Consider the following 67,500-nt stretch of genomic DNA (forward strand, 5'->3'; position numbering starts at 1 on the left):
ACCTTCCGACAATCGGAGCATGAATATTGACTATTATGCATGAATATTGACTATTATGCATGAATTTAAACCATCGAATGGTAAACTTATTTTTTTATGATTTGGAAAACACACAGCTACAGGAATGCACTTGGACACACACACACACACATACGAGGAAACAGAAAAAAACAATTGAGCGGAAGGCGGGAGTGGATGCCAACTGTTAAAGGTGTATCAGTTACCCCCCCCCACACACACACACAGACACACACACACACACACATACACACACACACACACGCGGGGCAGTTGGCGGTTAATCCGTTTGGGCCGAGACTTCAAAGAGGGAAAGCCACAATTCAAGCGGGGAATTTGCAAATAACACTTCTGGGGGAACTTTTGGGATTTTCTCTCACTCTCCCCCCCACACACACACACACATACACACACACACACACACATACACACACGCGCGCACACACACACTCTCGTGACCCGGTTGGCTCTGCAGGTTTCGAGGTTCCAACAATGGTCTGCTTTACTTCCTCATTGTATTACATTTGTGGTGCAGTACTTCTTTATTGAAAGGCCCAGTTTGGACCCAGACTATTGAAAAGGTGACGACCCTCAAATGGTTCCACTAGTCCGGGTTTTAATGCGCCGGGTCCTCAAAGTCAGTTTGAATGTAAATGCACGCCATTAAGGAAGTAGGAAGTAAAGGGAGACGCTGGTTCCTTATTTATTACATGACAGTTGGGGCACGGTGCCAGACTCGGGGATGGTTCCACACACACACACACACACACACACACACACACACACACACACACACACACACACACACACACACACACACACACACACACACACACACACACACACACACACACACACACACACACACACACACACACACACACACACACACACACACACACACACACACACACACACACACACACACACACACACACACACACACACACACACACACACACACACACACACACACACTTCCAAACCACCATTTGCCTGCTACCTTATTTTCATTTTACCTTCACCTCCCTTTAACTGCAGCTCTCCGTGTGCACACCGTGGTTTGTATTCGGCCCTCTGGGATGCTCCAATATCTCCCCCCCCCCCTCTTGATGCTTATTTGGAACAATGGATCAATGATATGATTTATCATTTTGTGTTTTGCATTAAAGTGTCAAGTCTTTTTAGGGGGAAGCAAATTCCCCATAAAGCATTTAACTTAATTCGTTTGGTTTTACAATCTTTCATTATTGATCCTTTGCTGCCCCCTGGTGGTAAAAGAGGACATGGCTGCAGTACATTTACGGTTAAACCAATCCAGCCCCAATCTAACTGGTGTACTGTTGTGGGAGAGATGGAGGTTTGTCCTGAAGCTTATTACTGTAATTATTACATTAAAGATTTCTTATTTAGTTAATTCCTTATCTTGTTAGTAGCCATTCATTTCTGGGCTTTTGCTCTTCCGAGGTAAGAAGTGGTCGAGAGCACTCTTACCAAGATGGGAAGTCCACACATTGGTCCAATGCAAGAAAACATACATTTTAAATGTAAGGAAGAAGTATTTATAAGGATTGGATTATTATATCACTATTTGTCTATTTAGCCCAATTAAGCCTCGGCTCCTGAACGGCGTATACATTCTGCTCTTATAGAAGCTTTTTTTTGATTCTCATAACTTTACTTTGTTTTGAGTTTATTCATCAGAACCCTGATTTCACTTCTGCTTGAAGTTCCTGTTTTTTTTTTATTGCCTCCTCTCTCTCTCTGAATAATAATAAACGGGTCACGACCCTGAAGTGGATTCATCATTCATCACAGCTGCGAGCAGATTGTGATGGTTAAAGAGTGTTAAGTGCATCCGGAGTTGACTTCCCTAATATTTCTGATATAGAAGATACATGTAGGAGATTTGTGTTGCATGAGGCCCAAACATTGTGTTCCAGCTGTGTGCCACACATGCATATTATCATATATGAGTATTTAAGACATTGGAGCTCTAAATCTCTACACACACACACACACACACACACACCATCAATTGTTGAATGTAATAAATGACAAGTTTATTGTTGCACAAAATGTACAAAATAACAAGCAAATGGACGGCCCCCTATCCCCCCCCCCCCCTGCCTCAGCGTCCCTCCCCTCCCTCCGGTTCATCTGCAGTAATGAAGCTGAATTTCCGAAACCTATGACTACGGCAAGTCCGATGGTCCAAGCCCAAAACGCATGGTGATTCTGAGAGACAACACATACCCAATTTCAGCGTCACTGAACAATTAAAAATGAATAAAAACACCTTATTTACACATTTCTTGTCAGAACTTTTACAACATGCCATCTATATATTTATACAGAATATGCTCGTTCACATACCTCTGTATAGAAAATATATTATAAGATCAAATTAAATTAGACTTTAAGGGCTATAGACGTCCAAAGTACAGCACTTCCTTTTTTAAATCTCCGTTTTTAAATTTTTTTTTTTATTTCTTATTTCTCTGACGACCTCGGCACTAAAAGAAAGAACCCCAGCGATGCAGATGTCCATGTGTGTCCATCGAGGACCCAAGAGGACCACATGGAGATGCCTGTTGAGAAAAAGACTCCCATATTTACACCGGATGCGCTCAGATCTCTCCCCTAAAATGTAAATGTGACCGCCTTCTGTCATTTCAACGTTGTCCTCTGACTTAAAAATGACCATCAGTGATGTTTCTACAGGACTAGAAGATGTAACCCCCCGACCCCACGACCTCCTGACCCCCCCCCCCCCCTCCTCGAGCCTGGCTCCACGATGGAAGAAAAAAGCAAAACGACAATCGGCTTTGGCACATGGGTGAAGAAAGTTAAAAGAGTGCCGTGGTTTGTAATAAATCTGATTAATCCCCCCCCCCCGTTTGTGCACTAATGTGGACGGCAACAAAAAAAAAGAAGCAAGATGTTCTCTGAATTTGATATTCAATCATATTAGTGCAATAAAGAAAAAGGGATGAATTCACTGAGGTCTTACAAGCTTGTATACTCTGCGATGTCTCGACCACATTAGCACCAAGAGAGAGAGAGAGAGAGAGAGAGAGAGAGAGAGCGACATTGTTCAAGTAAAGCCGGACTACATGATGTGTTGTGCTGTAACTTATTAAGCTTAAGGGCACACAGCATTTTTTTTTGTGTGCCTGTATGGGTGAGAATAAGGGGGGGGGGGGGGGGGGAGAATTCAGGGCAAAAAAACCAAAAAACAGAGGCCTCCTAAAAAGCCTCCTCGCCTCCTTTCCTTCAGCTGCACCGATGCAGAACATAAACAAAACAGGCACGGGAGCAAATTTCCGGAGTGCATCCATCACATTGCTTCGCCGATGAACCTGTAAGGCAGAGATCAGGGCAGCAGACGGACCTCGAGGGCTTAAAGCCTACTGCGGTTGGACGGAGGGGGTCACGGGGAGGTCAGGGGTCAGATCTGAGGGGGATGGAGGTGGCGTTGTTTGTGTGCAAAAATACTTGTCAGACTACTGCTGGAACATGAACCCTTTTTATTTTATTTATTTTTTTGTATTTTTATTTTTTTTTGCTTCGGTTCTGACCTTAAATTTTTTTTTGTTGCAATATAGCGTCCTCTTTAATCCTACTTTCTTTTTTCATCTGCTGCACGTGATTCACTCGTTTTTAATATATATCTATATTTTCTTTTCTGGCTTTTTTCTTCTTCTTCTTCTTCTTTTTTTCTATACTTTACAAAATGAGAGACAGAATGATGGACAGCTGACAATATATATAATAATTTTTTTCCTCTTCTTAATATCATCAGGTTTCTCTAAGCCTGGAGATGATTTCCTTTTTGTTCGTTGTAAACAAACGGGTTTATCGGCCGCTGGCGTTTGTTTCCTCCTCTTCTTCTTCTTCTTCTTCTTCTTCTTCTTCTTCGTTCTCCTCCTTCAAGTGCACTTCTCCTCTCCTCCCTCGGTCCTCCTCCTCATTGCAGCAGGGCCCTGATTTGTTTGGAGGTGCTGTCATCGTTTAGATGTCGTGTCGTGTACCTGAAGAAGGGAGACATGTTGAAATGAGACACACACACACACACACACACACACACACACACACACACGTTCATACACACCTCAGTGCATTCAGGAGTCCCTCCACGCTGTTGGACGGCTGCTCTTTCAGCACCTTGATGCAGCCCTTCATCTGCTGGCACAAAGACAACACAAGGGGTCAGAGAAAGGTCAGAAGCCTCAGATCCGCCTCGTGTGCTGCTGCAGCCAGGCACTGACTCAGAAAACACATGTTTATAGTACAAGTACAGCGTTCAGTATGTATCATGCACAACACGCGGCTGTTTGATTCCAAGGATTTCTACTAAAAGATATTCAGTATTTTACCAGAAATAGTGCAAATGATGGAAAACGGAAGACGACGTGAACCTTTTCTCTCTCTCTCTAATCATCTTTGGCTCCGATGATCCACTGGATCACCATCAAGGCTGGTGACGATCAACAGCTCTTAATGCTGATTATTTAAAAAATAAAATGTTTTTCAACCCTTGATGAAGATGCGAGGCCTTAAAGTGACATTACGCTCATTTTCAGGCACGTACTTTTTTTTGTAATACAAAAAAGAAGTAATAATTTCCCTGAAAACAACGTGGCGTTTGTTTATGTTTCAATCTCTCGTTGTTCAGTTCCATCATTCATTTTACGTGCCCCCTTAATCTATTCCTGATTAATCCCTGTTTATAAGTGTTTCATTAAAAAGGGAATGTAATAACACAATTTAGAGGAACTCATATTACAGTAAAATGGCTGTTTAATACGCCTGTATTCACCGTATGAAACGCTGACTGTCTCTTTAAGTCCCCCTCCTGAAAAAAAAACAGCCCAAATCTGAATGAAGGGTTTGTTGAATCCCATGTTTTCTGATCTCGACAGCCCAAAAAACCCTAACTGTTGTCTTATTTCCCTCCAGATACACAAACGTTAGTGCACAGGCGCTGAAGAAGAGAGTTTTTCATGATTATGGATCAGAAAACAGTATTTAAAGACTAACACAAAACAATTATTAGTGGCTTCTAAAGCTTTTACTGCAGGTTTTATTAGTCTCATCTGGCCCCCACGCTGTGATTATGTATTATTAGTGTGTGTGTGTGTGTGTGTGTGTGTGTGTGTGTGTGTGTGTGTGTGTGTGTGTGTGTGTGTGTCTCCCAAGGACTCGCAGCACCGTAAACACCCCGTTTCAGTTCATTAGCCAAAGTACCATTCACAAACGTACAAAATGTAATCAAATACGAGTCTTAAAAAAGGGAACGCTGCACAGCGTTGCAGGGCAGACGTCACAAAGACGTGCGTCCGGGTTTTTAAAACGCACGCTATTGGTGCGCGTGGACTCACGTCGATTTTGGAGGTCTTGGCAAAGGCCCCGACGGGGTGCACGTGGTCGTAGAGGATGATGACCCCCACCATCACCCTCATGCAGAACAGCATGGTGTCCGTGTTGGTGAACCGGCAGCGGTACTCCCTAGGACGGAGGAGAGGAGTGAGCACACGGGGTCAGGTCGAATTCACATGAAGTACGAGACATTAAAACTCACGGAGTCTCCAGCATGACGCGGCACACACAGGCCATGGTGCTCAGGCAGTCCGTGGTGTCCTCGATGGGCAAGGTCTTGTTCTGGAGGGCGGGGGGGAAGAAGAGAAGCCTATATTATTATTAATATTAATAAATTAGAAGGACGTTCATCCTTTCGCTCACTAACAAACGCACTGTATAGTCTGTGTACTGGTTGAACACAGTGTTCCCACCACAAGGGGGAGACAAAGCTCACCTTGCAGAGTTTAATACCAGTATAAAAACCCAGCGGGTCTTCTAGATTTAGCAAAAAGTCTCAAATTAAACTTCCAACACACAAACAAATCTATTTGGCCTTTTCCTGAACTTGTTAGATTACACAACGGAGTCGTTATATTAAAGGTAACTTTTTATAAGTAATCTACGGTCGCAAATAGACAAAGTTGTAAAAAAATAAAATAAACACCTTAAATGTGCCATTTTTTTTTTTTGGTGGATGTTTTCCTTCGTGTCTAAAGATCTTGGCTCGAGGGAGGACGTGGACCTCTTTACCTCTGAAACGAACTTGGTGGTGGCGTTGCTCAGCGTCTTCAGCATCGGCGTGGCCTCGGCGTAGAACAGGGACATCCGATTGGCCATCTCGTTGTTGACCTCGTTCTCCGCTTCCAGCTTCCCAACACAAAACGGGACATCTTTAAATAACAGGCTCTGATTCAACAACAGAGAATCCCCCCCCACACCCCCCCCCCCCCCCCCCCCCCCCCACACCTTGAGGCCTCACCTGCTGGTTGTTCAGCCTGTTCCTACTTATAGTCCTCCTGTAGTAGCTGAAGTCATTCTGAATGGCTGGATTTGTCATCTGCACGGCGAGAGGAGGAGTCAGATTTGTTCCCCCAGTACACAGTAAAGTCTGCAATAAGAGCCCCCGTCACCTTTAGTTCATCGAAGCTGAGGGTGAAATGAAGGATCTCAGCGAACTGCTTGGCCAGCGCCTGCTCTCTCTCCAGGTGCTGCATGGGAGCGTACGGCGGGCTGGTCAGCGCCTCCAGCAGGCTGCGCAAGGCGTTCTCTGCAAACACACACACACACACACACACACACACACACACACACACACGTTATCACGACGCTGATGTACGGACTTTTCATCACACACACACGCTGCTGTGATTCTCTCTAATCCGGCCCTTGATCTGAATTCTCTTTCATGTCCCCAGATGTGGGAACCAGGATTTAAACTTCACCCCACCCCCGATTATGGTCTGTCCACCAACTTCATGCATTATGAAATTTAGTCCATTCATGTTCCCCTCAGCATTAATCGGCATCGCACTCCTGTAATTGTCGGACTCGACGCGGACGGTTTAAAAAAAAAAAAAAGAAGAAGAAGAAAAGGATGAAAATAACCAGAATTTTCATCTTTTCCCGGTGGCTAATTTACCCACGATGCACCTCGGCGGGCCAACAGTTTGCTCATAGATTTCAGGTGCGTTATGCTAATGTGTTTCACTGCAACAAACACAGAGCTGGACCTCAGAGGCTCTCTGTACTATTATGCCTCAGAAGCAAAGTCCCATCCTTTCCTCTGCATTAATAATGCACGAGGGCCTTCTATAAATACAGCGATGAAGTGTTTCATCTGAAGGGCCTGGGCAGAACGCCCCCCCGCCCCCCTGCTGTTAGCACACGGTCCCTATCCGCTGGTACCCGAGGGTAAATGTACCCCGACGGATCGGAGAGAGAGACCCTGCAGCTGTTTGTTTACTGCGCTCGTGACCTCTTCACCCTCCTGTTGTCCCCGTCGGGGCAAATAAACAAACTCTCCCACTCGTTAATATTTGATCCCTTCTCCCTCTGTGGAGGAGGGCCGGGAAGATCTGTTGATCCGTATCTCTTGGACGCCATTAGCGCCATTATCATGAATTATTAGTCATCCCTCTTTTCCTCTGTGAGCCGAGTACACGATGTCCACGAGATCGAAGTATTATTATTGGAAGGCAGAGCAGAGGCGGCAGGCTGTCTCTCTCTCTCTCTCTCTCTCTCTCTCTGTGCTGGACCACCATGTACCACTGTTTCCGTAGCAACGGCTGCCTGGCTGCTAGGTCAGGATGCTGCAGAGATGGCTGAGAGGACATCAGTGTGTGCGTGTGTGTGTGTGTGTGTGTGTGTTAGTTAGTTATGAAATGCTGCCGGAAAATTGCATGTACAATCTCGATGGCGGTTCTTCATGTGAAGCAGCACCGACAGAACAAGATGGAGATTTTCTAATTAATAATTATTAATAATAATAATAATGTGATCATTTTGTTATCGTTCTGATAGAAACAACCCCGTATGTAATGATGTCATCTCTCTGTAAGCCAGCTTGTTCAGTGTGTTAACGCCGTCTGTCTGTCACACGGCGACACCCCCGCAAACCGTCGAGTCGAGACCACGTGTTGCACGTCTCCACGGCGACGCTGCACACGTGCATGAAGCCGATCGGCCGTTCCACACTCGTTGGTGTCACGACACGTGACCAACAGAGACCAAAGGAAGGGTTTTCTCTTTAGGTTTCACCAGAATGCAAGAAAAGCTCACGTTGGCCTTTCTGTGTGCACCCTTCACCTTCATCTTCACAGTCACCTTCATCTTCACCTTCACCTTCACCTTCACCTTCACCTTCATCTTCTGCGAAGGTGAACTAATGAACCCTTTTATTGCCAGTCGAGTCCTTTTCTTCTTTGATTCTGACTCTTTCTACATTTAGATTGATGCTATTCCAGTTGTCATCAGACCTCCCAAGTCACATCTCCATACTCTATAGTATTCTATAGTACTCTGTGTTCTATAGTATTCTATACTCTATAGTATTCTATAGTACTCTGTGTTCTATAGTATTCTATACTCTATAGTATTCTATAGTACTCCATACTCTATAGTATTCTATAGTACTCTGTGTTCTATAGTATTCTATACTCTATAGTATTCTATAGTACTCCATACTCTATAGTATTCTATAGTACTCTGTGTTCTATAGTATTCTATAGTACTCTATACTCTATAGTATTCTATAGTACTCTGTACTCTATAGTATTCTATACTCTATAGTATTCTATAGTACTGTATACTCTATAGTATTCTATAGTACTCTGTGTTCTATAGTATTCTATAGTACTCTGTGTTCTATAGTATTATATAGTACTCTGTGTTCTATAGTATTCTATAGTACTCTGTGTTCTATAGTATTATATAGTACTCTGTGTTCTATAGTATTCTATAGTACTCTGTGTTCTATAGTATTCTATAGTACTCTGTGTTCTATAGTATTCTATAGTACTCTGTACTCTATAGTATTCTATAGTACTCTGTACTCTATAGTACTCTATAGTACTCTATAGTATTCTATAGTACTCTATACTCTATAGGCTGTACGTAAAGAGTTCTGCTCACCCAGTCGGAGGGAGAACTCGTAGAAGCGCTTCAGTTTGGCCACCAGGGGGCAGACTGCGTTCCAGGCCTTCTCCTGCAGAGCGAGGTCGCCTGGGTTCTGGATGGCCTGCGGGGCGATGAACACAGATGTAACTCTCCAAAAACGATTAAAAAAACAACAACAACAAACTCTCCTTCCTACCCTCCGTTCCTTAAAGCAGTAGTTCACGTTTCCACTTTTATAGTACTTCCTATATTATGGTGATTACGGTTGAGTCAATAATTGACATATTATCAAATGGCACTTATCCCTGTATTGTTTGGTTATTGTAATCAATTATTCAGCATAATTAACCAAACTATCCACCAGACAGACAGCCGAATGGGAGCTCTAGAGATTGGTGTTATTCAGTATGTTTCTTATTGTCCCATTGAGTGAATGGAGCATTTGTGGGGGGACTATTTTTTTTACGCTATGGACTAAAATACATTTGCTGGCAGCAGGAGATTTACACGTCGGATCTACTCACGATATTAATCGTAATGAAGGAACATGTCACCCGGTGCAATGGTGTGACTCATTTCCATGCATCGGAGTGCAATTTGTGTCGGCTACAGGGAAGAACGAAGGAAGGCTGTGCTTTTTAATGGGATAAATTGGTCTTTCTATTGGATTTATTGACAATAAGACAAATATTGAATGGTGCCAGACTTATCCTTTAATGCACCACCGAAAATCACGTCCTTTTGAAAGGAAATATGGCTGGTGCCATATTCTGAATAGTTTCCCCTGGTGGGATTAATTGGACATATAATATCCCTACATCAGTCAGAAGAGACCTCGCAGTCCTAATCCTCAAAGCGGGTGCATGCGTTGAAATAATTAAAAGCTAAATGAATATGGCCGAGGTGGAAGAGTCTTTCCTCAAGGTGAGGAAGCGAGGAGAGGAAACGAGTAGAAAACATGCCAACCGCTGGTTTGCAGTGATGTGTTTCCTAATGTGAGCACATCCAAGCTGGTGGAGACCAGTCTCTACCAGAGCATTGCCAAAACAAACAAAAAACGCACAACATATTGCATGAAGTGTTGGTTTTTTAAAAAGAAAAACACTTTCACACGTTTCCGCCTCGTGCACACTGCACACGACGCCCCTCGGCAGGAAGTGTATTGACAGTTGGGCATCTCATCTCTCACTTCTCGTATCTCCTGGCCCGCTCCGTTGTAGGACTGCAGCTCGGCCAGGATCCCGTGAGCCTCCTCCAGCACCGCGCTGACCTGGTTCCACACGGCCGTCTCCGCCTCCGTGGGTTGAGCATCTGGGAGGGGAAGAAGAGAGAGAGAGAGAGAGAGAGAGAGAGAGAGAGAGAGATGGGAAGTGAAAGTGTGATGTAAGGTCCGGTTGGTGGCAGAAAAAGAGGAAGAGGAAAAGATGGCCGGTAGAAAATGAGAAGAAGGGGAGGAAGAATTTTTGAGGAGAGAAAGGAGGTTAGTAAGGAAGGAGGAGCTTCCTAGAAGGCCAGATAAGATCCTGACGTCCAATGTGGAAATTACTGCATTTCACTTTGCAGCCAAAATCATGCACGTTAAACGAATGATGGAGTTTACCCACCACTAGGGACCCCACAAGCCACGCTCTGTCACACAGGGAGGGTTTTGATCACAGTGTTTAATGAGGACCAGGAGATGACGAGTCAGTTTCACCTCGGGGATCTATTTGGATGAAGGTGTGACTCCTAAACTGTTACCAAGCCAGCTCTTCATTCATTAAGTGGAGGTTCAAGAGAGCGATAGTTTAGATTAACGTGACAGCCTAATCCGTCTTTCTCTCACTCTCCATTTCCTACGTCTGCACACAGAGACGCTTCCTTTTATTACCTTGAGGTTTAATTGTGATAAATGTTAAGGGGGGGGGGGGGGGGGGGGGGGGGGCTGCAATGCACACGGGGAGGGAGGTGTTTAAGGGATTTAAGACGTGGCCTCTTGAGTCATCCCTGTGCTTTGGTTTTCTCTTTCTTCCACCCATACCGTCTCCGCGTGGGACTCGGGGTACGAAGCGTCAGTGGGAGCTCTGCCCAGCCGGCTCTCTGCATGCGATTGTTTTTTGGGGTTTTTTTGCACCGCGAGGCATTGCCCCCCCCCGCAGAGAAATAGTAATCATGGGATATTTGCGGTCCCACGTGCACAGCGAGCGCGGCTATTTCTGTAACGACTTCCCCTTCGTGGTGCGTTTTTCTCTTGTAAACAACAACATGTTTTGTTTACTAGCTCCAGTAATAACGAAATGAACGGCGCGGCGCGGTCTCTTGCCGAGTAAGACGAGAAGATAAATACCTCGTTTCATATCTGTTCATATCCGCTAAATAACAACCTGGAGAAAGGTGATAGTTAGCTTAGCTTAGCATGAAGACTGAATGCAGGGGGAAACTGTTAGCATGCATTATAACTAATCCTACCACCAGGACACCACCAGTCTAACTCTGCCTGTGATATTCTTACTCTAACCAATCCTTTTACTTATTGCCTAAATCTAACCAATCGAACCAATGAAGTGGATTGGCCAACGAGCGCTGGCCAATCAGAGGCAGAGTAGGGCGAGTCAGACCTTTGCTAGGCAGGATTTATAATGTGTCACGCTCACTTTGGGTGAAAGGCTGCCTGAAGGGTGTGAGTGGTGGTGGACTATATTAGAAATTAGATAGAACATCTTTATTGAGCTTTATAGGTGCGTTGTCACTGTTGGACAGAGCTATAGGCTAGCTTTGTCCAGTCATTATGCTAAGCTAAACTAAGCTAAGTGACTCCTGTAAAATATGAAAGAGCTCACTTTCCAAAATGTCAAACCTTTTCCCTCAAGAAATGTGGGATGCTTTAAATTAGCGCGCGAGAATGAGCGGTTACTTTTGGATTATCATCCACATTGTCGTCATCAGAGTTGATCCTTCGAAAGGTTTTTTAAAACACTATATAATAATTAGCATTCAGCTGTAAATAGTTTAATGAGAGCTCAGAATAGAGTTTAAACCAAACTGTGAGCTGTGTGACAGAGTTGACTGTGTCTCTGGGTCGAGGAGAGCTCACAGATGGCATTGGGGGTAGTGTGGGGGGGGGAGGGGGGGCGTCCTAAAGCTGCCACGCCGGAGTCTGACTCATTACACTTGCTTTTAAATTAAAGTGAATCACAGGCATGATAAATGAAAGGGAAATTCAGCATGTTTGACAGCTGACGTCTCTTGCCAGCAGTGAGCTCTCCCACTCCCACTCTAACGTAACGTTAAGGAGGAAGAGGAAGAGGAGGAGGAGGAGGAGGAAGCCAGCTGTTAAAGGGGGGGAAAGTGGTTGAGGAGGAGCAAAAACATCTCCATCTTAATGATTCATTTCATGTAATTTCATGTTAAGCGCTCGTTAGCAAAGACGCTAACACCCTAACACGCTACTCCTAAGACGGTGAACAATACAGCACATGAGCACGTTAGTTTTGGTCATCGACTACGTTTAAATGCACACTCATATATTTCCCTGTTATTCCGAATATGACAATATTCCAGAAAAATTTGATGCCGCTCTCGGTCCTTTTGCGTTTGGATATTCTCAATTAATAATTTACGACGGCCTCTTTTCCTGTTTTACGACCAGCTAGCCAAACGACGCCGAGTTTTACATCGATTGGAATATGCAGGGCTTCATGTAAATATTAATTGGTAGCATAAACAGCTTATTGGGTAATATTGTTAGTTGGTGCACGTGAACGTCGTCACTTTGAGCGTGCTAGTGTGCTGATGTCACAGATATGCCAACATGGCCGCGGTCTACAGAAGATTTTAAGGCCAAAAAAAAAACGAAACGTTGAGATGGGATATTGAGAAAAAAAAAAAAGAAAAAAAAAAAAGGGGAAGACGGAGGCGGTTTTATTCCACAAACCTCTTTTCTCCATCTTTCCCTCTTTCTTTCAGCTTCTCTTTCATCAGTCTCACTCTCTCACGCACACACAGACAGGTCAGGCAATACAATAGGTCGCACAACAATAGGGGATGAGGAGATGAGGAGGTGGAGGAGGGATGACGATAAAGACTTTTTGTTCGCCGTCGTCATCCCCGAGCAACAGGATTCCGCACAGGAACCGGCATTTACCAAAAAAAAAAGAAACATTTTTGGGGGGCTTAGCAGTCGAGATCAAAGCATTATTGTTGTCATTTTGTCACGGCGTCACGGCGCCATTGTGCGTCCGTCTAATAAGATGTGGCGCGTGTGAATCAGACCCTTTAGAAAGAAGCCAAAAAGCCTTTTTTTAAAAAAAAAATGCCGGTCCCCATGGAGCAGAAATCAAACGATAAACAATTGGGTGCGAGGGAGGAGCTGAGGGGGGAGAAAAGGGGGGTAACTAAGGGTGTAAAAGATGACACACAATGGCCAGGTGACATCGATGGAATGAGGAAAAGAAAAAGCAAAAGGCAACGAAGAGAAAAGGGATAACTCCAAAAAATAAGAAGCGGATGGTCTCACGTTCAAAGTCAAGGAAAACTATTGGGCCATGCTCAAGTTCGGCGCAAGCCAGCACTTTCAGGAGGTTTCCCATGAGCCCCCTGGAACAGAGAGAGGGGAGAAGTCTGTGGGTGATGAGGGGGACGGGTGTCGGGGGTTGTGCGCGTGTACGTGTGTGTGTGTGTGTGTGTGTGTGTGTGTGTGTGTGTGTGTGAGAGGTGAAGGTGTCGGGGTGGCGGACTGGATGAGAGGGGAATGGCATGGTGGATTATGTCCCGGGTGAAGCATGGCAACGTGAACACAGAGCTTCTTTAATCCCACTCCCAGTCATTGATTTGGTGATGATGGTAATCCTTAAGGTCAAAGGTCAAATGTTCCAGTGACTGTGTGTGTGTGTGTGTGTGTGTGTGTGTGTGTGTGTGAACGGGACGTGGAAGAGCGAAGCGTCCAATCAAAATCTACTTTAATGTACACACATCTTAAAAATATTTAGGGTGAGATTTATTTAGATTGAGCAAATTCAGAAACTTGAATACTAGAATTTATTCGTTGCGTTATATTGTACATCAAAGAATATTCCAAAAATGTTTTATTGAGAGAATAAAAACTAATTTTAAACCAAACGAACCTGTTGCTTACTTCGAGTGTTGTATGTGTTGTTCTTGCATATATTTAATCAAAGCCATTAATATGACAGTTGACATTAGAAGTCATTATGCAATGCTTCATATATAAGTGTTTTATGAGGCATTATGAATATTTATACAGTGCAATAAGCAGATAATACACACTATAGGTATGTTTTATAATGCATTATTAGAGAAAGTCACCATCGTTTCAGTATAGAGATTTAGTTGCATAATATTGATGATTCTAATCCCATGAAATCATCTATAAAAATGCATCTTGCATTCATCTAATCTTCATATACTGTATAAATGTCAGAATATATATAATATATATTTTATTTCAGGACGGTGCTTCTCTGGAAATGTATTAAATTAATACTGACGCTTGTTTTGTCTCTCTGTAATTACCCGAGCACCATTTTTCCATGAATATACGCATATATACGTATATATATATATATTTACACCATCATTGGAAACAGCTATTCGGACAGTGGGACTAGAGAGCGTCTGATAATGACAAACCACGCCCACAACAACACTCCATCACACCATCAACAACCCAGCAGCCTGCATCCAAACACACCTCCTGTGAACCCCCCACCCCCCCACTGCACACATGCCGCACACACATTTTTTTTGTTGAAGCACGCGGACACACGTGCACACAGACACGTGCACACAGCCGCGCCCCCCCCCCCCCCCCCCCCCCCCCCCCTTGGCGCTCACTTACTTTCAAAGTCCAGGAAAAAATGTGGACAGTTCTCTAAATCCTTGCCAAGGACCTTAATGAGGTTCCCCATGGCTGGCGACCTGGACGGGGAGGAAAACAACAAAATGCATACAGTACGCAGAACCTGGCAACGCGCACGACAAAAAACACAGCGTGCACAGCGGGGTAAGTGAGCGTTCACTAATTACTTATTTAATTTATTACCCGGCTGCACTTTTCTATAATCATCCCTTCGTCCTCTCCTCCTCCATCCTTCTGTCTTAGCAAGATGAGCGAAGTCAGACATTCCAGTTACAAAGGACACTGATCACATCCCATAGATGCTGTATTCGATTAGAGGAGGGGGAGGGGGGGGGAGGGGGGGAGGGGGGGGGGGGGGGGGGGTCACTCATCGGGAGTCACTAGAGCCGAGCGGCGTTTTTTTAATCCAGTTACACTATCATAACCTAATGAAAGCCCGTATGTACGGACCTACTCTCTCCTAATGCTCTTCATGTACAGCGGCCTTTTTGGATACTTTAGGCCTCTTTATACTTCGTACCCAGAGGCCAGAACTTTATGAAAACCAATGATGCACGCTGGTATCGGATTAAAATGTGGGTTCAGATACAAGGAAGACATGCTTGTGTGTTCAGGACCAGATGAAACGACACGCGTCGGTGTGTGTTTTTAAATTAGATTTCTGATAGAATAACAAGTAAAAGCTCCGAGGTCCAGCATTTTACCGTATGTGTGCTAACGTGTAAGGGTGAGAGTCATAATTTATAAGGTGCACGCATCATTAATCGACTCCTCCTGAATACATTTTCATTACCGCAAAATATTAAGCGTAATATCTTTTTTTTTTTTTTTACCAATCTTCAATTACTTAATCACAAGCGTGTAAAAAAAAACAAAAACAGGAACACTTTTAATGGGAAGTTGTGATTTTAATTGCATTTAAAAAACAAAAAAAACAAGCTGATGGTGATTAATCCCAAATATTATTTGAAGTTGAAGTTGATCTACTCGTATCTTCACTCCGAACAGGACCTAGTAGTTCAGCACCCCAAGTCCAAACCCCACAGTTGTAGTGGAGACTTCAAATATGTCGTTATTGCCATTTGATATGAACGTCGCAGCCATGAGGAACATGTAAACCCGTAAACATCACGCAGCCGACGCAGAATATACAGCCGGTGTGATCTTTGTCCGACGGTGTGGATTTTTTTTATAACGTGCTTTTAACAACCTAACGGCTATACTCGAAGAGGACATTTAAGAGAAGTGAGGGATGGAAGAGGAAGAGGATTTAGAGGCCACATGTGTCGCATTAATAAAAAAAACACACACACAAGAAACATAAAAACCAAAGTGGAAAATACAACATTCAAAAATGACTCAGCTGTGTCAAGTGTGAAAGCCTCCCCCTCCCTTCCTACCCTCCCCCCCTTGTTCCCTTTCCTTCTCGTCATAAAGGGCCTTCGGTAGCAGAAGGTGAGCCGCTGCCAAGTCTCACTTCCTCTGCCGTATCCTCTGCTTTGTTAGCACATAGCCGAGCCCACCCCCGACGTTAGCATGTTTTTTTTACGAGATGTCGCCCCCGTCCACGCAAAAAAAACAACCCCAAAAAACAAAAAAGGCCCCGGGCCTTTTTTAACCGTAACTCGGCGAGAACGGGGTGTTGCAATGCAGCACCGAGGTGCAGACGGAGACCGACACCCTCCAGTTCACGGACATCCTCCAAAGTAGTAATGTCTTGTAGAGAGAGAGAGAGAGAGAGAGAGAGAGAGAGAGAGAGAGAGCTACATGCTGAGTCACCGCTGTAACCTGTGAGCATCGGTCCAAGACAGTGAAAAAACGCACTCCATCTCCTTTTTTTAGACCACCTGCTCCGAGATGCTGAACTGACGCTATGAATACATGAATAACCGATTCACATCCTCAGCCCGACAAGGTGATCGCAAAGGCACAGGCAAAGACAGCTCACTGAGAGCTCTCTGACATGGTGTGTGTGTGTGTGTGTGTGCACGTTAACACACACACACACACACGCACACACATTGAGTCTGGAGCAGCATGCGGTCCATCCCGAGAGCAGTGCTCGGCTGACGGTTGCCAGGATACCGTTGGCCTGGTGATATCGCCTCAGCAGAAGATGAAATAACATAAATGGAGGAGCATCCAGCTCTGTGCACACACACACACACACACACACACACACACACACACACACACACACAGCCCTTTGTCTCATTTCCAAGAACCCTTACAAACATTCACAAAACAGGAACTCTAGAAACTAACCGACTCTTCTTACCCTCTCTTCCTACGCCGTGATATACCTCTTCGTTGATCTCTTCAGCTTCGTCCTCCCTGCCTCGTGAAGTCGTTGCCGTTGTTAAATCCCGCGTTATGTTCCCCGACGACTGCCCCCTCTGCTCTTCGTAGAGCCCGGCGTAAACTTCTGCTCTCGCTTCTGCTCTCGCTTCTTTCTTTCTTCTTCTGCGCATCTCCGTCCAATTCACACTTCTCTTTTTCTGCCATCTATTTAAAGGCCTGTGGTTTTCTCTATTCGATTCTGTGTCTCTCTCTCTCTCTCTCTTTTTTTTCATTTTTCTTCCTTTTTTCAAGAAGATACACTGCTGGGTGAGTTTGTTGGTATTAAGAGAATAAGATGTGTTTCAATGTTGTTTGCATTTATTACTCCCCTCCCCCCCCGGCTGTATCGACCCTGTTGTGTGTCTGTGTCTTTTCAACACTTACACAAATAGAGAAAGCTCCTTCTCTCTTTTTTTCCGTCTCTGACGTCAGAATGGGTTTCTCAAAAAAAAAACATGCCGTGCAGCCTCACTTCTCCATTTCGCCACTCAGCAGCACTCTCCCGGCTCCTCTGGCCTTGTCTTGTCACTCGCCGGTGCAAACGAATCCGAGTGGCAGAACGTGAAAAATGGCAAAAACACACCTTTCCTCTTCAACTGGCGTCCTATAATGTACATTACTTGGAAAAAAAAGAGTGGGTGTTTTACTGGCTCGCCGTTTTTTGAGCATTAAGGACACGGCATTTCTGTGAATTAGGAAGTGCGTTTGGTGGCCTCTCGTTTCAGTTTCTCTTCTCGACACACACACACACACACACACACACACACACACACACACACACACAACGTTTTGCAGTCAACCCAGCGTGAAAGTGGAGCAAAGTGCCTTAGTCTTATGCAACCGTGCACAAGCACACAGCCCTCATCTGTAGTCCGGCGAGAGACACCACACCGATGGGGCTCCTCGAGTCTTAATGAAGACGCGGCTCGGCTCGCACACGGCGGCTGAAAAGCCAAAAACCCGGTTCCAGACTGGAAGCCAAGGCGTCAGAGCGAGGCCTACCCGGCCCTCCTTTCAGCTCTCGTTGAAAGATTCCTCCTGTTGCAGCCCGGGAGCCCTCACCAGTGTGGATTTACTGAGCACAGAGACGGCGCCGCTCGCCTCTGCCAAGTGCAACCAGCATCAACTCACCGATAACGCCATCTGAAACCACAACGATCTCTCTTTCTGTCGCACACTGGCTGACTGGGTATTCAGTGGCCTGTGAACTGCATACTGTACACAACGGATGGTGCGGCTCTCGTCTTTCCTCTCCACCCATCACCGTTTCCTCATTCCTAAATCGTACATCCATCCCTTCACTCTCGGACTCCCCCCATATGGTGTTTCTCTGACAGCGTCGTTGTTTTTTCTCTCAGCATTTTTTTTTCATTCCTACCTTTTCGCTTGTGTTTATCCCTCTGGAACACTTCACTGCATCAACCGGGGCTTGTCAGCTCCTTGCAGTGGTTACAGCATCAGCACCCACCACCTGACAAAGAGACGGGAGGACGGAGAGGAAGAAAAATGAACACACAATTCAACGTCGTGTACACTTGGAGCGTTGGGAAAAGAAGGACTGTGGACGTTTTGGTTTTAAGAAGCATCGAGTCAGCCGCGGCAAAGGATAGCATGGACAAAGAAAAGGGCCATGAAGGGAAAATTAACATAAGAACCAAAGATTAAATTATTAATAAGTATGTAAATAGGGTAGTGCTATAGTTTGCCTTCAGGTGAAGATGTGATTTTAGCGTTAGCTAGCTTTACAGTGACGTATTTAACCTGCTACCACATCAAAAATAAATGCTTAGTTAGTTTAAACATGCAGTAGCTGTTCTCGTCCACTTGGGGTGCGGAAGACAAAACAAGCTGTTATCACAGCGCCGACATATAATCACGTAAGCTGTGTGCACGTTAGCATCCCGTTGCATATGTAGTCTACACATCTGGTAGATACAGAGCAACGTTAGCATAGATTTGAAGTCAAATATTCACTCTCCGCTAGTTAGCCGCTAACAGTAGCTAGTTAGCCGTATAACTCTCTCTGACATTTGGGGTCATGGCTCTTTAGAGCCTTCTTCTTTCTCTGAAAACAGCCGACAGATGAGGGTGACGAGTAAACAAAATAGTAAAAAACAACAAACAGAAACAGTAGTTTGTTCTTTTCGGTGACCAGAACGCTAAAAACAAGCTCAAAAGCTCAGCAGCGCTGAGAGGAACTGTAGATAATTCTCTTTGAACAACCCCGTTTACATGAGATGAAGTCATTTCAGGTGTTATAATTATCAAAACGAAACACGAGCTGCTTTAGGCGTCTGATGCTATTTGAGCTAAAAACAACAAAAGATGCACTCAAAACAAAAAATGATCAGTGTTTCACTTCCATCCGTCTGCTCTGAGAACCTTGAGGGTGTTTCTTTCTTTCCCACTTGTACATTTGATAATGGATGAAGCTCATTAAGCTTATCTCAGTCGCTGTCTTACTGGTGTAACTATTAACACGACTGCTGCTGCCCTTGCATCATCTCGTCAAGAGAGAGAGAGAGAGAGCGCCGACAGGAGAGAGGTGCGGGCCTTTTGAAGAACAGTTGCCAGGGAAACACAGCCTCTCATTCTCATGGCAACACTGTCGGGTACCGTTCAGTGTTAGCAATCAGGCGGATTGGATGGATGGACTATACTCTACTCTAAAAGGTTGTAGACCGTGTGCACTCCTGTAATTGCACGTCCTTTTTCCTTAAATAGAGATTGTTTTTATTTTTACCGTGTGTTCCCTTAAAGTAAATTGCCTGACGCCTATCGATCTCTCGTCTCGGTGAAAGGTTCAAAAGGTCAAGTGCTGCACAGCATGCTGAGCTAAGACACTGACGTTGACGCGCGGGGACTCACGAGTCAAACCGTGTAAAAAAAATTTAAGAAAACTCACATCGTGTACTTTTTCCCTCATGCTTCCACCCACAGAGAAGTCCTTCTTTAAGGTAGAGTGGAGCATTAATGGAACCAGCAGCTGTAGTCATGAATATTAATGGTGTTTCAGATCAAATTGAGAGCAGATATATAATTTTACTCCTGCTTCAGGGCCCCCGTGACTACACAGTTTGATGGATTACCATTTTAAATTCTGTTAATTAGTTGAGTGCTTTAATTTTCCATTAGAGCTTCCTGCCACTTGTTTGCTTTTCCCAGCACTGCCGTTTAAACCAGCTCGCCAACGCCAACTTCCTTCCATGAAGATGTTTGCGACGCAACCGCTGATGGTATTATTTATATATTGGAAATACAGTCCAATCAAAACACCCGGAAAGGAAGGCAAACCAACAAACCCAGTAAGCGTTGTCAACCACACTCTTTTCCTAAATCTAACCAAGCGTTTTTTTTAACTTGAGTGAATTTTGAACACGCCCGTCACTGACATTAACCACGCTGAGGTCACAGCATGCGGTTCATTCATATCATCTTCACACTTTGCAGTTTCTCCACTGATTTAGTGAGTTTTTTTTCCCTTTTAATTCGTCCGCGCGAATACAATTTCTTCTTAGTTTTTAAAAGTATGCAAAAGTCGATACTAATGCAATCAGATTTCCTGGAAGACAAAGCTGTCGATTAATGAGCCGGTAAATCAGTGTGCCGGTAATCAAATATCGGACTCCAGTGAGCAGACACCGAGAGAGAGAAGGCTTTAAATATAAAGTTTTTCGGAAAGAGATGGCGGGCGAGTCGGAGGCTCCGAGGGGGAGGAAAGGGAGAAAGTAAGAGAGCACAGCGTCGTTGTACGCAGACGTTTGTCTGTTTAGGGTGAGAGTCCAAACACACTGGTTATTATTCTCCCGTTCCCTCGACTCACCCCTCTCTCCCCCGTTCACTCTCTCATCTTCTCACCGCACAACCCTTTTTCGACCTCTTCCTCTGTGGGTCTTTTATAAGCTCCCTCCATTGTCTCCTTCTTTGTTCTCTGCATATTCTCCCTAAAGGTATATACAGAGATGAGTGCGGGAGGATAAATCACACCCACACACACACACACATGTGTGTTTTGAGTGGAAAAGAAGGGGATGAGCTCTACACACCCACCTAAACTCAGTTCATCCTCGGCTTTGTTTGGAGGACACGTGAACGACGTGATGCACGGTGTTTACTGTAAGTAGCGTCATGTGGACGCCGGTAGTTGGTGGGAAGGAAAATGGATGATTATATACTGGAGGACATCTCTGTGGGAGGAGAGGAGATGAGAGAAAGAAGAAGGACGCGAGATGAGAGTGGAGGAGACGACGGAAAAGGAAAGGAAAGGAAGGAGTGACAAAGAGCTAGTTTTAGGAGTCTAATTGAAGGTGGCAGTGTCAAATCCAGCTAGACCATCGGTAAAGATTGACCGCCGATGAAATGCTACAGCTGATTTGCCTCAGACCTACACACACACACACATGCACACACACACATGCACACTGACACACACACACATACACAGTTATAGATACTGCCGTTCCTCCTCCCTGAAGGAGCAAAGGAGAATAAAAGTGGAGATTGGCTGAGCGTGAGAGCAAAGGATGAAGCGCCAAAGAACAAAAAAAAGAAGGAGGAGGTTTACGATTCTTCAGCATCACCCCTCCCCCTTCTCCCTCTCTCTCCCTCACACACACACACACACACACACACACACACGGACACAGAGTCCAGGGCAGTGCACAGTGTGAAAGGGCGATTGCAAATGAGCATTGTGATGCTGTGCAGCGAGGCTGACAAAGAGAAAGGGGGTGGATAGAGTGAGAGACATAAAAAATGTCAGAGAGAGAGAGAGAGAGAGAGAGAGAGAGAGAGAGAGAGAGAGAGAGAGAGAGAGAGAGAGAGAGAGAGAGAGAGAGAGAGAGAGAGAGAGAGAGAGAGAGAGAGAGAGAGAGAGAGAGAGAGAGAGAGAGAGAGAGAGAGAGAGGCATGTTTAAGCTGGTACTTGAATCCATTTTCATTGTGAACAAGCTGCAGTTTGATCGTTTTTTTTCTCCAGTTGAAATAAAGAACTGGGGCAGCAGCTGATTGATTTCAAGGCTTATTTGCTCAGAGGTGGATGAGAACTCCATTATGCGTATTTGCATTGGCTATTTGCAGTATCCCGTTTGTCAGAGGGTCCAGCATGAAAGATTATTGGTATTAAAATCCTTTTTTTCTCCGCCACAGATGTGAATATATGCCTTTTATATTTAATGCAGCCATTAATATTTGAATACCACAATTTGGCTCTTGGGCGTTTTTTGAAACCACGGAAAAAAAGCCGAGTTGGAAAAGAAATTCAGCTTTGAGATGCAGTTTTAACAAGTTTCCTCTCGGAGCTTCGGCTGTCAGACAGTGAATGGATGTACAGTAAGCGCTTGTTATCCTAATTTGTGACGGGGGATGCCAATTAACTGCTATCAAAGGAAGCGCCATAAGCTTTTAGGGGTCTAGGCGCACACTCACATGGGGGCTTGTGATGTGTGTATGTGCATACCCTTGTGTTACCCACCCACCCCCCCACCCCTCCTTGTCCTACCCTGACCCCCTGCGATCTGTAAACAAAGAGAGAAGCAATATACGTCTGCACAGCCAGAAACTCTGCGTCCCGGATGGACTGCTTACACACTGCTTTATGTGGGTCAGGTCAGTGTGTGTGTGTGTGTGTGTGTGTGTGTGTGTGTGTGTGTGAGCAGAGAGATGTAAGTACAGTATGTGTTTCGGTGTGTGTGTGTGTGTGTGTGTGTGTGTGTGTGTAATATCCACCTGGAATTGAATTGAATTAATTTGCGCTGAACTGGTTTGACTTGAATCAAATTGAAGTAGAAAGGTGCACTCAGCAGCGTGCTGATCTCCGCCAGGTGCGTCCGCAACGACGAACGCCGCAGCGCGTGATTGAATAAATACCAACTCACGATTGGCTAATACACCAGTCTGTACACGAATGGGCTGTAAGGGAGCGTAACAAAAAAAAACAAGCAGCGGCGTACGCAAGCAAGGCCGCTCAAAGTCATACAATCTAAATTAAACTCCCTGAGCTATTTACCCGCGTAGCGGCGATGCACTCAGCAGGGTCCAAAAACTAAAAGTGAACACAAAACGCTGCAAAGAAAACGGATTTTCAGAGTAGCGGTGATGCACTCAGCTGCGTTGTCGTTTACATTTGTGTGTAAAACAGAAAGTGAGCAGTAAATGTACACTATTATATCCCAATGGGAATTGATGATAGTCTTCAGGACGATATTGGAAAAACCAAAACAGTATCAAATCTTTGGAGAAGCGTTTTTTTTCTTTCTCTTGCACAAAACGGCGAAGTAGACCTCCGAGTCATCTGAAATTCAAAAGTTGAAAGTTGAAATTCACTTTGACGTCTGTTTCCCCCCCCCCCCCCCCGCCAAAAAAAAAAGGAAGGCGGGACTAAGAATGGCGACGTCATCTTCCCGTGCCGGAGCGAGAAAACCATCACGTTGACGCAGCAGGTCGATTATCGTTGAACGGCGACTCCCCAACAGCCCGAGCGTATAGTTCTACAATGTGACACGCTTTGAGTTGAACTGCTCTAAGGCACCAAAAGATGTTGGAAAAGCATGTTGGCGCGATAGAAACGTCACTTTTAAAATAACAACCTCAGCAGAAAGCTGCCAACACCAAAGAAAGAAAGACGGGAAACAAAAAGGGGGCCTGATGATCATTCATTTCTGTAGATATACAAAAGCAGTTATTCTCGTGTGTAGTACACACACTGCATACTATTACTACGTGGTGTGGAATTGGGACACAATGAATGGGGTGACCTCTGACACCAGCGTGACCTAGAATCTATATACAGAAGTCGGCCTCTACGTACCCGGAAGGTGACGGAGACGATGCCGAGGATGCCGGGTTTCAGCTCTCAAGGGTAGGAAATTGGCTGCGATGTAATGTATGGGGCTATAAAAAAATAAAAGATGGAAGAGGATGAAAAACAAACTAAAAGAAAAGTCCATTCGGGACGTTTTGGTGGATCCCTTGTGTGGAAGTTTGTTTTTTGTGGTTTATTTCTGTCCAGCGATTTATTTTTATTTTTGCATACTTCTTCTTTTTTGTGTTGTTTGATGCACAAAAAGAGTGTTCATATAGAGAAGATGAATCCTAACCGGCTCAAGCTGAACTCATTAATGAGCGTGTGTGTGTGTTTGTGTGTGTGTGTGTGTGTGTGTGTGTGTGCACAGAAAAAGGGGGAAAGATATATAGAGTGTTTGTGTATCGTCTCACAAGCCGTATCAAACACTGGACTCAAGCATGGCTGCCAGCAGCCCAGTGTGCCCACGGCCGATCTGGCATACACACACATGAACAAAAAAACACACACACACACACACACACACACACACACGGCTGGCTGTCAAGCTTCACGTTCTTGCACAACACGTGCAGTTTATTCTTTCCTGTAATGTAACGCTGGTGTTGTTGTCGCTTATATTCCAAAAAAGACATACTTGGGACAAGCAACACATATTTATGCTTTATTGGCAGTATTAAATAAATACAAACCGTCTCACTTTGGTACTTTACGAACCAAAAGGACTGATTGATGTTGAAATGTTGGCTGGTTGTTTTGCCGGAGTGTCAAATCCAATGACAGAGCTGATATAGGAGCTTATTATTACACAACGGATGTCCCGGTATCCTGATATTCATGAAACTTGGAGTGTCGTATGGGCGCGTCTCTGGTTAAACATGTGGGAAACTCTTGTTGAGACTCGCTGCCCGACAACCTCTCCTCCCCTCAACCAATCGCTGCCCGACTTCGTGGGGGTTTCTTACCACCTTTTGGATACACGGCCGTGCAGCCCGGGAGCCGCGGGAAGAAGAACCCGTCATTATCCAGCAGAATTCATTAATGGATTCAGATACCATCGCTGAGTATGTTGCCTCTTCACTTATCGCACACTTATTGCAATACTCGTCTTCCTCTCTTCCCACTCTGCTTTCTTTAGCCTTCAAAAAGGGCTTCACCTTCCCATTTGAATTGGGGGGGTTATTGCTCTTAGATATGACCAGAGGGCCGTGTGCTCGCGCTGCTTTATTGACGTCTGTGCACATCAATTGATCGGATCAACATGCAACAGGCCACGATAGCGTAGGAAGTCCTCGGAGAGCAGATCTGGAGTAATCTGATTACATCCCAGAAAGAGAGAGTTGGGTACGAGCCGACATGGTGTCTGGTTGGAAGGAGAGGATTCTGTGTCTCCGCGTCTTACTGGGATGTAACATCGCACGCGATTTCAAGGGGTTTCTGCAGGGACACTCGTAACAAGGATGTTAACAGAGTTTTAATCGGACTCGTGCCACTTTTTTTATCCGATCTCGGCTCCCTTGTCACTCTGAATTAAATCTCTTAAATCTATCTTCTCACTGGTTCAGCGAGTTACTTCATAGACGTGCGGTTAATTAAATAATTGCTCATTTTGAAACACGTAAAGCACGTTGTTGTTTTTTTTGTGTATATCTAAGTGGGAGAGATAATTAGATATTATCTTATTTTATTGTCAATTTTTGTCCTCTTTGTTTCTAGATTGTTTAAAAAAATACAGTACGACTGAACGTCCTGATAGCGACAGCATCCCCGAAATCTCTTTTGACAAAGTTTTTCTGCACTAAATATTCTCCTTGCATCGATATATAGAACCGTCTTGCTATATCAGGACCCTCCTTCCCCACCACGCCGCCCCGATCCCCCTTTAACAGGATCATCTCTGCTCCGAGGGATTTAATCCCTGATTTCTTACAGTACTGGTTTTAAAAACCACAAGATTACCAGGTGGAGACGGCTCACAGCTCAAATTCCCAAAAAATGATCTCAACCCCCTCGGGGGGGGGGGGGGGGGCTGCCGCGGCGGTTTAAACCGACCTCTGAACTTCAGCGGAAAAAAAGAAACAAAAATAAAGGACCGTCGACAGCAAGGATCAAAGCTCAAGTGACAGATGTGTGAAAGACAGATGTTTTCCGAGGCGGACAGATGGGTCGGGCCGGTCAACAAGATTACGGGTGTCGAGATTAAATGTGGATTGTCAAGGAAATCAGTTTTGGCCACATGAGCGACAACATACGGATGATGTTGTACTTTAATCAAAGGATTGAAAAAAGCAACGTGGTCGTCGACAAGTAGAGGGGGAAAAAGAGCAATCGTGCACACGCACAAGGAGGCACAATGTGCACGTAAAAAAACTCTAAAATGGTTTCAGATATTATTAACGTCCCCCCCCCCCTTCCTTATTCTCTAATCCCAGTCCCTCAACATGTACTAACCAACATGCTGGAGCCATGAGATTAAACACATCTGTGGCGTGAAACACACACGTGAACCTATAATGACTGCCACCTTGACACCCCCCCACCCAACCCTCCTGTCTTCCGCCTTGTCAACCCTGATACTCCTGACACATGCTAAGGCAACCTGATAAGATGTACTGCACCCCACATGGCGTACATTGTGAGACACACTAATCCTCTGCACCGCCGCAAGCTGTCAAAAGTGTTTTGCACCGAGCATCCTTTTGACCAGATGAGGAAGTAACAGAATGTTTGATTGAGTTAATGAGTTAATGATGGAGCGAGAGCGACGAATAGAGGGAGACGGTGCACGATTAAGAGAGAGAGAGAGAGAGAGAGAGAGAGAGAGAGAGAGAGAGAGAGAGAGAGAGAGAGAGAGAGAGAGAGAGAGGAGATGAGGGGGTGTGAGACAAAGAGTGACAGAGAAGGAAGCGAGAGGAAGAAGGAGGAAATGCAGACGGGCATGTTTCTATGGGCGCCCAGGAAAGGTTTGGGATGAGGGGAATCTTGCATCATCGCGGCCGGCCAATGAGAAGGCTCGGTTAAGATGTTCAAAGGGAGTGTCCTAGCAACAGCCGAGTAAATACCATCGCAGCCGCTATCCCATTTTAGACAGAACCCCCCCCCCCCCCCAAAAAAAAAAAAACTACACACACTCGCGTTCTTGGAGCATGCGTGCACACACACACACACACACACACACACACACACACACACACACACACACACACACACACACACACACACACACACACACACACACACACATTTCCGTGCACCTTGCCGCTTATTCGTACAAGTAAATGGGTTCAAATCTGCATATTGTGATTCCTGTTCATACGGTGTACTGCGGAGCCGATGTATTACTTTACTGTATGTCAACACGTTTCAATAAATAATGACGGACATAAAACATACATTTTCTCTATTTATTCACATATATATATATATATATATATATCGGCAAGATATATGATACAACTAGACAGTTATATGTATACGCACACACACACACATGAATATGTGTATGTACAGTATGTACAAAAACTCCTTCTCAACCAGATGTGTGTGTGTGTGTGTGTGTGTGTGTGTGTGTGTGTCCACATGGCAGTAAATCATCATTTAATCTACTCACGTGGGTTATAACCAGTCGGTAGATTACAGAGGGACCAGATCTCTCAATTACACACCTCTCCTGCCTGCTTCTCCACGCCCACACACCCCATACGCACTCAAAACACCCACAGCACTTCATCATGCTTTCTCTTTCCACCCTTCTGTTTATCCATCTCTCCATCCACGGCATCTCTCTCTCTCTCTCTCTCTCTCATTCCCCGCAGAGTCACAAGGTATAGCTTCACCCCCTCGCCGTCATGTACACCACTTTTTTTTTTTACCTCCGCCTGACATTTGTCACGTTTGAAAGAGACTAAACAGCGGCTGAAAAAAGGCCCTCGTTCATTCATTCCTCCATTCAGGTTTTCTTTCTCCTCCCTCCTTTTCTTCCTTCCCTCCTCCCCTGTTTTCCACTCTAGTCGCATGAACCCACCCCCCTTCTGATCAGCGGTGCAATCTAGGGGGCTATTGTTTTTAGCAGGCTGTTTGCAGAGACACGCACACACACACACACACACACACACACACACACACACACACACACACACACACACACACACACACGCACACCTTCGAACACCTTCCTGTGAAATTAGACGCCATTTGTAGTGATGCTAATAACTCCTGATATAACGTGTGATAACGGAGATATGTTTGATTGCATGTGCTGTGATGCTTCTAGGTCACATATGTCCTGTGACCAAACCATCCTCCATCACTGAATACACACACACACACACACACACACACACACATTAAAGCCTATACGTGGACTCCTTATTCTCTTGACGGAGTCCTGCTAATACATAGAGGAAAATCTGGATCTTGGCTGAGGTGTGTGTTGGTGGCTGTAAGCGCTGCAGAGGAAGAGGACAAGACTCCGGGCCAAATTCCACGCTCCCCCGATTCCCTCGGGATCACTGACCCACGCTAGTCCCCCACATCCAGTCCTCTCTCCCACGGGCACTAGCACGGTCCCTCAGCCAAACAACCCCCCCCTACCCCCCCTCCCCTCTCTCTCTCTTAAACCAAGCACCAGTCTACAGCGTCTAAACCCACATCCATCCTCCAGGCTCAGCCTCCCTTTTTTTTAGGAAAAGCCGGCTCGCAGCCTCTCTTTTAGCTGCAGGGTGGGACTGTAAGGCCCCGTTACGCTATCAGAACTGAATAGATGGAGGGATGGCGAGAGACAAGATGAAGAGAAGGAGAAGAAGAAGAAGAAGAAGAAGGAAAAAAAAGCGAAGAGAGAGCCGCTGCATGGCTCAGCTTACCGGCTGGGCGTGCAGGAGGGGAGGATGATGCCTCGGACTCTGCTCGTCCTTCCTCGTCTCTGGACCGAAGGGTGAAACACGGATGGGGGGGGGGGTGGGGGGGGGGGTGGGGGAGGAGGGGGAGGGGAGGGGGGGGGGGGGAAACAAAAGAGACCAACAAAAAAAAAACTGCAGACACCAGCCCCGCTGGTTGGCTCGTCGTCGGAGTATGAAAAGAAAAGAAAGACAGAGGATGCAGAAAAAAAGAGGGGTGGGGGGGGGGAAAAGGGTCCTTGCGTTGCTGTTCTCCGTCTTCCTTGGAGAGACTCCTTTATCCTTGTGAGCCAGAGGGCTGTGGATTCACCTAAACACTGAGCACACGCACTGCCTCACGCCACGCAGCCCTCCCTCTTCCTCTCTGCTCGCTCTCTCTGCACTAAAGGCAGCAGCTGTTGGTCCATGAGAAATAGAACGCCATGTCCCCCTCCCTCTCCTCCTCCTCCTCCTCCTCCTCCTCCTACCACGCTCGCTCACAAAGACCCCCACACACACACACACACACACACACACACATGCAGCATGTCCTCACAAAACCCCCCTCCCCCTTTGACTAACGTCTATACCACTATAGCCTGCTGGCAATAAGAGGAGGGGGCACTCTGTGTGTGTTGCTGAGTTGAATTGTGTTTGACATTGTTTCAGTGGCAGAGTGACTCTTCCTGTCCTCGCGGTGTGAAAGTGAATCACGGTGAGTAAGGATGTGCAGGAGGGTATTTTTGCAAACTGCGTGGGTGACTGCCGAGCATCGCTCGCTGTACTGCGCTGCAGAGAGGGGAAGGAAATGCACTTTATCTGTGGTTAGAGGCGGCGTGAAGGCATTTATAAAGAAACGATTGGCTTACCAGGTTAAAGCAACGGGACATTTGGGCTCTTCCAGACCTGTTTGAGGAGTCCGACTTGTACGGTTCAGGTTCAGTTAGGCGGAGGTTGAGGGTTAGGCCTTTAGGGATAGAAAAAAGGCATATGTCAAGGAGGATCCTCGCTATTATAGAAGACCCGGTGCCCTTTTATAATCGGGTTTGTGTGTATTTGGGGAGTCCAGTTGATGCACTCTCCCCACTGCAGAATATATAAATATTTAAACGGGTCGTCGGGTCAAATGAGCTCGAGAAGACGGACGCTTGTCGTGGGAATACGACGAGCTTAAAGATGCAATCACATTGAAAACCTACACGGAGAGTTCATTTAGAAAAAGGGTTTGAAGCCCTCGTGAACAACAGTCTGTCTAGCACGCTAGTAGCTAATAATACCAGCGCTTAGCTTGAGCGTGGTCACTGGCAGGCTACGAGCTCCTCCTCACTCTCTAAAGTCACCAACGTCTGATGCATTTGTTGTCAATGTTCCTCAATACCGTTATTCAGCTACACGTGGTGTTGATCATCATGCTCAACCGGGAAAAAATGAAAACCCCGGGGGGATGTATTTTATAACGACGAACAATAAATACGATGGTTCTTCCTGTTTTTTTTTTGCGGCGGATCTTCTGACTGCCACTTGCACAACTCCACAAACGGAGCTCGTGATCACGTGCGAGCGTCGGATGCTCTGAAGACGTCGACCCATTGAACCGTGTTATAGTGTAAGTACAGGTGAAGTATATATTTCAGCCCGCTCGATACAGACATATATTCTCCTGGCGCACATTCAAAGACACACTCCTGTGCCGTTCTCCGTCTACCAGAAGGCACCTGCAGGCCGTCTGCGGACGCGGAAGTGGGGCGCCGCGGCACGGTTGACACCCTCGTGTCAGCCGGCAACTGAGCGCCGCAAAGACGAGAGGGGGGAGATCAAAGTCGACGGAGGAGGAAAGAACGGCGAGCGCTTCCTGTTTTGTCGTCGGCGTGAGGGCGTTTTTAGTTTTTTAGTTTATGAAACACGTGTTTATGAAACGAGAGTTTCTCTCCCTCGGGGGAGAAAGACAGATGAAGGCCGGAGGAGTGGAGCAGAACCAACAACGTCAGAGTCGCCAGAGCTCATGGAGTGGGAGGTTGTTATAAAGCTGGTGTGAGATCTCGGTCTGTTTGTGCCGTACTGTATTTAGTGATTGTTTCTGCCCCCCCCCCCCCACCAAATGTGCACTCAGCCTCCTACCTCCAGGAAACAAGTAGGTTTGCACCCATCTGTCACATCCTGAAATCGGAGGCTTCTGCAGCACATAAATGGCATCTGTTGGTTTTTGGGTGCACAGCAGGTCAACCGTGACCCTCACCAGCCCCGAGGCATCAGCAGGGGGGGGGGGGTTTTGACCGCGTGACTCCACTGGCCTCACTCCCCCCGTCTTACCAATGATGCCATTTCTTCCATAATTTTTTTGGGGGAAAAACAACTCCAATGAGATCATTTATTTAATCAGTGCATCCAAAAATCTGGACGGCTTTCAAACAATCGAATACTCCAGTTTTTCACAACTGTGACAAACTGGAGTATTCCCCCCCCAATGACTCAATGAAATGCTCAGGACCAGATGTTCTCTTTGAAACAAACAAAAAGGGGGGGGGGGGAAGTTTTGACGGTTGTCTGTGAATAAACATCATCTTTGATGTGCGGCCTTGTGTTGGTTCCCTCTGACCAACTGAACTCAAGCTAACAGATAAAGTGTTCACATCTCGCCACGCCGTGAAATTCAATTATCTCTGTGTGTGTGTGTGTGTGTGTGTGTGTGTGTGTGCGTGTGTCACATGATCATCGCCTGCTCTGAAAGACAGCGGCTCTGCAGTGAAGGAGACCAAAATGAATAAATAGCTGGTATCCAAGGATACTGAGGGAGGATGGTGAGTAAGTGAATTTGCATAAGCTCCTAGGGAAAGTTTACCTCCAGAGAAGGCGACTGTATACAGCACACGTCGCCCGTGAATATGAATTAATTGCGTCTAAGCCGCTCATTAACTCGCTTCATTGCACAGAGGTCTCTGTTTCGTGCTCTTCATCTGATAACGACTATATAACACTTTGTATTAGCTGTGAAATTGAAAGCATTTTTCACTTTGATTACCCGTATTGATTATAAGGTGAAAAAAACGAGGAAGCGCTGTCTTTTTAAAAAGAAAAATAATAATTATAGCTGAAATATTAATAGCTGAGCAGTATTGCCAAGCGGCACCTTGGATTATTTATACAAATGTCTATTATTTTTTTAAGGCCGGTCTTATGAATTATGAGGAGGAGTGAAGTGCACCGTTAAGGTGAGACGCACTCGAAGAGCAAGAGGGGGGGCGAGAAAATCGAAGCTCGGGGAAAACTTATTTCTGATTCTATCCAGTCACTTTAAATATTTTAAACGTCCATGTTGACCTCTGACCTCTGACGCCGTGCTGCTTGGCGCGACGCGGCTCCTACGTGTGATCGTCCGTCTGCGTCAGCAGATTGCAAAAAAAAACAAAACAACAAACATCTTTTCTTTTTTTTAAAAGTGAAGAGGATGCGTGGTGGATGGTTTCTAAACTGGAGCTTCTCTCTTCTTCCCGTGGGCGTCTTCGGGCCTGATCGCCGTGACGTGATTGGCCACCACGGCCTGACGCAGCAGGGTTACGTTTTATTTTCTTCCGTTTCTGACATAACACTTCTGAATCTCCAACCAAACTGCGGGCGTTGCATTGTGGGTAATGCAGATGCTAGGCTTTGCAGTACAAAAAAAAAGACAATATCTTCGCTTCTGTTGCCGTTTGCGTAATTTTTTTGGGGGCAATGTTACGCTACACCTGTACGATACCCTTTTACCAGATAATAAACTTGAACGTGCTCATTATTTTTGTGTGAGTCAAAAGGGGCGTCCTATTCGTCTCTGTAACGAAGCATCTGAAGCCCGGACCCCGTCACGTTGCACCCACAGACGTCCTGAAGCCCACACTCTGCCTCCGTGACTCTCACCAGCCAAATGTTAGACCTCCGTGTCGATGAGTGCGTCGGCAGCCGGTGAGCCGGCGTCACGCGGACGCTGCACGCGGCCTCGGAGATGAGAAAACGAGAGATTTGTAAAACATGCGTGGGACCCGACTTTGGCTCTTTTGACCCCGGGAAGGTCAATGCTGCCGGGCGGTCGCTTAGTAACGGCACCTCAACCTCCGTCCTCTCTCCGATCTCCATCCTCTCCTCCTCCTCCCTTGTGCCTATTTCGGTCCTCTTATTTAGAGTCATTGATAACCCCCCCCCCCCCCCCCCCCCCCCCCCCCTCCACATCCACTCTCTTCCATCCATCTCCTATCGCACCCCGTTGCAGACGCTGTGGTCTCCCTGCCCCGGCGACACCCCCGCTGAGCTCACGCGGTTAGTACGGTCTGCCTGTGCTCTCTCCTTATAAGGGCAAAATACATTGACAGAGGCAGAAAAGGGGTGGCCGTACCAGCGCAGGCAGACAGGTAGGGGGGGGGGGGGGGGGGGGGGGGGGGGGGGGGGGGGGGGGGGGGGGGGGGGGGGGGGGGGGGGGGGGGGGGGGGGGGGGGGGGGGGGGGGGGGGGGGGGGGGGGGGGGGGGGAGATGATGTGAAGGAGCAGAGATGAGTTCATCATCAACAGGGAGGAGGAGGAGGGATGGAGATAGCCAGGGAGAGAGGGTGATGGGGGACCGTGTGATTTTCAGAAGTGCATTTTGTTGCATCGTTTTCTCACACCAAAGATTCAAAGTTACATTTTTTTGCTCCCTGAATGTCGTTGCAGAAAGAAACCGAACTCAGACAGAGGGACCATCCATTAAAACCTGGGTTAATTGGATCAGAAACGTCTGATTTCTGTACATTTATAAATGTTATTTTTTTGCATTCAGACCGCAATACTTACAAGTCTTTCCATCCCATCGTGAGAACAGATCCAACGCAACGACAGCTGATCAGTGGAGCATCAAAGCACTTAATCGTCACAGAGATCATATGTCCTAATTGTAATCGTGTCTGCATTTACAGTGCTTTCACTAATCAAAAAAAAAAGCTTTGCATCCTTTAAATCAGGTGCAATTTCTAGTAAAAAAGGCCAATATTGACCGAAGTTATTAAAGGGGTGGAGTTTTTATGTTTTTTTTTACATACGTGAAGTTGGTGGACAAAGACAAATATGGAGGGGAAAATCATCTCTTCCCATAATGCAACTTGATTGTGTCTTTTTTTTCTTTTGCCTTTGAAGTCGAAGCTCCTCCACGGCCACAGAAGAGACGTCCAATGACGAGTAAACCGTGTAGAATCAGTGGAGTGACCCTTTAATGTCACCGTAGTAGAATAAAGAGGCGTTGCCGAGGGCTGAGAAAAGAAAACTGATGAAAGTACAAAAAATGAGGCTTATAACACAAAATTAGGGAACTCGTAAACTCAAATTGAAAGAGTACTCCACACATGTATCATTGGTTCTTCTCATAATGGATGCAGCAGCAGCAGCACCACAGATACATTCTTTCATTCTTCTTCCCGACGCCTACATTACCCACAATGCAACTTGACCTCTGAGTGTTCGGTTGGCGAATCGGATGTGTCACACACTCGTAGTCTTCAGCCTGTAAAAAAGACTTTGATGGGATATGGGTCAAATATGCAAAATATGCAAAAGTTAAACACACTTCACGTTAAAAAAAAAAAAAACGTGTAATTTAATATTTTTATGATCAGCGTCAATTACAAAGTTCAGAGTCTGTCCGAGTGTGTGGCGTGTGACAGAGAGTGTGTGGGAAGGTACGGAGTCTCAGTTTCTTGTGCAAGTGACGGGGAACAGATACAATTGTGTGTGTGTGTGTGTGTGTGTGTGTGTGTGTGTGTGTGTGTGTGTGTGTGTGTGTGTGTGTGTGCGTGTGTTCAGCTGGAGCATTTCTCGGCGTCACACCTCCTGGTGCAGCAGGAGGCCCCGGGTCTGGCTGTGAGGAGACTGGCCAGGTGCTAATTGGGCACGAAGCTTCTGAGGTGACTACGTAGCGCGAGGAGGCCTCGTGTGTGTGTGTGTGTGTGTGTGCGTGTGTTTGTTTCGCCGTGTTTACGGTACACGTCGGCGTCAGCGTAAACACGGCTCCTCTCCGCGCGCCGGCGTTGGACACCCCCCCACTCCCCCTCACCGACCCCCATCTTGTCACAGATGGAGGGATGACACCCCTTTGGGAACGACGCCGGAAGAGAGATGCCAATCCATTTAGTCACAGGTCCCAAAGTGGAGTAAAGAGAAGGGAATTAAACCAACACAACACCCGGCTGCTAAGTGTGTCAGCATCTAAAGGAGGCAGGCAAGAGGGTTGTTGGTGTGTGTGTGTGTGTGTGTGTGTGTGTTTGTTTCAGCATATTATCAGCATGAAACATCTGCTCTTAATCTGGGCCGACCTGATGGCGATACTTCATTTACTCTGAGTAATTCCCCCACGGGGGACACAACTCAAACCCACGGTAACGCCCCCGCTGCAGATCTTATATGAAAATAGATCAGATACATATAGGATCTAGATTGGGAGATGAGCCTCCTGCTCTCCTCTCCCCGAATATTTAACTGTGAACTATCTCCTCGCATCTCTCCATCACGTTGCTCGACGGGCATTCCCTTTGAAGGCATTAGGGAACGCAGACTGTTACGGCAGAGGTGAGTCTCGATGTTTTCCGGTTACGTAAAGAGACATGTGATATAACCCGAGAGGAGAGATGGAGGTTTATGGGGCGGACAAGTTAAAGAAGGGCGTACAGGAAAGATTAAACACAGCTGGAATACGAGCATACCGAAGACAAAAGGCTCTTTTAATGTTTAAAAGGCTCGAGAAAGTCAGATCAAACTAGTGCATCTCCTCCATAAGCCGACTGGTCTCTTTCCCCTTTTTTAAATATTTTTACTGGGCGATTTGAAACAAAAGTACTGACACTAATTCATTTGCAGGTTTCCCTTTAAATGCACATTCGTTTCCCCCCCCCCCCCTTTCTTTCCTCCATCTTTGTACCCAGAAAGTATTTCATTGGTGTGCACGCGTGTAGAGAAGTCATTAAAGGGGCTCCACGACTTAGTTTTAGGGCTCACGAGCCCCACCCCATGATTCAGGATGACCGTGACACCCGCCTTTCATTTCAAAATGACATGTGACGCACAGTTACCGGGCAAAGGGACAAGGGGTGAACACATTGTGTGTGCGTCTGCACCAGTGCCAATAGGGGAAGCTGCAGCGGTGGGGGGTGGGTGGGGTGTCACAGAGAATTGGCAATCGCCCTTCACCCTTCACCCCACCCCCCACCCACATGGAAAAGTGACAGACGAGGAAAAAAAGGGGGAGGAGAGAGCAAGACAGAGAAGATGGAGGTATGCCAGCATGTCCCCCCCCCCCCCCCTGGCACCAGATGATCCTCGCTGCATCCTCTTTGTGCAGATCCACTTAGACACTATCAGTTGGAAACAGATCCGGGATTACCAAAGCTGTAGAGGGGCGTGTGCACATTACCTACGTCGTCTATATAGTCTTCTTTCTCTCTTCACACCCAGACGCTCGCCGTGTCTCCATGTGCGTCTAGACCGGAGTTTCCCGGCAACTCTTAGTGGTCCAGACTCCTTCGCCCCCCCCCCCCCTGAGGCTGAGCTGATTAACAGTAACAGGGATCAACAATGCATGATGATATGAATTATAATGGACCGATGGAGGACGGCCTTTGGCCCTGCGTGCGCTCCATATGAGGCCGATGGCACGGTGATGATGTACACACAGGCCCTGCAGGCGCAGGCCAGACAAAGGCAAAAGCACGCCGGGCCGTAGGTTAATGTAAGTGGAGAGGACACGGGAGGCCCGGCGGGGACGTCTATAGGCCCGGCACGCAGGGAAAGAGGACATTTTTGAACCGTAAATACACTCGTGCCCGCCAGTGTACACATATTAGTACGATGAGGTCACGCAAGCTTTTAGATTTTTTTTATGCGCTTAAAAAAAAAGGCAAAGAAATAGCTATATGTCATTTATTTTTCTGGTTCCCCAAAAAAAAATCTGATATTTAAGAGATGAGAGCAGCCAAGTGTGGTCAGAGTATTTTGTTTTTGCAGCAGCAGCTCTCTCCTCCATCACCTCCTCTCGGCAGCCAGCTGTTCTTCAGCCATCCGTGGGGGGGGGGGGGGGGGGGGGGGGGGGGGGGGAGGAGGGAGGAGAGGGAGAGAGAGAGAGAGAGAGAGAGAGAGAGAGAGAGAGAGAGAGAGAGAGAGAGAGAGAGAGAGAGACCAGAGACCAGAGACCAGAGACCAGAGACCAGAGACATACAGTATGGTGAATTGTCTGGAAGAAGAAGCATTGATTCTGAGATTGTGGGTCTTGTGCCAAGTGACTCCCGCCTTGTCTCGCTCAGGAGAGGTGAAGAGGTCATCCTCTCCTCTCTGGAGATGGATCTCTCTCTCTTTCTTTTCCCCCTTTCACCTCATCTGTCACTCAACGAATTGGATCCGTCTCCCCGAGTCGTGTGCGGTGTGTCTGGTTATAGGGGAGCCGCGTGAGGCGGAGCTGACAGCTAACCAATATTAATGAGACTCATCTACTGGTATTTCTCTCACTGACTCCAATGTCAACTTTCTACTTCCTCTTTTCTTTGCTATCTTATTTCTGTCGTTCTCTCATTGATAGATAGCTGCTGGAAACTGTGAGGAAACTAAAGACCCAGTGGAAGAATCGAGGCCTGTAATTTATCAATATAAAAGTAATATTGCATATAAACGGCCCTTTCTTTGCTACAGTAGGTGCTTTGTCATGTTGGTTCAGGTAGAGCGATCAGAATGCTGGTTCTCGATTGCGGGCTTTAATTTGGATGAAGAAGCAGCGGAGCGGTATTAATAGTTGGAAAAGTAAGAAAAGGGGTGCAAAATAAACAGGAAGCAACTAAGAGTTGGAGTTTGTGTGTGCTGAGAATGAGTTTTAATTGTCTTTTTGTTGGAATAAGGATAATTCATCAGCTGGTCCAAGCCCTGCAAGCACTTTTATTGAGGAAAAACTAGGTCGATCCATAGTTTGCTTTTAACATACGATTCACTTGTTTGAGCACCATTGGGAAAAAAAGGGTTAGTAGTCATAGAATGTGTACAAAAAAAATTGTTTAAAAAAAAAAAGAAGTAATTTGTAGTATCTGTTGAACATTTTCATTGTATAGTATGTTTGAAAAAGTCCTATAAAAAAAAAAAATCATATTATATATCCAACGTCCTACTATAGTGTAAATAGTCCAAAACAATCTATATTGATAAATACAGTTAAGAGGGAAAAATGCATATTTATTTTTGGGGTTGACTCTCTTTATTGTATTTGTATAAAGTCCCCGACAAATGAATTGCCTAAACTACTCTATTCAGTGGTAAATAAAAATAAGCACAAGATTTAGTATTACAGGAATGAATTCAAATGTCTCTGGCTCCACCTGGTGGAGAATTTAGGGAGATGCACTCTCTGGCTCTATACCATTTAAATAAAATGGAATAATTGTTGTTGAATGAATTTAATAAATCATTAAATATTCCTCAATTATATAGTTTGACCTCAATAAATGATCTGAAATACTCCCCCCCCCCCCCCATCTGTCACACATAAAAGACAAAGTGGAAAAACTGAAAGGACCTACAGCAAAAAGACTTTAATTTGTAAATATCCATTGATGTTTATTACAATAAAGTACGGGGACTTTTTACTGTGTCTAGTTTCTTGAGCACCAGTTTCTCAGAATTGACTTGTGTAAAAAAACACAAAAAAAACAACACAAAACTTGTTGTTGAAACTGAATTTAACGTCAAGTGTACACAAAAAAAACAACCCACCAAAGGCTCAATGTAACACGATCATCAATAAGAATATTGTCCCGTTTCACCGGCAAAAACAAAAATGTTGAAAGAGATCTTCCGTGACTTTTGTAACTTGCCGTCTGTGTGTCATGTCACCAAAAAAAGAAATGTCTCTAAAAAAAAATTGAAGTAAAAAATAAATAAAAATCAATATCTGTATTTTGTGGAATAGTCCTTTGGAGACACCACCAGACCTCTTCCTTTTCTGGCTCCCCGGTACACCGTTTCCACAATGTCTATCATCTCCTGCTTGTCCTCCATCGTCCAGTTGATCTTGTTGTTGTTTCCAGTCCCCAAATCAATCATGATGTGTTTGTTCCTGGAAACGAAAACAACAACAACATTGAAGTTCTGTCGTTCCTCAACGGTGACATACAGGAGAGAGAAGTTCCTCGTACAGCAACCGGCTTCAATCGACGTCACGACATCGGTTCTGATATTTGGAAATCGAGGCCGTCACGTGACTCACCTGAAAAAGAACATGACGGTGCAGGGGTCGTACAACTCGTACATCTTGTTGAAGTCGGGCACCTCTGTGATGTCCACCAGGTAGATGACTGCGAAGTTCTTCACCTGTCGGGACGTACGCAGAATAGTAAACCGTCAATGTACAATTTTTGAACGGGGGAAAAGTTAGTTTATGGATTAAACAAAACAAATTATCTTGGGACGACGTTTTTATGATGTCAAATGACAGTATTTGCTTTGCAAGCTCGCACGACCACGCGTGAAATAATTTGGGTTATTGCCGTCGTCTCTTAACACACAAGCAAGAGCACATTTCCCCCACGTGTTTATTCTTTGGCTTTTGATTAAGAACGAGAGCTGCCTTGTTGTTTTCAGCATTTTATTTCATTTATTATTCATCTGATCTGTTGATGTGGTTCTTTTATGTTTTTAGTTTTGATTATACGACACTTTAGCCGCCTGCTTTTAAATGTGCTTCAGAAACTATTATTCCTACTGTTACCTGCAATACCTCACCTTGTTAGTGCACCAGTATTAACAACGAGCATACCGGAGCTTCAAAAAGAGTATAAAGTTACATCTTTAAAGAAAGTATTGCAATGCCGCATCTTTTTAACAGCTTTCATAGATTTGGGCGGCATGTCCTGAAAACGGTCTACAAGCGGCGGACTGAGACTAACACAACCCCAACAATACATTTTAAATATGTGTTCAGCTTTAATCTGACGGGGGCAGCTGAATATGAAAAATATATAAAATACATTTGATCAAAGAGAGCTTGTCTCAACAGAATTTCAGCGGCATTATTTCAGCTGCTTCAACAATGTAGTCAAATTAAACGTGATCACTAAAACGCCGTTAAAAACACATTCGGGCTCATTTTAAAAACTAAATTCTGAAGCTGCACCTCGATCCCGCTCGCTCAGAAATATTCATTTATAAATATCCAAAGTCACAGGAATCATGTTCAGTGTACATAAAACAAATGTACTTCGACAAAAGAAGAAGAGAAAAAAAGAAAAGGATAAGCAGACGTTTTGCACCGAGAAAGACTTAAAAACACAAACGCGGTAACTTCAGATTCAAACTAATATCAAAGCAGGATTTAGGATTCTAACCGGTGCATTTCTGCACTGCGATATGCAATTTAATACGGACTGAAATAAATAAGGAATTAAAACTGTGCGAGGGCGGAGACGAAGACAAAGTGAGGAAGTGAGCAAGTACGCTTCACACGGGTCGGGACTGCTAATTCCATTGTTTACACTACAAAACAAATCTAAAATCAACCAGGACAGAAATCTTAATGATTGCCACTTTAATTTTTAATGTATATGTGTGTATAGCCCAAAAATCACAACACACACACCTCCAAATAAACCTTTAACCGGTAGAAAAAGGGGAAGTGGCCTCTCTTTCTTGAATAAACCCAGTTTATGGTTCATTAACTTTGTGTACACAACACATCTTGGTTGGCTTCTGACGCGGATCACGTGCGACGTCGCCCTCTGAGGGAAAAGCTTGAACATCACACTCATGTCATCAACAACAACAACAACAACAACAACAACAACACGTCGGAGCAGACATGACTCAAACCTTTTCCGCGATGCTGTAGAGAACCTCGTCCATCTTCATGCACGTCGGGTCCCAGTCGTGGCCGAAGCGGATCACGAGGACCCGGTCCTCTTCGGACAGGATGGCCTGGTCCACCTGCCAGCCGTTGTGGAGATGCGGTAGCATGTACGACATCTTGATCCCGAGTCAGACACCTGAAACACACGCAAACAGGATGTTAGCTCGCATCACGTTGAAGGGACAGCAATGTTTGCTAACGTTAGCTTACGGCTAGGTTAGCTCGCGAGCTTGAATTAACGTCCCGGAAAAGGGGAAACAATGGAACTTAATATATAATAAGAATAAGAGAACAATAAACCTAAAAACGTACCTTTGATTTAAAAAAAAAAAGAAAGAAAAGGGAACGCGTATTGAAAACGTCGCTTGATGACGACGAAGAGACAAAACCCCGTTAGCCGCTTCTGCTGTGTACTTTTTCGTAAATGTTACGTTCTTTGCGCGTTACGTCATCAACCCGGCGACAACGCGTGCGCGACGTGATTGCGTCACGCGTACGCGTGGGCCTTTTTTTTTGTATTACAAAAATGATATTCATGATCTTATGATTTTGTGGAGTTTAAAATCAAGATTATCTGGGATATTTTACTCAGTCGTCATATAAATAATCTTAATACTTAATAATACAAAAAATCTATCAATCAAAATATACTAAATATACAAAAAGAAGACCATCTTCATATAACACTGGTATGAAGATGGACTACTTGTTTTTGACTTATTTAATGTTTCTAACATTTCTCCAATCAATACAATGACCTAACTTTTGCCATAAGATAGATAGATAGATAGATATATAGATACTTTATTCATCCCCAGGGGGGAATTTGTTTGTAATATATACAATACAATAAAATAGCAGGGCAGGCCATATTACATTTAAGAATTTAAATAATAAAGGAAAAGATCAAAATAAAAGTGTATACAGTGTATCTAAATGTATATAAAGTGAAAGCGGTGCAAAGTTTATTGATGTTGTTCAATTTGAGGACGATCTGGCCAGAGGAGATTTATTATAAAGTCTAATTGCTGTTAGCAGGAATGTTCTCCTGTGTCAGGAATGTTCTCCTGTATCAGGAATGAATGTTCTCCTGTGTCAGGAATGAATGTTCTCCTGTGTCAGGAATGTTCTCCTGTATCAGGAATGTTCTCCTGTGTCAGGAATGTTCTCCTGTATCAGGAATGAATGTTCTCCTGTGTCAGGAATGTTCTCCTGTATCAGGAATGTTCTCCTGTGTCAGGAATGTTCTCCTGTATCAGGAATGAATGTTCTCCTGTGTCAGGAATGTTCTCCTGTATCAGGAATGTTCTCCTGTGTAAGGAATGTTCTCCTGTATCAGGAATGAATGTTCTCCTGTGTCAGGAATGTTCTCCTGTATCAGGAATGTTCTCCTGTGTCAGGAATGTTCTCCTGTATCAGGAATGAATGTTCTCCTGTGTCAGGAATGTTCTCCTGTATCAGGAATGTTCTCCTGTGTAAGGAATGTTCTCCTGTATCAGGAATGAATGTTCTCCTGTGTCAGGAATGTTCTCCTGTATCAGGAATGTTCTCCTGTGTAAGGAATGTTCTCCTGTATCAGGAATGAATGTTCTCCTGTGTCAGGAATGTTCTCCTGTATCTGTCCTTGTGAGCTGAAGCAGTCTGTTGGAGAACGTGCTCCGCTGTCCCTGCAGTAGAAGGTGGAGAGGGTGGTCCGGGTTCTCCATTATGGACAAACATTTCTTCGGTGTCCTCCTCTCCACCATCTGTTCCAGGAAAGTCCTGTTCTGCTGCACACATCAAAGGATCCAAGTTTCCTCAAGAGGTGTGTTGTGTGGAGGAGACAGATGAGGGCTGTAAACTAAACCTATTGACCTATCGTTGGCCCTCTCCAGGGAGCCCCCTGCTCGTCTCCCTCCAACCTTGAAGCCGGTTATCTGCTTCATTCCGCTCCACACCTCCCTCACATTGTTCTGCTGGAGTTCGGCCTCTAGCTTCCTCCTGTAGGAGTCCTTGCACTCCCTGAGCTTCACCTCCAGGTGACGCTGGACTCTCTTGAGCTCTGAACGCTGCTTTCTTCTTATTAAAGAACAGAAAGTCATTACTTTAAGTGTCTTTGAGTGTCTAGAAAAGCGCTATATAAATTCAAAATATTATTATTATTACTTATCTTCAGTGATCGTAATAGTGGAAATTATTTGATAGACACCATTTCTTTGTACCTTTTGGGAAGTTCCACCACAACTGCAGGCTCTCTGTGTTAATTATACATCCATTGTATGCATTTAAAACAATTTCATTTCCTAATTTCTTTTCTTCTAATTCCTCGTCTCGGGCCATCTTAGACAGAGAAAAAAAATGCATCTCATTGTGGGATGACTCATTTTCCATTTCATTAGGATAAGTATATAAATTGTGCCTCTGCGTAAACATTTGTACCAGTTAGCACGCGGCATCGAGACGCAAAGACAAAACATTTATTGTTGTGCAAAACCTGACGGTACAAATAGAAAGAACAATAAAACAAAAGGTTCGAAGGTTATAAGAAAAACATTCCAGTCTATGACATAGCAGCACATTATGGCACTCCTTAGAGCATGAATCATTATTAGATGTGTTTATATCTCTCATTCCACCACTCTCGACTACACAATCACGTCACCGTGGTTTCCAGTACGGACAAATGATTAACAAAGTCTGACTCACGTTAGACTATTTGGTCGAGGACACATGATTTGTATAACAACAGTTTGACAATTTCACGATAAAATTAAGATCTATATCCTGACTACGATCAACACTGTAATCATCCCTTAAAGCTGAAAATAAAAGGCATTTCTAACTCTGAATGGCTGTTGTTGTTGTTGTTGTTTTTTTAGATTGCACAACATCAGGCTTCAGCCTTCTGATCACGTCTGAAACCGTCTCTCCATCTAAATCTCTGCTGAAAAGAGACGTCCTCTGCTATGAAATCACACCCGGTTCAGCCATGCGGTTCAGGTTTTCACGAGCCCACTTCAGGCCAGAAGGAGGCGCGAGGAACATTCACATATTTTCCGGGCACAGAATTTCTCGACCAGCGTTTCTTTGAACGTCCCCACGACGTTCGGAGAAACCCACCGAGGTACGTGGCTATTCCCCGCGAGGCGGTATGAAAAAGTTTGTGCACAACAATGTCTTACGATCCCCGAGGAGCGTTGATGCTCGGCTGGAGCGGAAGGCGTTGTGACGGGGTCGAGGTAGGGGGGGGGGGGTGGAGGAGGAGGGGGGGGGATCCTGCAGCTCCTAGACGGCGGGATGCTCCGGGCACGAGCGATTCACCTCGAACCACTCGTCGATGCACCTGAAACCGGAAGAGGAGTGGGAGGTTAGCTGAATTACATTTAGCTGGAATAATCACAATAAAAGAAATCTCTATTCTTTTTATCCAATTGTCTCTTATTTGATACATGATCTAATTACCTTGATGGCAATGTGTGTGTTTGCCATCAAGGTAGTTGCATTCACAAGTTGATATTAGTGGTATTATAGTTGTGACCTCTTGCTGCGCCTATTTCTTTTTAAGATATATATATATATATATGTATATATATATATATATAAATATATATATATGTATAAATATAAAAATATATATTTATTTATATATATATATATATATTTATTCATACATATAAATATATATATATATGTATAAATATAAAAATATATATTTATATATATATATATTTATTCATACATATAAATATATATATATAAATAAATATATATATAAATAATAAATATATATAAAAATATATATATATTGGCTCCCTCCAAAAGGGAACAAAACGCCCTTTGAAGCTGACTAACTAGCCGTTTACCAGAAGGTGGTGCAAGCTTCATATTCAGCATGCAGACGAGAGGGTGGTGTCAATCCTCTCTTGTTACTCACAGCAAAACAGTGCAGTAACAAGAGAAAGTTATTATAAAAAATGTCTCATTCAACATTTTGGTTGTACTTAGCTCCGCCCTCTTTTGGTTACTAAAACCAAGATGGCGAGGGCCCTAAAATGTCAAATTCAAGGCCCCAAAGTTACTCCACGGTGAATACGTGTACTTTTTACATACATACAGTTATTGCATCGCTATTGACAAGCTAGTAACATCTGTATTACAGGAATAATTTGACAGTGTGAGATATATATACGCTTGTTTTTCTTTCTCTCAAAAAGAAGACCGATGTCTGATGTTTCTATTCTAAAAATGAAGCTTTAGTTTGCTTTTGGAAGTCCTGACTGTTTACACTGGGTGCATTTTGTGCATTTCCTCAAACTATTTCCAACCACAATCTGTTTATTGATGTGTGTGTGTGTGTGTGTGTGTGTGTGTGTGTGTGTGTGTTAGTTACCCTTTGTGGTAGATACAGAGGCAGGGCAGCCTGGCAATGGTGTCTCCCTGCTCCAGCTCATCTAAACAGATGGCACATTCCCCAGAGTCTCTGGACAGGATGTCCTCTAAGAAAGATAATATGAGACAAACTGAGGGAAGAGTCGTCTTCGCACACCAAAACCCGTGCGTCAGATGTTCAGCGCAGTCACCGAATCCTGCGCAAACCATCCGTTCAACCCGTGGTACCAGAATCCCAGATGAGAACCTGGGTGTCCCTCTTCAGAAAGTCCAGCCCGTCTCCAGTGGGGGAGTAGCTTGTGTTACTTGGAACATAGTTTTAGTTTGTGCTATCCTCTTTATACAACTGCTCGGTGGCACATTTCAATGACAGGTATGATTTAGTGTGGCATGTTTGCCTGTATTTTAAACCGCGACGGGGCTCCGAGCGTCAAACACCTGAGGCGAAGGAGTAACTAGTAACTCTTTGTGGATTTCTATGTGCTCATTTCATAAAAATGAATCCTGCACGACAGGTAAGATGAGACTCTAGTGAAAAATGTGCATTGTTTGAGAGGGAATGATAATGGGACGACTGCACCGGCGCACACCGAGCAGTCTGTGAACTGCATGCACTGTGCATGTGTCAGTGTTTGCCTTTTTCCTGTGTGTGTGTGTGTGTGTGTGTGTGTGTTACCGGCAGGAAGTCAAACACAGTCCACACAAATACATATAGGCGGCTGCATATCGGCATGGACCACATTGCGTAACGTCCAGTACGGGTGTATCTCTGTGGCTAATGAGTTCCTCTGCAGTCTATCTACGAATCCTTTTAATGCGAGACTTATATATATATATATTATATATATTAATTCATGATCATCCTCGCGATCCAGTTGCAGAAACAATACGACTCAGCATTGTGACTATAAGGAAGGGAACAGAGCGAATGTTTGTACTGCATTCAAGTACAACTTTGATGTACTTGTACTGGATGACCTCCACTCTACCTTATACTTCTACCATCTATCTTTTTACATTAAGCTACTGCGACTTCTATTTCAGTAAAGCATCTGATCTACACCAGCATTCACCATTGTTCAGTTTGGCCGCATTCTTCTCGCGCGTCTATTTTGAACAAAAATTAACAAAAACCCGAACAATAACAGATTAACGTGTAAGCTGCGGGCCCGAAACCCTCTTTGTACTTTCACCCCCCCCTCCTTACTGTTGTAGGTGAGCCGCGTTTTGCTGAAACACATGAGCAGGTGCTTCTCTATTTCGTCCGAGGCCATAAACTTGGAGCAAACGGGACAGTGGAAGCCTGCGGAAGAAAAGAAAAAAAAACACAAAAAGGGAAGAACATGAGGTGCCAACTTCTCTCTCTCATTACTTTTTATTGATATGTAGACAACAGAGGGCGCGGGGGACAGCCGTCATGAGTTTGATCTCGCGTAGACCCGCATGGTGTCTCGCTCTCTGTCGGCTGTAAACAACTTTATGCACCGCGTGTATGAAATGTACAAAGTCGGTTATAAATCCCCCCCCCGCCCCTGTGCATCTCCTCAGCTGCATAAATATTGATACGCCACGCGGGCCCGCTTGACCCGCTTGACCCGGCGTTCTGTCTCGCATTATAACACCTTTCGGTCGAGAGGGTGACAACAAATGCTGTATATGTGCGGTCGGTGATTATCTCCGCGTCTGGTGTGCAGCCTCGTGTTGTGCGTGGTGTCATGTGTTTGTGAAGCAGGGTAATCTTGTGGGCGCACGATGTCAGGCCTGCAGGGGAAACAATCACATGGACTTGAGGAGCAGAGGTTATTAAAGTGGTTATAGGACGTCCTCATCTGGGAATTTACAGGAAATTATTATTTTTTTATTGACCCACGTTATGAAGGAGGAGGAAATTGAGCTCCAACGTCAATAAGGATTCAGGAAACACACTGTAAAATGGAGCTTTTTTTTTCTTCTTCCAATGACAGTCCTTTTTTGTTTTTTGTTTTGTTGACAACCGACCGGTTGACAAACTTGCACATTCAGGAAGTGTTTGTGTGCACGTGTCAGACTATGTGTAACCAGCAGGAAGCTCTTCTCCGCTGACCTACATAATGCACTCTTCCTTCTCAGTCGGAGAGAAAAACACCGGCCATGTTTAGAGGCGAGAGGAGACAGTGAAGTGCGGCGCAGCCACCTGTGGCTACAATAAAAGTGCTAAACAAAGGGCTCAGTCAGTCATCAGACTGCTATTACCATACGCCAGGTGTTATGTGTCTGAATGGAAAAATACTAAGCGACTTTGACAGTAATGGGCAGCCTATAGCTTATCATATCTTCAACATGAGCTGACATGTTGACTCTAAACGGTACCGGGGTGTCATAAGCACAGTAATAACACCAGAAATGTTACAGTTATGCCACGTGAGATGAAACAATGTCCCTCGGGATAAGATAAGGACACTCAACAGTGTACTAAAAACCACAAACAATAACAATTATTGTTATTTTTAAGTTCTTAAAAAAAGGGCACAGAGCAATAACAGATTACTGGTTTGCATATGACTGACTTCTTTCCATATGTGTTATGAAGTTACTGTTAACGATCTTACCTCCCAGCAGGTGAGGGGACAGGTGGGCCGGAAGGGACCCGATGAGCAACCGGTGGCCCTCAGGTGGCAGCTCGCTCTCCTCGTCACCGTCCGTGCCATCGAGGCTCTGATTCAGTACGTGTGAGCCTGACCTGCTGCCAGCCGGTATACTGAGACCCGAGCTGGTTGGCCCTCCACCAGTGTAACGGATCCGGGGGCCATCTGGTCCATTGGTGTACCTAAACCCCGCAATCCGTCCCCCTCCGCTGGAGTTTCCAGATGGGAGATCGGAGCTGGAATAAGCCCGAGTTCTGCCATCAAACACGGGGCTGCTCTGTTTGGCCCCCATGCTGCCTCGAGTCTTTGTGTGTGTGTGTGTGTGTGTGTGTGTGTGTGTGTATATGTGTGTTTAAAGTATTTAGCCACGACACATGGTTTCAGTGAGTTCTGAAAAAAACCTGACACCAACAAAGGAAGCGAAGCCTAACACGCGAACGACATCAATAACAACAACAACAACGACGGCGAGGTGATCCAACATCCTAAAGTTGTCATGGTGCGTAAAGTGCGCACTTTCTGAAGCGTAACATCATGTCCAAATGGTTGTTTGTTTTTGTTGTTTTTTTCTTGGCAGAGCCCTTCCCCTTTTTTTTGTTTGAAAAAAATAAAAAATATAAAAGTAAAAAATCTCTTCAGATAAAAGTCGTGCGTTTCTCCACCTCGGGCGAGGACATTGGCGCAAGTGTTGCCTCGCAGCGCGTCCGGTGCACGTTTTTTGTTGTTTTTTGTGCTCAACTGTGTTGCCGTCTGGAAAGAAAAATAAAAGCAGGGATTGCCCTCCTCCTCCTCCTCCTCCTCCTCCTCTCTGCGAGGCGGCGACGTCAAACTACCCATGAGTTCACCATGACACCGCCTTCAAAATAAAAGTCGTGAACGCACCTTTTACAGAACCGGAAGTCACTGTAGTAGAGAATTGGACTAAGGCTGTATGTAGCCACTGCAGTTGTGTAAAGTAATTAAGTGATTGTACTAAAGTATTACTATTTTGAGGTATTCATACTTTTACTTAATAAACGGATCAGAAGACTTCTTCCCCCCCACAGATTATTGGATCATCGTATTGGTGCATTAACAAAAGATACTTAAATAATGCAGTTGGTAGGTGGAGCTCATTTTAACTGCTTCATACACTTCTGCGTGGTTTAATCCATATACTGTATATGAGGAGGATTGATCTGTAAAAGTGCATCATATTTTAAATCTTAATATGCAATGTAACTATCGCAAAAGCAGAAAGAAGTACATAAACCTCAAAAACGGACATCTTTTTTGTGATTTTCTTTTACATTGAAGGTCAAGACACCGCTTCCGGTCTGCAGTGGCATCCTCATTGTTTCAGCTTCACGCCCCCCGTCAGGTGGCACGTGACGTCAATCCCAGTAACACCAGCGGGCCGTGCTGTTGGCGGCAGGTCACCAGTCCACTCTTTTGACATGGAGAGAAAAACCTCCTTGTTTGTTGTTTTTGTGTTGCATTAACGTAAACAAGAGAAGAAACAACAACACGATACGAACGCCGTTCACGCGGGTTTATTGAACAATTTAACACACACCGGAGGACCCACAGAAGATACACTGCATGAGACACATTCAAACAGGCAATAAAAAGACACACATTTACAAGCCAAAGTAAACAGGCTAAAGATAAAAACCTCTGAAACAGTCTCGCTTGTGGGTGGTTGAAGGCCTGAAGCATTGCAGTGCACTGGATGTGACAGACAACAACACACTGTGAGATTAGCAGGCGAAAAGGGGTGTCCGTCAGTAAATATCTCCTCTCCCACCCCCCTGTCATACCAATCAGGGATTTGGGTGTATATTTAATATGAATGTTTTGTTTTTTTGTGGTTAAGGGGATAAAAACTCGAGTTCTTTTTTTCTAGATTTAGGGTATCTCATCGAATTGTGCTGAGAAAAGAGGACGAAACTGCCGAAAACCACCGACAACCAGGACGACTATACGGGACAGAAGAACGAAGGTGTCACGTGACGGCGAGACACCCCAAATGGAGAAGGGCTTATAAGCTGCAGCACGGGCCTTTTGTTTTGATGGTCACGTGACAGTAACATTGATTTGGAAAGAAAAAGAAAAAAAAACGACCTCATGACGTTTAACTTTCTTTGAGGTGCACTACCTTAGAAACATTAAGAAACACACCTCTAGAAATGAGCCATGCTACCGTGAAGCTGCACACTTTGATTTCCACACGAGGTGTAAAAAAACAAACAAAAAAAACACAACGCTTTCGATTATAACCTAGAGACAAAGACTATTTTAACCGTGTGTTTGAAACCGGATAGCTCCGAGAGCTTCCCCCCCATCTGACTCTATGTCTCGGCTCCCTCCCCGTTCCCCTCCGTGAAAGTGGAAAAAACGTTACGCCTCCTTCCCTCCTTCCTTCCCTCCTCCTTCCCTCCTTCCTTCCCTCCTTCCTTCCCTCCTTTTATCTGCAACACTCCAGTCGCCTCAAGCGGCCACAAACCGTCAGCTTTCACCCATTTGTATTTAAACTATAGCTCTGGGGCATCCTCTGTGTCAACTGACAGGCAGAGAAAGTAGGTTATCCGTCACATTCATCTCCTAAGCCACAGGGTGGGGTGGGGGGTGTGGGGGGGGGGTGGGGGGGGGGAGGAATGTGTGCATTGCGGTAACAGCTGACTGTTTTTCTGCATAACAAAGCCAGCTGAGGCTGATGTAATATTGCTGCTTAACTAACCAGATAGTGAATGATTACGATAGTTGCTCATGTAGCCCCAATGTGTGTGTGTGTGTGTGTGTGCGTGTGTGTGTGCGTGTGTGCGTGTGTTGGAGGGGGGCGGGGGAGGGGCAGGGGTCAACAGAGTGCACTCTTTGGGAAGCAAAAGCCACTGAGACATTCAAGAACATGGCGGTGCATTGGTTAGCGAGTTGGCCGTAAGTGTGTGTGTTTGGGTCGATTCGTCGATGAGCCGCTCGCCCCCACAGCCGCAGGCCTCTTCTTGGGGGGTTGGGGGGGGGGGGGGGGGAATCACTGTTGGCTGACCCCCATCTGCTGGTGGTCTGGCCCCGGTTCCCCCTCCATGTCAGCGTGGTAATGCTCGAAACTGTCGTCTTCTATGTCGGGCAGACCCAGCAGCTGACGGGGGGGGGGGGGGAGCAGGTTGAGTTATACAGGTTGTAACATGAAGACGTGTGTGTGTGTGTTCAGTGTGTGTGTAAAACACAAGTGCTTTCACTTTTAGGGATGTCTTGTTTATTAACGTTAACATTCGGTGGCGGGTAGAACGTGATCCACGGCCTGGTGTTCATTGTATTTTCACTTACTTTCTTATACCAAGCCCTTAAAATACCCTTAACTAATTCTTTCTTTACCCCTGAAAACGCATCAAAGACCTTTTGGGAATACTTATTATTAAAAAGTATACATTAATATAAATGATATGTGACAATCCACTAATTTCTTCATTCATTATTCATTGAAGATGCCCTTAACAATTACCTTATACACATAATTAATGTTCGCTGATTCCATGGAATTTTTGGGTAATGTAAAAATAAGTTTATAGTGATTTTTTTAAAGATCTTTAATTAGTGTGGTTTTCATTCTTCCATTTCTATTTACGAGAAAAGAAGAAAAAAATAGCTTGTGGAAAAAAAATGTCAAGCGGTGCAAATCACTCCTTAAACGTGAGATTGCATGAAAATAAAAGTACTCTCACATGTGAAAAAGCAAGAATATTCTTATGTTCTATAATCTGCTTGTTGTTTTGTAACATTTGCCAATAAGCAAAGATAACATAAAAAAATGTCATAACTCCGGGTGGAGTTGTTCGTACCGGAGAGAGAACAGAACGTATCGGGGGTTGTGACGGAGTGTGTGATGTGTGTGTGTGTGTGTGTGTGTGTGTGTGTGTGTGCGTGTGTGTGTGGAAAATGACAGTTTGTTCCCTTACAGGCCTGAAGGACGTGAAGACCTTCTCCAGCACCTCCAGCAGGGTCTTCTTCCCACAGGAGGAGATGTAGTCCTGGGCCAACTGGAGGAAGGGAAGGCAGTCCTCGCTCTCGCTCCACACGTGCTGCAGACACACACACACACACAAAAAAAAAAAAGAAAAAAAAAAGGTGAGGTAACGTGACGAAAACATTGCAACGCTTTTAACCAACGAGAATAAAAAATATAAACTATTGCCATGCTTCCTGAATGTAGTGAACCAACTTGCAGGAATTAAACCTGTAAATATGTAAAGTCAGAAGCAATGCTATCCAGACAAAAAAAGTAGAGCAAAGAAATTAAACCAAATAATATAATATATAATAATACAAAATAATATATATTATATATATTATATATTATATATTATATTATATATAATATATATATTATATTATATATTATATTATATTATATATACAATATAATATATCATACTTATATATATATATATATTATATATTATCCTTATGTATTATATTATATAATATATAATATATCATACTTATATATATATCATACTTATATCATACTTTTTTATATATATATATATATATATATATATATATATATATATATATATATATATATATATATATAGCCCTCCCCCTGAACCAATGGCTAATAATGAATTCCTTTCCAGTTTCCATTAGGCTCAGTTGTTACAAGGAAATGCATAATTTATTTATTATAACATTACCATTGCTTTAAATGTTTGGGTCGTCTCACCACTGCAGCCACTTGGTGCACGTGGAAATGCATCAGTGTTGTTCGGGTACTTTTTGTTTCAGGACTCTGTGTGCCTCGATGTAAAGTGTAAACCTCCTTTATGCCCATCAGATGAACATCTATTCAAATGCACTTCTAAAGGTAAGTCTTTCTTTCTTATCACACAGCTGTGTAGTCTGAGGGCGGAGCTGCATGGTGAGGACTTAGGTCATAAAATGCTGCTGATGGCCAATAAAACTGCATTACGTAAGAATGAATTGTATTTCCTGCTCGTATATTACATTTCCAGAGAGATTAGATGAGATTCAGATAGATAGATGTATAACATGTAATATAATAAGAATAAAAAAACAAGAATAATCAATGAAATGAAAAGTTAAATACGAAATAAACTAAATAAATAAATGATGAGTGGTGTGTATATATATATATATATATATATATATATATATATATATATATATATATATATATATATATAAAAGCAGAGGATCTTAATGAGAAGAGTCTGCCGGCTTTGCCATTAATGTTTGGGTTATATTTAACTAAAAAAAACCTTTGAGTATGATGTTTAAGTTGACTTTTTTAAGGAAATCATTTGGGTTTATTGGAATTTCAGTTCAAGATTTCAGGTGAAAATTAAGGAAGTTATATTCTTAACAGTATTTGGGTATTTAAACCACTGTTTTGAGGTAAATTAAACAATTGTAAAATGTTAATTACATTTAATATATATGCACATAACCAAGAAAACCATCCTTTAATGTACACCTTAAAATAGATTTAATAGTTCAGTTAAGGTGAACAGTCAGGTGTTCATGCCAAACATGAGGATAATGACATTTTAATACGGTACTTTTATTTATTGCCACAAAGCGAACCCGACTGTTGTTGTTGTTGTTGTTGTTGGTAATAAATGTTGCATTACCCGACCTGGATGACTGACAACCACGAGTCCTGAGGGAAAATCACAGATCTGCAAACAGCAGATGTTATGGTGGAGCCCACCTCACAGCGCCCCCCAGCGGGAGGACTCGGCAACGACACGAGAGAGAGAGAGAGAGAGAGAGAGAGAGAGAGAGACAGAGAGAGAGAGAGAGAGAGAGAGAGAGAGAGAGAGAGAGAGAGAGAGAGAGAGAGAGAGAGACAGAGAGACAGAGAGAGAGAGAGAGAGAGAGAGCGATGCCCTGCTGATAGAAGTATAGATCGAGTGTGAGTAACTAAATCCCAAGGGTCCTGCAGAGAGACAGAGAACTGTGGCGTGCGTGTGGCTGTGTGTGTCTGTGTGTGTGTGTGTGTGTCTGTGTGTGTTTGTGTGTGTGTGTGTGTGTGTGTGTGTCTGTGTGTGTGTGTGTCTGTGTGTGTGTGTGTGTTTGTGTGTGTGTGTGTGTATGTGCGTGTGTGTGCGTGTGCGTGTGTGTGTGTGCGCTGCAGCAGTTAACATGCATTATGTTCAAAAGCTGAGGTGAGGCAAACTGAGTGCTGTGAGGGAGATAAAGTGAGACGGGGAGGTGGAGAACGAAGTTGGTGGTGAGACAACTAAACACATGATGTACCTATCTGTGTTATCTAACCTCTCTCTCTCTCTCTCTCTCTCTCTACTCAAGCAGCCTTGCTCTGCCGGAGAGTCCACGGCGCGGTCGGTGTGACATAATGTGTTACCCACTGAACGGACGCCTCCCCGGGGGGGGGGGGGGGGGCTCCGGGCCTCCGGGCCTCCGGGCCTCAGGAGCTTTAGGGCTCACAGCACCGGAATGGGGGAGAACTGGCGTGGAGCCGCCGGCGAGGACGTTACATCGATATCGGAATATGAGATTAGATGTTATGTTAGATTTAGTTTGTGTTGTCTTTTCCTGGTTTTAACGTGTCACTGCAGTACAACAACAAGTTGTTCTCTCATCTGTCTTGTATCCACTTACTCTTTATATCCACATTACGGATCATTATTTACACGTGGCTGTTGTAGGGAAAACTAATTAAATAAGACTCAAATGAAGGTATTTGGTATTTCTCCACTATTTAGTGTGTTGAATCATTAGAAACCATCTGTGGAGCGTCACGCGGTTACATTTGTTAACTTTATTCTGTCTCCGCAAACATTGTTTACAAGGTTTCACTGATTATTTGGATTACGTGTTAAACAGCAGAGACCTGTCAATAATTCCATCAAAAATAAAGATATGAAAATGTTTCCTTTGTTAATTATTTACTTTACGTCTGCATAACAGCAACCTCTCTAAACAAATAAGTCAGTCAGGTTTTTATTTTATTTTTAAACTTTTTAAAGAGAATTACTCACTATAGTCTGGTGTATACAACAAAGTTTGAGCTTTTCGGACAGAAATTGCTACACATTAAAAATAATATAATGAAACATAAATTGGAAGAGAAAAGCAGCATTTGACACTCATTTATTATTTCTCAACAAACGAGTTCTGCATTTGAATATAAGAGGCCTCCTCTCTGTGTGTTCCTGATGCAACATGATGTTCTGCAGAGCTTTTATTTTGAAATTCACAGGCCTCGTGTTTTTAATAACCTGACCAGCTTGACGTTGCTGTGTTTCAGCCGGTTATCGCAGTTGATTATGATGGAGGGAGAAAAAAAAACACCATCGACTTGTGGGTGGGGTGGGGGGTGGGGGGGGGCATGTGGGTGGGGTGGGAGACGTGTGGGTGGGGTGGGCACCCAAACTGAAATGACATCATCCCACCACTCTACGCCGAAAGGCCCCCCTCCCCTCCCCGTGTCTATCAGCCGGGACCAAGAAGGACAACCCCACCTCCAACCCAACCTCGACACACCTACACAAAAACAAACACACGCGCACACGCAGCGTGTGAGAGAGAGAGAGAGAGAGAGAGAGAGAGAGAGAGAGAGATAAAGGCCCACGCAGAAGAGCTCACTCACGAAACTGTCGGTGCCGCCGGGACACAGCACGTAGAAGGAGACGCCGGGCTCTGCGTAAAAGTCGAGCCGCCTCTCGTCGTCCTCCTCGGCGAAGATGAGGTCGAACGGGTTCCCGGAGCACCACTTCTCCGCCGCCTCCACCAGATGCTTGAACTCCATCCTCCCGTTATCCGGTGCGCGGTGTCCCTGGCTCCTGGGAGCTTGATCTCTCGGTCTCTCTGGCCGTCGCGGCGATGATGATGCTCAAGACAAAAAAAACCAGCTGATCGGGCAGCAGCATCCGCAGCCTCCACTACCGCATCTTCCTCCTCTAGTGCACCGTCTGCGCGGCCCGTGAATAGAGATAACACTGTTGGTGCATATAGAACCGAGCCGGGGGTCTGGTGCTCATCCGCTCTCAAAGCCCCATTCCGCTCTTCCTCCCCACGTTATGAAACCCGCCCGTCGGTCGCGTGCATACGCAGGAGGACGCTGGGAAAAAAAAACACGAGAAAAAAAAAAAAAAAAAAAAAGAGAAAACGCGATGACGAAGAGCGGAGCCGGGCAGCGGTCCATGTCTGCAGCGCCGGAGCCTATAGGCCGGCTCAGCTGTCTCACAGTGCAGGCGGAATGACTGGGTGGTTGGGTTACCGTGCAGCCAGCAGCCTCTTATTACCTTTTTATTATTTTTTTTGCATTATGCATTGGTCCTGCAAGGGGAATCGTGTGCAGCCATGTATGCACCGCTGTGTATGTGGGGAACCCTACAGCGTCATAATAATAATAATAATACATTTAATTTCGTGATACTCAAAGACACTTTACATAACATATATATAACATCCTAAAAGCTCAAATAAATAAATAAGAATAACTAAAATACAGGTAAAACAAATAGGGACTTTGTCAGTTGCTCGGACCCTAATAAATGAAATAAAATAATAAAAACATGGAGCAACGAGTCACACATTAAAAGCAGTTCTGAACAGGTGGGTTTTGATTTGCGATTTGAATATGGAAAGATCAGTGCAGTCCCGTCATCATTAAGTAATACATGAGGAGTAAATACAGATACTACCTCAATATGTGTATAAAATAAAGTTTAGATTAAGACACTGAAAGAATATTTCCCCCAAATCACAAATTGAAAAATCCCTTTTATGGAATACAAAATAATATCCTCACAATGTAGGCTTGGATTTACTTGGCTACGGACCAGTCGGCCTAAACTTTAAACTCCAGTTGTTTAGCAATACTGTAATACTAGAAAGAGTATTTACAGGAAAGCAGCCCGCTGCCATGGTGATGACCCTTCCGGCTCTCGCCACCAGAGGGCGAGTGAAACCAACTGAATCAAGTTCACCTCTCAGCTCCAATAAGACCGGAACATATGAGCGCGTCCTGCCAAAATAAAAGCGTAATTTGGCTGAATGTAGATGGATTTGGGGGGGAAACAACTTGTCATATAAGTTGAATCAAGTACATTAAAGTTAGAGACCATTATCTAAATATTAAGTGCTATAGTGCACGGCAAAGGAAAGTCACGTCTTAATGGCTTATTTTCAATTTGGGTTAAATGACAAAGTATCAAAAACAGTTATTTGATACTTTGTCGTTATTTAAGTTACTTTGTCGTTATTTAAGTTGTTAATTAATTAACTTGTTCACGACATACACAATGAATTGCACATAAAAACCAGTTGCTGTAGTGGATCAAACAAATGGAAGAAAAAAAAATGTGGGAACATGAAATAAGCTAAAATACAGTAAAAATAAACAAACACAGATGCAGAGACGCGTGAAAAATAAAATTTAAATACAAAAATAAGGTGTCCCGATGTGTCAAAGTCCAACATTGTGTTTGGATATACTTGGGCGAGAATGGTCTAATAATAATAATAATAATAATAATAATAGTTTTAGATAGCTCCAAAGTCAACGTCATCTTGACAAGTGTTGTTTGGCATCAACATATTACTCATACATTGATAACTATCATAGTCTGCCCACTTTTATTTTTTACATAAAAGCGTTTGTCTCCGCCTAATGGTCTTTTATTTTGAAAAACCTCAACAGAAGTCGTCACGTGGCTCATTATAGTGACTTTATTACTTTTTTTCCTCCACAGTGGTTCTGCTGCCTATCCCACAGTGCGCGTAACGGATCTCTCCGCGGTCAGACGCGCTCCTCGGTCTGCAGACAGCGGACTCCTCTGGTCCTCTGGTCCTCTAGTCCTCAGCTCCTCAGGTCTTCTGGTCCTCTAGTCCTCTAGTCCCCAGCTCCTCTGGTCCTCTGGTCCTCTGAAAGCTTCAGAGGAAGAAGCCTGAAGCATGCAACGGACTCCCAGTAAAGGTTAGAGAGGACGGACGCCCCTGCTGCTGCTGTCCAGCTCCACGGGGTCGAGCTTTTCTTTGCAGTGAAGATTATTCCCCCCCCCCCACCCCAAAGAAAATCATCAAATATCCTGAAAATGGATCCTTTACAAAATGGGAATAATTGTGAGGAGGACTCGCAGTGTGCCGAAGAACAAGAAGAAGAAGAAGAAGAGGAGGAGGAAGAAGATGTGGATCCAAGAATCCAGGTGGGATTAAAAATAATAATAATAACTCAATCCAGATGAGGCATTGAGACATATATATATATATATATATATATATATATATATATATATATATATAGTTGTTTAAAGTACACACACACACATACAAACACACACACACACACACTAAAGGGACACTTTATGATATTAATGCTACAACTAGCGTTTCACTCCACATGCATTATTTACTGAACGTGTCCACTGTGCATGAAATTTAGTAGAATCTTCAATAAGTAGAAATGAATGTATTTGTCCCTTTAACGCTTTCTCGACACACACACACACACATGCACACACACACACACACACACACACACACACATGCACACGCTTTCCATGAATGCCATGTTATCTGTAAACAGGGAGAACTGGAGAAGTTGAACCAGTCCACCGATGACATCAACCGCTGGGAGAGCGAGCTGGAGGTAAGACGAAAACCAGCAGCCACCAACATGACATTATCATCATTACCCCCCCCCCCTACACACACATACACACACACACACACACACACACACACACACACACACGCACACACACACACTTGCAGTCATGACTGAGCTAAAACACCCGTCTGGAGGAGCTCGGCGCTGTGAGATTATTCATCTGGACTCCAGTTCGGTTTCAGGAATTCTCCCCGGCAGCGAGGTCGTCCCATAGAGACGGTTTCCACTCGTAAAGATGGACATTTTCTAAATGGTGGTGCTGCTTCTGAGGGGGGGGGGGGGTCACTCGTCCTTTAAATACCATGCGACAAAGAGGCGTAGCTGGGATCTGAATTCAAATATAATAATTTCAATGGCACATTTTTTGGAGCAATCTCAATCCCGAGTGCATTTTCATAAAAAAAAAAAAAAATCTACTAAAAAAAAAAAACGTATCTAACGTTTTTTTAAAAGCCGAAACAAAGCTGCAAAAGGCAGCAAGGAACAGCGGAAAGATGGACGGGAGTGGCGCTTTAACAACGGCATTTAAACGCTTACTAGAAAAGTTACTGTTCAGCAAAAGTCAAAACATTCCAGAGGAAGGCCGTGTTTTCGTTCTCCTCGAAGGAGGCCCCTTCTGTTTCTCATTAAACCTCCACAAGGAAATAACTGTAGCACAGACAAAGACATCAATGTTGGTACCATTGTTATATTTAGTTCCTCAGCTAAATTCTGGATACTTCTTATACTTCCAGCTCATGTTCACCCATCCGGTTTGCGGTTTAGTTTTATTAAGGGAATGTTTTGAAGCGACAGTCGTGTCACCGACGTATATATATATTAAAAAAAACATAAACGGACACAAGCAAACAAACAACAAAAAATGACTAGAAGGCGATTCATCGTGAGGGAAAATGAAGTTTGGTGAAGCTGAAGAATGTGAAAAGTGATCTGCAGGGTCTGGAGGGTCTGCAGGATCTGCAGGATCTGCAGGGTCTGGAGGGTCTGCAGGGTCTGCAGGGTCTGGAGGGTCTGCAGGATCTGCAGGATCTGCAGGGTCTGGAGGGTCTGCAGGGTCTGCAGGGTCTGGAGGGTCTGCAGGATCTGCAGGATCTGCAGGGTCTGGAGGGTCTGGAGGGTCTGCAGGGTCTGGAGGGTCTGCAGGATCTGCAGGATCTGCAGGGTCTGGAGGGTCTGGAGGGTCTGCAGGGTCTGGAGGGTCTGGAGGGTCTGCAGGATCTGCAGGGTCTGGAGGGTCTGGAGGGTCTGCAGGGTCTGGAGGGTCTGCAAGATCTGCAGGGTCTGGAGGGTCTGGAGGGTCTGGAGTTGATTAAGAACTGCGTGTACAGTAGATTCAATGGATTCAGGGAAAGCCGAGGCCTCGAGGTTAAATCCGCGCTCACATGCGACGCTCTACTCTCGCCAGCATGGTTACAATATATATATTTATACATATATGACCAACAGAATGTGCTTCCCAGCCTGCATGCTGCGTCACCATCTTGTTGCAGGAACAGGAAGTCGTAACGATGTCACGGGAAGTGCCCCCCCCCCCCCCCTTCACGAAACAGGATGCAGCCTTTCAAACTCTGCTCCCTGTGAATTGCAACGCAGACGCAGACACACACTGGACATATGGATTAGGAGATGACAGACGTCGTCCGTGTATAACACTGTGTCCCCGTGCCACCTGAGGCTTTACGCCACAGAAATGTGCACACACACACACACACACACACACACACACACACACACACAGATGTCGCCAATTTCGCAATAACAGTTCCCCCCACCCAACATGATTCAACCACCGAAGAATGTACGCTCGACAACACCGAGGAGCACGAACCTCCAGCGGGACACAGCCGCCCCGTATCTCAACGCACGCGCTCGCATTGGGCTTAACGGTTTAGGGATGACTTGAATTAGAGGAGCTAACACATTAAAGCGAGATCTGGGATTTGTTTCTAAAGTCATTTGTTGAAAATGTGACGAGTTTATGAGTGTAGTGCTGAATTGTCGATGATGCACTGGTGCATGTAGCATAACACACACCCCCTCCCCCCCCCTCACGCGCCCCCCTTGTTGTGTCGAGGAAATTAGATAGAAGTTCAATATCTGGATTTTTCAATGGGACAATTTAAAAATGAAAAAAAAAAAGAAGAAGAATATCCACTGAAATTGTTGAGGAATGTTGTGTCAAGAAAAAAAAAATCACATACAATATTTTTTATTTTATTCTAGATTAATTTGCAGTGGCCTTTAAAAATAGATTTCACGGTGACATTAAAAAAAAGTCAGTATTATAAAGTGTGTCAATAATTACCTCATATTTGTATTCTATAATGTCACAGACACTTTCCTAAATGCAGTGCACAGACTTATTTTCCACGTAAGTGAACAATATCAACAATATTGTGTGTGTGTGTGTGTGTGTGTGTGTGTGTGTGTGTGTGTAGGACAGCCGTCAGCGCTTTCGCGCGGTGCTGGTGGAGGCCACAGTGAAGCTGGACGAGCAGGTGAAGAGGATCGGACGAGCTGTGGACGAGTCCAAACCGTACTGGGAAGCCCGCAAAATAGCAAGACAGGTAACACACACACACACACACACACACAATCACACACACACACACACACACACACACACACACACGCTTGTGAGGATTACCGATGAGACGTTTAAGGAGCTCAGCTTATATCTACTTAAAGGGAGCACAGTCGTATGACGGCTATTTTTAAACCCAGTCACACCTCCGTGTCCTGAACTCGTGTCACAGACGCATAAACACAACAAGCCAATCGCGTGGAAGAGGAATGGAGCCAGACTCGCCATATTGTTTTCACTATCTGCCCTCGAGGCTCCGATCTGATTGGGCAGCACCAGAAATGTAGAGTTACGCGCCCCCCTTCTTCTCAGCCAATGAGGAAGAAGCTTATGAGTCATTAGTCAGAAGGCTGACATTTGTGTCATAGCTGAAGTAAATAGATGTCAAACTGAAATAGATGTTGTGTGTGTGTGCGTGTGTGTGTGTGTGTGTGTGTGTGTGCGTGTGTCCTTGCTTATCTCTGTTGCTACAATGACAAACTACCTGCCAGTAGCATCTGTCAGTTACACGTGAGAGTCGGGGATTACTGGGAGGTTTTTGAATTTGGATGGGACCAGCTTTCATGTGAAAAGATCCAAAGCCTTCCTTAGCTTGCCGTGTTTGTGCGTGTGTGTGTGTGTGTGTGTGTGCGTGTGTGTGTGTGTGTAGCCAGTGGGATTAAACAGAGCAAAGCCGATGAATACCCCCCCCCCCCCCTCCCCGGTTAAACTGGCGAATTGTCTGGTCATGATTTATGGATGAATATTTAATATTTAATACATGACCTACTTTATCAAACACTTAGCCTCACTGACCTCACCAGAATGCACACACACACACACACACAGTCAAGTCTCAAGCCCCCAACCCCCCCGTGTTTATACTCCGACATTCCACCAAACTGGGGTGCGGTGTGTAGGAATTTGCCTCTACCATCCCATCTTTTGTCCTTTTACGTCAGCACCACTGTCCGTCTGTCTGTCTGCCTGCCTGTCTGCCTGCCTGTCTGTCTGCCTGTCTGTCTGCCTGTATGTCTGCCTGTATGTCTGCCTGTCTGCCTGTCGCGTACACCACGAGGCGACCCGCACGTCCCAGTACTTCAGAACAAAAGCCTTGGCATCGTTGGCCCTCGCAGACACTGCCTCTGTGACGTCAACGTAATCGACAACGCTTGACCTTTGCGTTCCGTCGCCGCGCCACAAAGATAACGGCCGGCTGCGTCCTCCACCTTTCTGATGCCCGTTACTCACACGAGGCTCAGACTCACAGAGTCGCCGTGTGGGTCGGCTCGGCGACCCGGCTTGAGAAAGGAAGCTGCCAGGAAGTCCCGTGAAGGACTTTTTTAATCTCCAACGTGACAAAAGCCATTGATGGATGGTGTCAACGTCTCAGTTCCTTTTCTATCCCTTTGCTCACGGTATTGCCTCATCAAATATCCTTCATCGTCCTTCTGTCCCCCCGCCCGCTCCCCCACACTCATCTCCGAGCCTGGGAAATGGGTCATGAGGGTGGGGGGTGGGGACAAAGAGGACGGGTCAGTCAAACCAACAGATTACAACTTCTTCTATCTCGCCCTCTCTCGAAGGGAACTTGTCAAACCGTGAAACGCTCGCTCGCGGAAAAACATGGCCGACGGTGTCAGGGGGGGGGGGGTCCTGTCACAGAGGGGGGGAGGGGGGGGGGTGATACCCTGTAACAAGTGAGAGAACCACGCTGACCTTTTAGGAGTCGTTAAAGCCGTTTGATGTGAAAGGTGTCGCTCACTTCTCCTCAACTCTATGGTCATTTTAGCATGTTTAAGCGCAATATTTTGTTTTTTAAGTCACACAGTTTTATGGTCTTTTCTGTAGTTTGGTTTACGTGTGCAGAACCCCAGAGGAAAGGGCCTAGTAGACTAGTATTGTTGTTCCACTCGTATTATACATTTGGTACGGTATAATGTGTCAAATACAGAACATTTCCGTTGTCACGCTAAGTATATGCATATTATTATAATTTAACTTGGGTCAAGTTCTCTTTCCCGTCATCTTTTTGCTTTTGATAAACACATTTTAAAACTGTAGAAATATAGCCAGGAGTTTGAACACGAACAGAAAGGCTTATTGTCATAGTTAAAATGGCCATTCAGCTGCACAACAATTAGCCAAAACAATAATCCATTCAAAATGCTCAAATATATAGAAAGACGAACCAGAGTTGTGACCATTGTAGTGCACAGTCAAATCAGTAAAAACAGAAAATGGGACCCGCAGGGTGTGGACACCACGCACAATAACTCACTTCCCTTCAGCTTGAAAGGAAATCAACAACGTGATTCGTGATTTGATACGTAGAGGCAGAGCATTCCCAAAAAACATGCCATACAAATGGATTATGATGTACCTGTATGTTTAACAGCCCCAGCTAAACTGAAGCTGAAAACATTTTGCATCTTTGGTTCATTTTCATGCCTTTTTAATTGTAATACTTTCACCAGAAAGTTAAAAGTCGTCAAAATTTCTCTGGGAATCCCCATCTCCAAGATAAAAAGATGCTAATTACATTTACAAATCAACCGGATAAACCCAATTTTCTTTATCATTCCCCCTATTTTTTCTTTTCTGTAACTGCTCGGTATTCAGCCAACGCGTTGACCTTTTTAAAGTCACGCCCTGGCTGAGTGGGGAGAGCGGCTCCCGAAAATGTCCAGCACGACGGGATGAATCCTCCCATTGACTGGGACCGTGGGCAGGAAATGCCCACCGACAGTGTGTCAGATTTTCTTAGTGACAAAGCTCCTGTTTGTCCATCGGATGAAGGCGGGATTGTCTTTCTGTGGGTGTGTACCCCCCCCCCCCCCCCCCCCCCCCATCCCCCCCTCCTCCATGGCTGTCATAATGAATAAACCGTGGTTCTTCTCAGGGATGTATAGGTCATAAGACATACAGACACACACTGGAAGCACGTGAGATCAAAGGCTGGGACCACCTTGCTGGTAGAAATTACTGAAATTAATGTCACAACGCTTTTTTTCTCACCCGATCCATCACCGAACCCTATTTTTAGGCAGGAAAACCTTGTAGCTACCTTGCTTTCACGCGTGATGTTATGAGACCTATGTGACTGGTTCTCCTCTTTGGTCTCAAGGCCCAGGTCGAAGCCCAAAAGGCCACTCAGGAGTTCCAGCGGGCGGTTGAGATCCTGCGGGCCGCCAAGGAGACCATCGCCCTGGCCGAGGAGAGGCTGCTGGAGGAGGACAGCCGGCAGTTCGACTCCGCCTGGCAGGAGATGCTCAACCACGCCACGAAGAGGGTACGAACGCCAATGCGAGACAGCGGAGAAATACTGGGGGAAAAGTTTGTGCGCGAGTGGGGTTGAAGCGGCGGTGAAAAGTGAAACTACGATCGCGCCTCCGGATCGTTTTTTTTTTCTTTCTTCCAGGTGATGGAGGCCGAGCAGACGAGAACGCGCAGCGAGGCCGAACACAGGAAAACGTCGGCCGATTACAACTCCTGCATCGGCCACATGAGGCAGTTGGAGAAGAAGCACAAGCGCTCCATCAACAAATCCAGGTCTGTGCCTTTTGTCTCCGCTCTGAAAGCTTCCTTTCTTTTTCAACCCCCCCCCCCCCCCTTTTGCTCGGGCCTCTCCGTGTCTGGGGAAAGCAGGGTTTAAATTCGATGTCATCTGATGCAGTCCAGATGTTTTGTGCGTCGGTTGTGCAGCGATGGGGTGTGTTCCATTTGTGAGAGCCAAGGAATGCTAGTGTTATTCCTCCAGTGACAGTTGGCACGGTTTCTCCCTCTCTCAATTTTTTCTTCTTTCTCCTCCCCCTGTAGGCCGTATTTTGAACTGAAAGCCAAGTATTATCTGCAGCTTGAGGTACGTATGTTATCGGTTCGAGCAAAAACAGTTCCAAGCACCGGAGTTTATGCATTAAAAAAACATTTTTAATAACTTTCCATCGAGCAGCATCATCGCTCACAGTTTTAATATTTCAAATGCTTTTGGTAATACGACCGAATGCCATCAAAAGTAATGACGGCTGTTGGCACGCTAAACTGAGAAGGTGACAATTTAAAACATTACACAAAAGATGCTCCATAACTAAGCTCCGCCAATATTTTTGAAATGGTAGAGAGATACTTTATTAATCCCGCAAAAGGTGAAAATAGTTTTGTTACAGCAGCATTTATTATACATACAAGTAAAGCAATATTAAATGTGAAAAATGCACAATACATACAAAAAAAATAGAATAATATTAACTACCAAAACAATAGTGCAACAATGTAACCGAACAAACTGATTTATTCTAACGTCTTACAGCATTGAGCATGGTCTCAGTCCTTGTGAGGTTCTCCCTATGAGGTTAATGGGACCTGACACACTGGTCCCAGAGGTTGTAAGAAGTTGTAAAACCCACTTGACAAACTGTGTTTATCTCACTATGACATGCGTGACTGCAGAGAGTCGTGTTCACTTAAGAAGGAAACCACCGTATCAAAATGTCAATATTCACATGTACAACAGTTTTACCGAGACGGTGTGCGCTTTAATAAAATAAAAACGTTTAAATCCTCTCAGCAACTCAAGCGCCGTGTGGATGAGCGTCAGGCCAAACTCGTGGTCGCTAAGGCCGACTACCGCGCAGCGTTACGCAACCTGGAGGGCATCTCCGAAGAGATCCACGCCCAGCGGCGCTCCCTCGCCATGGGCGCCAGGGAGCGGGGTGTCGGGGCGGAGGGCGATGGGCCCGACGAGGACATCGCCGACTTCACCATGGAGTCAGACGGTCTGTCGAGTGAGTACAGCTACATGCATCCTCATTATTCATCCATTGGGTTTGTTTTGTTGATGCATTTTGTGTGTCTGCATGTTTAATGTGTGTGTGTGTGTGTGTGTGTTTCAGTGGTGTCCGTATCAATCGATGAAGAGGGCGGTCGCAGTAGCAGCTCAGAGGAGGAGACCAACACTCACCCCACCTCCTCCCCGCGAGCCATGCCCTCCTCTTCATCATCATCCCCCTCCTCCTCCTCCTCCTCCCAACCTTCCACCTCTACCTCCACCCCCTTGGACGTGCCCTGCCCTCAGCCCTCCTCCTCCTCCACCTCCTCCTCCTCCTCGCTCTGCACCCCCTGCTCGTGCCTCTCCTCCTCGCCCTCCGAACTCTCTTCCTCCGGTCCTGGTGGGGAGGAGTTAGCGAGCCCCTGCGGCCCTCATGACCCCGACTCGGCGTGGGGTTCTCGGCATGCCTCGCCTCTCCTGGGCCCTCGCAGCCAGTGCAGCGGAGCTTCTTCTCCAGACTGCGACCAGGAGAGAGGTGTGTGTGTGTGTGTGTGTGTGTGTGTGTCGACCTCTGATGTGATGCTTTATTCTATATGTTAAGATTGTTTTGTAGCTTTAAAAGTTTAAAAGCAGGTCGCCCTTTAGCCTTTACCTTTCCTTTGGGTGTTCGACTAGAAGATCATTAACAAGTTCACTAATGATCACTGTAATGACTTAACATCTTAAGGTCTTGGAAGGTGTATTTATTTTTCACTTTGAAAAAGATCCACGCTAGACTAACCAGGTCCTAAATCTTAGTAAGACACAAACTTGAGATTGATTCAAAATGTTCTTTTTCAAAATGCAAAACTAAATAATGTGAAATACACTGAAATGCCTTATTGATAAATATTGTAAATATCAGTCCATTTCAGGCATTATAATTGGGTTTGAGTATCTTTATTGTAAGTTGTAAGTACACAAGACCATGTGAGACTTGTATCATGAATTTAAATAACTAACACAGTATATTAGCTGAAAGCATTATTAATAAAAACTGAGCTAAAACCAATATTGTACATTTCAACAATTGTTAAAAGTATTTATTCCGCCTCTTGGGAAGTATTGGGGAAGTGTTGGGAGTTTTCAGTAAAGTCCAGATCTCTGGCGTCTCATTGGTTCACTCTGAGTCACATGACCTTGTTCCGTGTGTCGCAGGTGACAGAGCAGAGGGAGCGGAGGCAGCGCTACAAGCCGGTTTGAACAAATTAACCTTGACTGTAGCTCAAAAACAAGAAGGGGACCCCGGGGATGAACGAGACCTCCATGTCGTGGACCCCGAAGCATCCACGACCGCTCAGCTCCTCCACAGCGTCTCATAAACCTCCGTTTCCGTGGCAGAAGACCTGGATAATGAGCTAAATCTATCTTGCAACCCCCCCCCCCAGAGGTCACACCAACCTGACATCGTGTGGTCTGACATCGACATTGTCTTAACCTCCAATGGCGTCATACTAGAAGGTGCTAAAGGAGTGTATTTGAACATCAGTGCATCATTTTCAATTGTAAACCTGTTGTGTAAAATAAGAGCAGGGGACCGGAGGATTGGCCTGTATTGGTATCATCAGTGCTAGCATTAGCATTATTCCTCATAAATCTCATTTCTTGCTGTTGCAAAGTGGGCGTTTTGGTGCCATTGAACGGATTTCACTCGATCCGCCTGTTAAATAATTATCGTTGTACAGCGGTATGGAGAAAAAAAAATGAAAAAAGAAGTCTCTTTTGCGTTCTCTAGATGGCTGTGAAACTTTACGAAAAAAATGG

General features: G+C 44.9%; 5 protein-coding genes across 9 annotated transcripts in view; 1 reads left to right on the forward strand and 4 right to left on the reverse strand.

Annotated features, from left to right (window-relative positions):
- Positions 1–2,147: 2,147 nt before the first annotated feature.
- fam49al (family with sequence similarity 49 member A, like) lies at positions 2,148–29,350 on the reverse strand. 5 transcript variants are annotated; one of them, XM_034544489.1, is made up of 13 exons: positions 28,859–29,347; positions 18,573–18,665; positions 14,834–14,913; positions 13,493–13,572; positions 10,187–10,308; positions 9,013–9,118; positions 6,513–6,649; positions 6,362–6,439; positions 6,133–6,249; positions 5,603–5,682; positions 5,403–5,529; positions 4,133–4,203; positions 2,783–4,052 (listed from the first exon to the last, which is right to left on the reverse strand). In XM_034544489.1, exons 4-13 carry the CDS (start codon positions 13,563–13,565, stop codon positions 3,989–3,991), a joined length of 975 nt encoding a protein of 324 aa, XP_034400380.1. In that variant the 5' UTR covers positions 13,566–13,572; positions 14,834–14,913; positions 18,573–18,665; positions 28,859–29,347; the 3' UTR covers positions 2,783–3,988. The 5 variants fall into 5 exon arrangements, with proteins under 5 accessions (XP_034400377.1, XP_034400380.1, XP_034400382.1 ...); XM_034544491.1 differs by lacking the exon at positions 13,493–13,572 and having other exon boundaries at positions 28,859–29,350; XM_034544487.1 differs by lacking the exons at positions 18,573–18,665; positions 28,859–29,347 and adding an exon at positions 17,133–17,562.
- Positions 29,351–38,404: 9,054 nt separating this feature from the next.
- On the reverse strand, positions 38,405–41,188 carry txnl4a (thioredoxin-like 4A). Its single transcript, XM_034545931.1, has 4 exons — positions 41,051–41,188; positions 40,702–40,874; positions 39,104–39,207; positions 38,405–38,953 (listed from the first exon to the last, which is right to left on the reverse strand). Exons 2-4 carry the CDS (start codon positions 40,852–40,854, stop codon positions 38,782–38,784), a joined length of 429 nt encoding a protein of 142 aa, XP_034401822.1. The 5' UTR covers positions 40,855–40,874; positions 41,051–41,188; the 3' UTR covers positions 38,405–38,781.
- A 1,984-nt stretch (positions 41,189–43,172) lies between these two features.
- On the reverse strand, positions 43,173–48,540 carry LOC117739143 (E3 ubiquitin-protein ligase ZNRF2-like). The gene is made up of 4 exons (XM_034545441.1): positions 47,695–48,540; positions 46,314–46,409; positions 45,108–45,213; positions 43,173–44,060 (listed from the first exon to the last, which is right to left on the reverse strand). The coding sequence occupies exons 1-4, from the start codon at positions 48,020–48,022 to the stop codon at positions 44,003–44,005; spliced, it is 588 nt and encodes a 195-aa protein (XP_034401332.1). The 5' UTR covers positions 48,023–48,540; the 3' UTR covers positions 43,173–44,002.
- Positions 48,541–49,241: 701 nt separating this feature from the next.
- mturn (maturin, neural progenitor differentiation regulator homolog (Xenopus)) lies at positions 49,242–55,812 on the reverse strand. Its single transcript, XM_034545242.1, has 3 exons — positions 55,343–55,812; positions 51,666–51,788; positions 49,242–50,848 (listed from the first exon to the last, which is right to left on the reverse strand). Exons 1-3 carry the CDS (start codon positions 55,499–55,501, stop codon positions 50,741–50,743), a joined length of 390 nt encoding a protein of 129 aa, XP_034401133.1. The 5' UTR covers positions 55,502–55,812; the 3' UTR covers positions 49,242–50,740.
- Positions 55,813–57,452: 1,640 nt separating this feature from the next.
- The window catches only part of sh3bp5a (SH3-domain binding protein 5a (BTK-associated)), an 11,923-nt gene continuing 1,875 nt past the window's right edge, over positions 57,453–67,500 (forward strand). The window contains exons 1-9 of the mRNA XM_034545287.1: positions 57,453–57,902; positions 58,283–58,345; positions 60,805–60,933; positions 64,057–64,221; positions 64,351–64,481; positions 64,749–64,791; positions 65,497–65,713; positions 65,822–66,232; positions 66,895–67,500. The exon at positions 66,895–67,500 is cut by the window's right edge and continues 1,875 nt beyond it. Of these exons, the coding sequence (XP_034401178.1) occupies positions 57,792–57,902; positions 58,283–58,345; positions 60,805–60,933; positions 64,057–64,221; positions 64,351–64,481; positions 64,749–64,791; positions 65,497–65,713; positions 65,822–66,232; positions 66,895–67,058 (1,434 nt within the window). The 5' untranslated portion in view covers positions 57,453–57,791 and the 3' untranslated portion in view covers positions 67,059–67,500. The remainder of the gene's footprint in view (positions 57,903–58,282; positions 58,346–60,804; positions 60,934–64,056; positions 64,222–64,350; positions 64,482–64,748; positions 64,792–65,496; positions 65,714–65,821; positions 66,233–66,894) is intronic.

This window comes from Cyclopterus lumpus, chromosome 11 (genome assembly GCF_009769545.1).
Source record: "Cyclopterus lumpus isolate fCycLum1 chromosome 11, fCycLum1.pri, whole genome shotgun sequence".
NCBI lineage: Eukaryota > Metazoa > Chordata > Actinopteri > Perciformes > Cyclopteridae > Cyclopterus > Cyclopterus lumpus.

Bases quoted from the DNA above. Each gene is read 5' to 3' on its own strand.
- fam49al (XM_034544486.1), bottom strand. From the start codon at position 13,565: ATGGGAAACCTCCTGAAAGTGCTGGCTTGCGCCGAACTTGAGCATGGC. The intron at 9,119-10,186 runs GTGAGAGATGAG...ATCGCCCCGCAG, and splicing joins CGGGCCAGGAGATACGAGAA to GCCATCCAGAACCCAGGCGA. The intron at 5,683-6,132 runs GTAAAGAGGTCC...CCCGCCCTCCAG, and splicing joins CCACCAAGTTCGTTTCAGAG to AACAAGACCTTGCCCATCGA.
- txnl4a (XM_034545931.1), bottom strand. From the start codon at position 40,854: ATGTCGTACATGCTACCGCATCTCCACAACGGCTGGCAGGTGGACCAG. The intron at 39,208-40,701 runs GTTTGAGTCATG...ACGTCCCGACAG, and splicing joins TCTACAGCATCGCGGAAAAG to GTGAAGAACTTCGCAGTCAT. The intron at 38,954-39,103 runs GTGAGTCACGTG...TTTCGTTTCCAG, and splicing joins ACCGTCATGTTCTTTTTCAG to GAACAAACACATCATGATTG.
- LOC117739143 (XM_034545441.1), bottom strand. From the start codon at position 48,022: ATGGGGGCCAAACAGAGCAGCCCCGTGTTTGATGGCAGAACTCGGGCT. The intron at 46,410-47,694 runs GTAAGATCGTTA...TTTCTTCCGCAG, and splicing joins GTCCCCTCACCTGCTGGGAG to GCTTCCACTGTCCCGTTTGC. The intron at 44,061-45,107 runs GTAACTAACACA...TTCCGGTTTCAG, and splicing joins CTCTGTATCTACCACAAAGG to GTGCATCGACGAGTGGTTCG.
- mturn (XM_034545242.1), bottom strand. From the start codon at position 55,501: ATGGAGTTCAAGCATCTGGTGGAGGCGGCGGAGAAGTGGTGCTCCGGG. The intron at 51,789-55,342 runs GTGAGTGAGCTC...GTGTGTCTGCAG, and splicing joins CCGGCGGCACCGACAGTTTC to CACGTGTGGAGCGAGAGCGA. The intron at 50,849-51,665 runs GTAAGGGAACAA...CCCCCCCGTCAG, and splicing joins TCTTCACGTCCTTCAGGCCT to CTGCTGGGTCTGCCCGACAT.